Source organism: Pinus tabuliformis, chromosome J (genome assembly GCF_031772625.1).
Source record: "Pinus tabuliformis cultivar Carrire ecotype Pingquan chromosome J, CPIR1, whole genome shotgun sequence".
In the NCBI taxonomy this organism is placed as follows: Eukaryota; Viridiplantae; Streptophyta; class Pinopsida; order Pinales; family Pinaceae; genus Pinus; species Pinus tabuliformis.
Genome location: NC_142295.1, coordinates 658,981,459 through 659,053,547, shown reverse-complemented (window position 1 = coordinate 659,053,547; position 72,089 = coordinate 658,981,459). Strand labels below are relative to the sequence as shown.

General features: G+C 37.4%; 1 long non-coding RNA gene across 1 annotated transcript; it reads right to left on the bottom strand.

The window, feature by feature from the left end:
* Positions 1-26,923: 26,923 nt before the first annotated feature.
* Positions 26,924-52,036, bottom strand: LOC149228618 (uncharacterized). Its single transcript, XR_016247221.1, has 2 exons — positions 51,927-52,036; positions 26,924-27,179 (listed from the first exon to the last, which is right to left on the bottom strand). It is a non-coding gene; the product is annotated as an uncharacterized LOC149228618 (long non-coding RNA).
* Positions 52,037-72,089: the final 20,053 nt, after the last annotated feature.

Here is a 72,089-nt window from a genome sequence, read left to right as displayed (position 1 = left end):
GGAAGATAGATTGCTACGAAGATTTGATCTATCTAGTGTGGAAAATCATGTCGTGGAGTAGATGCACAATTCTGCAATTTCATGAAATTATATTTTTCTATAGCAATTAGATCGAGAAATCGTGGCAGCCGCAACAAATCCGACCACTTTGGAGACTGATATGCATTAATTGGAGGCCATTTGTTCCAGAATTTAAAAGATTAAGAAATAGCCGTGGATAAGCATTATTGTGATAGTTGTGGTCGTGATTATGAATTTATGGATTAAAACGTCCATATTTTGTGCAAATAAGAAGTGAATTGGAGCCACCATCCTTTGCAACAACGTGAGGAAGCTGCGAGGCAACTATTTCTTTTATTGGTGTGCTTGTGCTCCTGAAGAATGTGGCATATGCAAAATTTAAGGAGAAGGCAAGCTTTATGAAGGAAGGTTTTGCTGATGGTGCTAGACCCACCAACTTTCAGGGGATCTCCCTGGTATGAAGTCCCAACTAGACCTCACACCGTTCAGTCTAGGAGTCCCATCCAGTATGATGGTCTGGTTTCCATTTTCTTAAAGATATTCCTTAGCTCTTTCTTGTTAGCACATGAGAGTGGTTTTCTTTTTCTTCGAAAAATGAGGTTCGTGTGCCTGGTGAGTGCTTAGTACCACTTGTGTCAAAGTTCTTTCACTGCAGAGGGAGAGGGTGGAAGTGAGTCTTAGGTTGAAAGGGAATAGTCCCAAATATACTAGAGACACACAATACAACAGGACATGTGCAACTTCTAGCGGAGTAGTCCACACAAATGCAGTAGTCACAAACACAAAGTGAACAGATAGCACGCACAACACCCATCGAAATAGTCCACACGAGTGTGATGGGCATTATAACAAGTTTATGAGAATGAATAAGTCGAGTGTCCAGCGGGATAGCCCACACGGGCGAGACATCGTTAGCAACTGATACAAAATGTTTCCAACAACATATGTACTAAAACAACTGAAATAGTTCATCTGTCTTAATACAAGTTAAAGCAACTTGCATTACAAGCATTCAAAAAATAGTCTTACAAACAAATACAATACATGTGTGAAAAAGTGCCGACCTATTGCCCGGATTCTGAATTAAGTGAAAGTTCCAAGACACATATGTACACCATTACATCACTAACCCCTCATGACTGTTTGACTTACATGACTCTTCAAATTTACATGTGGGTCTCTTGGACTTCCACATTACATTACATTGATTACAACAATGTGGCCCACAGTAGTGATGTCATCCAGATGACTCATGACATGACTCGACAAGACAAAGCTGGTGTGTTCATGCTGCTACTGGTGTACATGGTGAGTTGTAGTGCCATTGAGTGATGGATTTACTCTTGGTGTATCATAGCTTCACCTTCGCATGGTAAGGTGTGCAAAGTCTTTGATGGTCTTGGTGTTTCCTTGATGTTACATGTGCATGTCACTCTTTCGCTTGTACTTTGGCATGCTTCATGTGTTTGTCCATTCACAAACAAGTCTCATTGCATGCGCTCCTTGTTCATCATGTTCGTCATCGCTCCATGTCTCATCCATGTACCTGTATCTGCAATCACTCATGATGAGATGGCATCAAATCCATAAATATCTTAGTCTACCATGATGCATTGTCTTTTACTTTTGGATACAGGTGATTGGGAGAGAGGACAAGGCTCTGCAACTTTGCAAGGCATATTTCAAGCCGAGATGCGGCCTTTAGGCACTGTCCATGAAAACTGCGTAGAGGTCACTGGGAGGCTGAGATGGGCAATCAGAATCAGCAGTGACTGTCTGCAAGATCTGAATCGGTTGAAGGGTAGATCTGCGCATTTTTTTTCAGGGAGATAGTGCAAGTAGCAGAGGGAGACTGGAAGTGAAAACTTCAAAATTTTTCTGGGGAGTTAGCAGCAGGCTACGAGAGGCTGCTGGAACAAATTGCGCAGTTTTTCTTAGGAGCTGGCTGTGGGTTGCGGGAGGCTGCTGGAAAAAATTACATAGAGATGGGAGGCTGGCTTGTTGGACATCCCTGCACAGTTTATAAGCTGAGCGGGATGCTGGGAAGCTGGGAGACTGCTCATGAAAACTGCGCAGTTTTCATGATGAGCAGTAAGCCGGCTGACTGGCTAGAAAAACTGCATAATTTTTTAGGGCAGTGTAGTGATAGGCAGCAGGTGTCTGACTGACATGTCTGTGTAGTTTCTTCAGTCAACAGAAGTGGACATGCTTGGCAGCTTCTAAGCAATTTTTTGGAGGAGTGAGGCCCAGGGTCACTGCTCGATCAAACTCTCTGGTTGACCAGCTAGAGGCTTTGTTGATTTTCTTCTGGGAAATGCAAACTGAGATGGCTTGCTAGGAAACTTCTAAATTATTTTAGGTGACATTCATTTGAGTTGATTCTCGGATTGCACCGCGCAAACTACCTGGGAGGTAACCTCAAGCACGCTACAATTCTAGGAAGAAGTGCATGTTCACTGAGGGCTGAAACTGCACAGTGTAGCTCAACGGAGGTCCAACTGTTGGGATTGGTCTAGTCGACATAGCTTCAACAAAATGAATAAGTGTGTGAATGAGTGACTTCATACATGCATGACCTTGCAAACACACACTCAACATGACTTGATGAAAAGATGCCTCGAACCATCAAGACAACATACACTCAGTGTGACTGACCAATGGGTGCAAGTGAAAAATTCGACATTTGAGATAGACATTCAGACGAACATGATGACACTTGCACGACAATGCTTACAACATCATGCGTGAGTGCAATAGATGTTTACATAGCGAGCAAAACTCAAACACAACCTTCAACATCACTAGAACGAGGTTGCAAGCATGACATAACAATCAACATGCCAAAGACAATAGTTGGTTGAACAAGTGAAAAGGAGGCAAGACATGTCGAAGAAACACATAAAATGACTTTTCATGTTTACAATGACAATGACAAGAAGTCCTGCAAAGTCAACTAAGAGGTGTACTTCGAAAGGTTTTCTTTACTTACCACACTTACCCTCAATATGATCATGCATCCGACGAAGTTTCCATGTGGTCCTGATATTTTACATTACTTGGTTCCTTGGTCCTTCTCCTCAACTCCTTGGAAGCGATTTCGACATGTTACCTTTTCCTGTAGTCACTGAAAGGTATATCTACGCAATTTCAGCGAATAGTGACTACTACCGAAATGGGGCCCTGGGAGGCCCGTCTACGAAGTTTTTGCATGCAAGACAAATAGGGCAACTTGGACAACATTGCACAGTTTTGACATATAGGACACTACTTCAAGATGGGGGTCCTGGGATGACACCTCTACGTAATTTCTAAGTGTAGTGCAACTAGACTGCTTGCACATTTCTGGAGAGCACTACTGGCTTCCTAACTGCTCAACGCATTCTAGAGAGCAGTGTTGGCTGGGGCCTCTGCGGGCTGCAGGGTTTTAGTAGGAAAGAGAGGAAGCTTGATGTTTGCATAAGCAAAGAGCACAGTTCCGGGAAGCTAGATGAGGCTAGGTTTCTTAGGAAAATGGCTAAGTGTGAGAGCAGTGAAACATATGTAAACAGTGATAGGACTTGACTGTGATCACACACGGACACTTAGTGACACAACGTAGACCATCCAAAATGCATAAGAAATACCTTTCGTGATGCAACATTCTTCGTGACAAGAGTGCATGAAGTGTGAGCAAAACATGTTTATCTAATGACAACCACTCATCTGCACATGCTTTCCCTTGGAGTAAAACAACATTCCCTTTGCATGACAAACAACAACCCCTATGCTCGATGATGGCAGATGCTACATACATATGAGAACGTGGAAAACTCTTAGGATCAAGGAAGGGAACTTGAAATCATCAGCTTACTAATAAGTGACCAAGGATTATCAATCGCAGGATCCAAGGTAAGCTTCGAAATTTTCATGCGAGCCAAAATTTTGGAGGGTGGTTGTAGCCGCTACAACAGGTTTCCTTTGTAATTACGTCCTTGTGAAGAAAGCATTCAAGACTATCTACTCCAAGAATTTTGTTTGTGTAATGTTCAAGATTCATTGAATGAGGTTGTAGATCAGAGTTGTGCTTGCGGTATAGCATGGGTAGAGAGCCTACTTATAATCTACTTATTGTTATTCATTATGTGATTAATGTACAAATCACGTATGGTCTACTGCATATTCCATTTGGATTGCTTCAACTGAGCTAGATATGATAACTGTGATATCAGAGGAGGAGAAGATAGGGAGCTCTGAGCAGAAATTCAATCCGGTGTCTTGGGGACGAGGAATCATTGCGTAACCATGAATTTCATGTGAAACAACTAGAAGTGAAGTTTAGCAGATCAATTAGACATACAACATGAATATACCACTTTTCTGTAGGAGAGTTGAAGCCAGAGAGCGTTTTTGCTAGAGTCGGAGTAATACCTTCAAGTTTAATGGCAAAAAGTGGTGATTAAAGATTTGATGGCGCTACAGATGATTTTGCAGTGTTGTGTGTTGAGAAGTCTACGTTAAGTCAACAAGGATATGATGTAACTGCAATGTCTAGATGAGTCGTGACAACGAATTTGCTAGCAGAAGATATTTGTTGATAGCTTCCATTTTCTTAGATGTCAAATTGTGACTGCATTTTTGTCCATTGCACAAACAAAAAAAATCCTTCACAACCACAAGATTTTTATTGCGCCCCAAATTTCTTAAAGATGTCTGGCCTCGAGAACGTTATTCGCAACCCAATCTACCAAATCTATGGTGGGTGCATTATATTACATGCATATGACTTTTAAAAACAAACCTCAATTCACTTTTATAATAGGATTTCATAAAATTCATAAAATTGGTTTTTAATGGAATTTTAAAAGGAATGATAAAGTGAAGTTTTTAATGGAGGGATACGAATTGTTATAAAAGTTTGTTTTTAAAATGGATTTTAATAATGGGGTAATAAGGGAATGTATAAGAATATATTTTGGAGAAAATTATTATAATTGTGTTTTTAGAGAATAAGTGGGATATGAAAGAGAATTAGTTTATAAGGTGAGAAATCTTACAGAAAGAAGCTTATGTAAGTTAGATGAGAGAGACTTAGTGGTGGCTAAAGGTATTTGTGGAAGAATGTAATGAAACTTTTTGTCTAAAGTCATGAGTTTTGAGGTCAGAGTCATAATTGTGAAATCCAAAGGAGGTTATGAATGCTCAAGTGAACAAAGGTCCTTGTATAAGTTGAGTTGAAGTGAGAGAGTCTCTCAATGTAAAAATCCAAGTCAAAGGTCCATTAATGAAGAATTGATGTCGAATTAAAAGTCTATGGTGAAAAATAAATTTAGAGTCATAAGTCAAGTGCATTGAAGTTTGAGTCTTTGAATGCAATGGGTACATGTTCAACAGAACCCGACACCCAAAACATCTAGTCATTGTGAAGACAAATTGAAAGAGATACTGCATTTGTTGAACAAAAGGGAGCAAAGTGAAAAGGAGTGCTCAAAAATAAGGTTCAAGTGAAGTGAACCATTGGCCAATTTCAAAGGAGATAAATTGGTAAAGTGATTCAATTGTAGGTTACAGTGAACAAGGTGAAGTTCACGAAAGGAGAAGAAAATGAATATGAAAATTCCAGAGAAAAGCCACCATAACAATTGGCATTGGTGATGATGAGAAAGATATTGTTGAATTAAAGGCACGACTTGACATGTTTCTAGAGCTATTACAAAGACAGAGACACAGATGGGTAATAAAAAGAACAATTAAATGGCCAAGTAAACAGTTGATGGAAAAAAGGCTGAAGCACAAAATGAAATTTTTTGAAGCAAAGAAACTCCAGAAAAATATATACATTTTTGAACCAGAGAAAGGATCATTTCTTGGTGAAAACGATGATGAAATGAACGTGGGTTCGATTCCCATAGATGACGCTACAAATTGTTCAAAAGACTGGCATGAAGACCTAAAGACAGATTCATCTGTTAAACCTCATGGTTTTAAATACAACCATTGGTGTGTGGATGAAAGATATGTTGTTGAACAACAAATTGATACAAAAATGAAGCAATTTGCTGATGAATTGGAAAATTGTGGTCCAAATGTCAACATGAGAAACATTGCAGTAGAACTAAAGTTCTTAGAATAATTGTTGGAAAATCCAAAGCCAGAGTGTGATGCAAAGGAAATTATGATGGAATACACCATGCCTTCAAATCGACAAATCTAGTGCAACAAAAGTGTGGAGATCGACATCAAAGTTCAACAAACAAACAATAATGTGCAGGCAAAAGACAAGTTAAATATCAAAATTGAAGAGATGAATAAGATGATGTTGAAATAATCTCAGAAGATGTCCATTGAACAAAGAAAAATCAAGGATAAGAACAAGATAAATCTAACTGCACAAGTATGCATCATCAAAAAGGGAGGAAAACTATAACATAAAGTTTGGAAGCTTGGAAGATGAAAGAAGACAACCACAGAACATCAACAATATTACAAAGTAATTAATCAGCAACAGACCAAAGTTTGGGATCTAGGCGAAGCTTTATCATCTATTGAAGATTAATGGCCGGGAGACCTAATTTTCTTCTACCTGGTGAATCTGATGAAGGTGCATCTAACCTAGGTCAATCCTTTACTAGAGTAGTTAGCTTGTAAAGTAGGATTTAATTAATTAATGTATTTTTTAATAGTTTTAAGAGAGAATGACAATTCTTGTAAATATGAGAAGATTTGAGAATATTGTGGAAGGTTTGAGAAGATTATGGATCAGTTAGCTCTTATCTAGGGATAAGGGATTAGATGAGATATTTTATGGATTATGAGAGATATTTTGGGAGTTTTTTGAGGCTCTAGAACCTGTTGTGGTTCAGATCCATTTGTATAAATTGAGGTGAGCCTGTGAGGCATGTAAGAGGTAGAAGTGTGTGAGGGAGTGTGAGGAATGAGAGGAAAATCATTGGGCCATGATTTCTCTTGTAAATATTTTATTTAATTAATTATTTTAAGACTTTATGTGTATTTTGTTATTGGGTGAATCTCAGTTCATTTTGGTATGATGGTGTGTGTTTATGATTAAGTTGCAGACCTATGGTTATTTGACCTGCGTCAAGCTTCCAAAAATCAAACAATAATGAAGTCAAATACTCTTCAAATGATGCAGATTAAGGGTTGCTTCAAAATGCCACAATTTAGGCTTGAAATTATATAGATCGCAGACTTTTTGGATGTGACTTCAAACTTCTGGATAGGATTAGTAAAGTTACTATCAAGGCCTTGAAACTAGGCCTAAAATTCTTTCAAACATTTTAGTCTAGGATTTTCTATAAGGGGGATTCTTAATTGCGTTTTAAGACTAGTTCAAGCCCATAGGAGATGATTCTATATACACTTCATATTTTGGACTTCTAAAGATTTCTCTGAAGGCTCAACCCTTTGGTTAGGAATTATTGTAACTTTAGAACAAACCTTATAAATAGGTCTACAGTGCCACTATAAACCATGATCTTGATACTTATATAAGGAAGTTACTACACTACCTATTAGGATTGCTTCTACAATAGTTATTTCAAATAAGTGACCTCAGAATTTGATTACTCTGGACTAGGGCTCTCATATCTTTGAGAAGACGATGATTTTCGTCTTCTTTAGACACTTCGGAAATTTCTGACCTTAATTTTCAACAATATGGACCCCTATAATGATAATATGTGTGCCTGGAAAGTGCTTCTCGTATTCTTTAAGTCTTCAACCTTATAGCATAGGACAACAACCTTTATTTCTATTTTTCTGAGCCTTCAAACAGATTTTAGACCCTCTAAGACTTTCAGTCCTGTTCATAAGGATATATTTCAAACTTATATGCCCAGACTAGCCTTATTCAATCTTGATGATAAACAATCCCTTATTTTGTACTTGTAACTCTTCTTTGACAAAAAAAAATGTGACCTTCTAGCTGCCTAAGTCAATGACCATAGCTCTAATACCATGTTAAGAAATTGTTAGGGAAGTAGTTAGTGTTTCTTATTAAATTGACTTCTCCTTTCTTGACGATTAATTGTGATTCTTTATTACTTCTTCTTTTGATTCTTATGTTTTTATCATCAAGATAATTTTCAAACAATGAAGATCAAAAACCAAAAAAAGAGAGACAAAAGAGATAAGCTCCAGCTAGGAAAAAACCCCTCCAAGGGGAAAACCCAAAAAAACTTATCTTTTTATAGAATCACTTTCAAAGGAGACTTCCAAAACCTGAGACCCAAAACAAGATTTCCACCAAGACCAAGCCAACCACCAAACAAAGCCTCTTTAATGTCAACAAGGAAATATCCTTCTAAGTAAGAATTATTTCTTCAAATAAAGTCTCCAACCATTCTTGCACTTTTTGAACCTATGAAAACCCTAAAGACAACATAGTATTCACATGTGTGGGATGAACAAGGAGTAATTTAGAGATCCGTTCCTTTAAGACATTCTTCCTTCCCTAGTTGGACTCTTCCTTATCTTCTAAGGCTCTTGCACTTATTTTTATATCGCATATCAGATTAAGAGGTGTGCGTTTGTCTACTCCCAAGAGGTCAAAGTCCTCTTATTTATATAGTCTTCTAAGGTGCTCGATTAGGCCTTTCTAGGCCGAGTTCATCAATAGTTGTATGACTTGGTCTTAGTGCTCTTGAGATCATTCTAGAGACGAAATAATATTCCTTTTTTCTTGTTACATGTGTCAAATTAGGCCTTTTATAATATGACAAGGATAATTACTAATAAAAGAACCTTAGGAGCACTCAATGGGTGCTTTGAACTAGTGACCAATGACCTTGAGCATCAAATCCTTTCTTAAAAATAATTTTTATTTTACATAAATATTTTTATTTTTCATCTTTTGACAAATACATAAAAATTACATCATGTCATGAGAAAAATAGTAATTATCAAGACCGATACTAGTTACACTTTTCAATAATGATGAAAAATTTTGGATGAGAAATTGTTATAGAAATGTCACTGGTTGATGGAAAAACTATGAGGATTTGTTGAATCACTTTTTGGATTGAGAAAATAAAGCACAAGTGTCCTAAATTCAAGTGGCAAAAAAGAGTTATGTTTTTGCATGTTTTCTAGGCAAATCACAAAAGTAGTGAGAGGGTAGTTTGTTGAGGAATTGTTGGCTTAGTGAAGGGGCTCCCTTGTGCTATGTAGGCTAGTTAAGAAACAACCCATAGCTTTGCGTAGGATCATTGCTCAAAGGTATTGAAGGGAAAAATTCATTGATTTTTTGGATATGAAGGAAAATGACTTCATTGATCCAGTTTCAGTTTACTAAGTAAAAGGTTTCCATGATAATGATCATTGTTTGGGTAGGAGGTGGTCAATGGAAAAGGAAAATTGAACAAACAACTAAGGTTAAGGTTGGGTGGAAAATGGCACACCCTTCATAAGTTGGAGGTAGTTATTCAATTTCACAAGCGCATCTGTGAATTGAAATCTACAATATGATTTTTTATCATATGAAATGGAAATTATGTTTATGGTTAGGTAAAAATTATATGGTTTCCTACTGAAATTTAAATGGGCTCATGTGATGCATAGGTGTGGATGTATAAATACAATTAATGGATTTAATGGGCATAATATTCATAATAAATTCCTAATCTTGAACTATCTTTGATGCCATGATTGTAATGGGCCTCTTCACAAGAGATTTATTCTTGGAAATGTGGAGGGAGACTTCCTATTATGTTCTTGAACATGCATGATGGTTGATTGGTAATGGTAGACTCCTAATGGGTATCAAGTATGAAGGTTTGGTTTGCATCAATGATGAAAAGGCATCCTTGATATGTTACTTAAGAACAAACGATCCAAATGAGTTTAATGAATTTGATTGCAAGAAGTAATGAAAACTAAGCCAATGAAGTCTACATAGAACATCTAAAATAAATTATTGAAATGTTCATTAATGAGCTCATGGATTTATAAAGTTTATTAAAGGAATTCTTTGGTATTTTTAGAGACTTCTAAATTAATGATTATACTTAGCATCCATAGTGGGACAAGTGTAACATTTAATTAACTTGAATCCATTAGGAAATAAGGATAAAATTACCTGAAGGTATTCCTTGTAATTATTCCCTTAAAATGGTTGTGGGATCATCCCTGTTTTCAAGATACTTTGAAGCATAACTCAAGATCATGGGGAACAATAATATTTTCCTTGAATGGTCCTAAATATTAGAAAATTCATGTGAAAAAATTAAATTCATCTTATAATTTTTTTTATATATATTATGTTCCTAAACAAATTAGGCCTTAATTTGAGAACCAGAATTCCTCCATGGAGGAATCGACGATTCTACAATTCCTTCAGCTAGTTCCTACTACCCTAATCTCATCACACCCTCTAAACACTCCTAATGTCACATTGCCAAACTTCTGGTCACCCTCTCCTCCTAGATTTGTAAATTTTAATTTCAACGTAGCATCAAAAGATAATTTGGGCTTGCTAGGTTTGGTGGAGCCTTTGGGAATGCTCAATGTTGCATTTTTATTATATACGTTAACACTTTGGGGTATATGATAAAGGTGGATATTGGTGGCCACCCTCTTATTCCACTTGGACCCCCAACATTGTCTCTTTAAATTTTTATGTTTCCTTAATTGTAGCACAATTTACTTTTTTTGGCAGTTTTTTGGGTCCTGAACTTCCAGAGCCGTTTTGAGGCCCTAAAGGATATTTCTAGGGAAAATGGAATGACAAAAATTGTCCCAAATGGACTTTCTCATTTTCGTTTTCGGCCTACTCTTTGTGATATTCAAAACAAGGTATTGTGATAGCCAAATGGAGATTGTATGCCAAAGTTACAACCCCAGGAAATTGATGTACTAATTTACCCAAACAGGGTCCACAGTTTTGGTGCTTCATTTCCTAGGGTTAGGTTTCTAGATGTTTAGGGTTTTTCATTGTTTCTGAATAATAAATAGGCATTGGAGCCTCATTGTAACATAGTTCAGAGGCATGTAGCCACCACATCTCTTCTCTAGTCTTATTTCCATTATGTTTGTAAGCATATTTCAGTATTTGATATTAATGAAATGAAGTGTTATTTTTGCTCCACCTTTGTATTTATGGTTATATATGTAATTTTTTGCATTCATGTTTAAATTCGGATCAGTATAACACCAAAAATGGGGTAGAGCTCCAGGTTCTAGAATGTAGTCTACTTCATCCAAAGCATGACAATTATTGCAAACTTTTCATAGAGTGGGGCTCTCAATTGGTGATTTCTTCTACAAGAAAAATTATTCACGGCACAAAACCTCGTAAACTATCTTGTAGTTATAAATTTTGGAAAACTACCTTTCGTAGATTGCTAATATCATCCCCAATATTTTAGTGGTAATACCTTCCCATGTTTAGTTGAAGGGTAATAAATTGGTAGAAATATTGTCTAACACATGTTTTTTCTCATCAATACCTAGGAAGATTTTCCAACCTCTTTATTAAAGGATGAATGTCGTTATTTGGTGACACATGATCTATCCTCCCTATATGTAGTGTTAAGGGATGTGTCCCATCAAGTAGGTGGTAAAGACATTGTCTCCTCATTCATTGAACCATGTCAACATGTCTTCCAACTTCACCATCATGTGGTGATGTGTAGTGGAATTATCCTATAATTTAATGCTTTCAGGGAGGTGGTTGTTAGTGTTTCAATTGGGTTGTGTCCTCACTCTAATCTCCACATGCCACAATTGGTATCTAGCCATGCGCTGGGTTATAATCATAATGTATTCGGGTTATGTTTTTTCAATGGCATTCATTGTAATTCTCCTCGATCACTCTCTATTAGTAAGTGGACCCTCCTAGAAAAATATTTTGTGGTCTTTCCTTTTCTGTTTCTATAGCATCACAATCCCTCCTTTAGTTTCTCTACTAAGCCCTGGTGTTGTGTTCTGATTGCATGCAATTATAGCTTTGTATTTTTTTCAGTGTGGTTTGGCTCTCTCCCTTGAGCCAATCCTATTGATATTCCCCTAGCTAAACATATGGTGAGACATTGATCTTACTTTAGGAGGGGAGAGAAGAGGTCAAGGTTTTCCAAGGGGCTATCGTGCACAAATGAGAGTGAATACTTCAACTAGACTATTCTAAGATCAACTCCCACAAAAAATCAAGGACAAACTAAAGGAATTAGAGGAAGACATGGTGAGGGAACTAGAATTTTTGTCAAACCCTGAGGTGGTGGCTACTGTGGAAGCATGGGTGTCAAATATGGTCCATGCCCATGGATGAAAAAATCGATACCTTCACACAATTTATCTCTATTAGTGCATGAAATTTCTTATAGGTTGAGTTATTCTATATAGGAATGTTTCCAAGGACGAGATACTCTTCTTCCTTGATGATATGGTGTTGTAAATTAAAGAAATGAATGGCAACTTTAAGAAGAATGAAGCCAAGATGGCTCCAAGTGTTGGTCTAAGTTTCCATAGTCTGGCAAATCCTATACCTAATGAGGTGGATTCTTCCACCTCTTCTTGGCTTATTTTATGTTGATCTACTATCAATTTATTTGGTTTTTAGTATCTACCTGGCTTGTTAAGGATGGGGTTTCATGTCTAGTTGTTTTTTATACAGTAGTTTGGCATATATAAAAATACACTATTTAATTTTGTCAATCTTTTAGAGACTATGTTTAATATTTTCTATCTTTTGGACACTATGTTCTTTTGGAATGATAGTCTTTTGTTTTGTTTGTAGCCTTGTTTCCTAAGTAGTAAACCACTAACTAGAAAATACCATGGACATATGTAACTTTGATGATAATCAAAATTTTAGCTTATAAAAAAAATAATTAGGTCTTAAATATATCCTCTATAACTAATTTTTGATGGGATTTTACAATCTTAAATTTACCTATATTAATCTGAGTAATAGGCCTCTATGAGCCAATGTTAGCCATAAGTGAATGGGACTTTATGGCCTCAATTGAATGTCTCTTAAATAAGTATGGTAAACTTTTGTGTTATCTAGACATATAATATGTAATGGTAATGCCTTTAAATAATTAACGAGTTCCATTTGATTAGCTCTTGTATACATAGGAGGTTTTATAAATATAAAATTTTATGTAATTTGAATCTCCAAAATGAAAGTGGAGGGAATTTTAAAAATTCCTCTATGAGACTATCCCTATGTAATCGGAAAATTCTTATAAAATTGTACGCTTGGGATTTGCCTATGGATAAACTAAGAATATTAAATTTTTATAGTATTCATGTGCCTTTAAAATTTAGGCTAGGTCATGACCTCTCAATGCCAGGTTGCAAGTTGTAAATATGTCATATCTATTGCATGGTGGTAGGGCTAGTATCACCATTCAGAAGCCTTAAGGGACCTACCTTAACTTGAAATGAATATGTATGAAGATCATTTTAATGACACTATAAATTTTATTCATATAATTGAATCATGGCAGATAGTACACACACACAAAAAATTATGTGTAACTACACCACCTGAATCGAGTGGATGTGAGGTGAGTTGCAGGATGCATACAACCATGGACTATTCCATGTCGTGTGTGACAAGTAGTATAAAAATAGAGACAAAAACATGATAGCAACAATATAAACCCTTGTGGGAAAACTGGGGCCTAATTACGCATATAGGCGTATCGATTTTGGAATACGACTTCTAGAATTTTAATTTAATTATCAATAATTATTAGATGGTTGGTATCGATTTAATCTCCGTGGAATATTTTAGAATATTCTTAGTAGTAGTCACATATAAAAGGTTAAAATTTATCTCAAAAGTAGTTATGTTTGTTCTACCCTTTTAATAAAATTTATTAATTAGAAAAATGTCACATGAACATGAGTTATGCTTTTTTGGGCATGTCGTATTAGTATACCATGGTATTGGCCCATGGTATTATAATGAAGCCTATTTATAGGCTAAGGATATCCATGGTAAAGTGCGATCATGGTTCATGATATTCTTACATGTTTGACTCATATTAATTATTTTTATAATTAATAATAATAATAATTTTAAAAAAATGTAATTTAGTTTATTATTTTTTGTTTTTTTAATCTTGGTAGTGTGAGATTTATCATGAGGTAAGTATTTTGATTCCTATCACTTTACCATCCATTTAATTTATATGGTTGCATTAGTAATAGATGTATGACTCTTTGGCCATAGACATCTTACGACGGAGTCATCATGCCTTTAAATAGGCTACATTGCATGAAAATACCATGGGAAAAACCATGGGTTACTAAAACCTCAATCCCATAAACTGCCAATGGTAGCCCGTTAATAACTATATCAAACTGGCTCTATGACCAAGTCAAGTTTACCCTAGCTACCCTAAATTATCCTCCCTTAAACTTGACTTGGGAAGATTAACTTGGTCCCAAAGTTATCATCCATCAGAAAACATGGGTACAAATCGCTATATCCACCAATTTTCTTGGAACTTTTTTCACGTACATGGTTCATCAACAATCTCACATCCTAAAATTTCACATTCCACTTTCAAGCTAGCATATGAGTACACCTACCACCCTTATACCTATTCAAGCAAACGATTCCAAAACTTGATCGTATATAACTCCATGCACCACCATACTAGAACATGTATTCTTGAATAGCAAGTCTTATAACAAATTAACCTCAAGCTAGCATATAAATATTCAAGTGGCTTATTCCACAAATTCATCCTCCATCTTCTCTATACATGAAAGGGATGGCATCATGTGCTACCATGCTACAACATGTATGCCTAAATAACAAGTCTTACAAAAATCTTAAGGAATAGATCGTATGTATGGCTAGATTTTACAAATCCAGCCAAACACTCTAGAATTTCCATGCACTATTATGGCTCTCCATAACATTTTGACTCCTTCATTAGGCCTCAACACCATAGAATCCATTTTCATTCTCTCGTCCATGAATCTACGTGACCTTTCTTGCTATATACCCATGTTTTTGAGTGTCTCCACTCGCCAATCATCCAATGCACTTGTCTCACCTTAACTAAACCTTCCAACCTCATTGCATCAACAATATCTCATCAGCCTAGCTTGCACCCATTCGACATGCATCATTCTTAGTTTTGCATCCATGCCTACTAACTTGAAACTGTTGGTCATTGCCTGGAAATCCTTCCACTATGTTAGTGTCGGTCATGATGCCCTCCATCAGTTATCAAAAATCTCTTTGCATATGCATAAGTAGGTGTCTCATCAATGTCAGTTTTGCATTCCATTAGGCATGCCATAAAACTGATGGAGGAGCTGGTCCTTGTTCCCTTCTTGGCTTTGCTAGATCAGGTCATATCCGTTAATGAACTTGTGTCACACTTGTTTTGTTTTGTCTTGAAGTCCAAAGCCTTAGGTCTAGGGTTTCAGTCAAATGTCATTGCAAGATCATGAGCCAGAGGTCCATGAGTCCCCAACAAGCCAGAAGGAGGTATGTAAATATGTTTCATTGATATTTTTCATCATGTATAGCTTTTTTATACCTTGGATTTAAAAACCTTGTTTTTAAAGCCAAGGTCATGTCAATTTTGTAAAGCAATAAGGAAATTTCAAAAATTCTTCAAAACGCTAGCAATAACCCTGGTCTCCTCCCTAGAGTCCATCAGATGGTCTACCTGCAAAAAGAACGGAGCTAAAACACCCAAAAGATCAAATTCAAAACAAAGGAAAACTCAAAACAGTGTTAAAAGAAAGTGTCAAGGAAAAACATTAGAAAGTGGGTTTGGTAAGTAAATTTTTTTAAATTGAGCTTATAAAGAGTCAAATTCCCTCTCAATACCCTCATTATGCATCCAAAGAGCTTGCAAGAAGAAGTGAGAGGGTGAAGAGGCGAAAGGAGGAAAAGTGCAGAGAAATTGCACCAATTTCAAGTGCGCTACCCGTCAGAGGTTGTGCACTACGTGTTGGGCTGTGCGCTACTCGTCAGGCGCCTCCCAGCAGTGGTAATTTATAACGGGTGCTACGTGTCAGGCTATTCACTACCCGTTGAGTGCCCTGCGCTACATGTCAAGCTGTTAACACCAAAACCGCCCCAAATTTTGTCCAATCGCCCTCTAAGTTGCAAAATCGACCGAGCATACAACTCAGCATTTTTGCAGGCAAGGGCAGCAGTTTACTTTGTCTATTTTCTCCACTTTGCTCAAAAGAACCATGTCAACCACCGAGACCTATGAGCAAGGTGATGACCAGTCTTCTTCTGCAGAGGTTGAGGTACAACGGAGGCCTCGTAGGGGGGGCAAAGGTGGTCGTCCTGAGAGAGAGGAACCCACCTCATTGGCAGAATTGCAGGCCTGTCCTTTGGCAGTGAGTTGCTTTCGATATATGTCATGTTTTCAGTTTTGCGAGAGGCTTACTCAGATCCAGCACCACAGGGATTTGGCCCGCTTATTTGTTTTGCACCTTCATGATGGGCAGGTCACTCTGGCAGGTGTGAACTTTGTGTTGTCTCCGGAATTGATTTCAGAGGCTACTGGGATACCAAATGTGGGTGAGGTGTGGCCCAAGCGCAAAGTGTTGGATTATGTTCATTTTGAGCCATATGTCATGCCAGCCTTCATGAGACACTTGTCGGGGGTTTTTCCTTTCAGATTTATCCGGAGGGAGTATGTTCCGATCTTGAGACTCATCATGCGTTACTTTACATGTGAGGGCAGGTTTTCACTGGTGTACTCTTATCACATCCGTCTGTTGATGCACTTCACTCGAGTGAGGATGATGAACATCCCAGTTGTCTTCTTCCAGGATATTCAGAAGATGGTGCCTATATTACAGAGGAAGACCCCAGCCCAGCAGTTTACGAGTTTATATCACTTTGGTCTCATCCAGCTCATTGTTTCCTATCAGCTGAGCCAGCAGGGCATTCCTTGGGAAGAGTTCATCTCTCATGAATTCTTCACAGTGCCACCACAGCCACAGCCTGAGCCAGAAGTCATTTATGAGGAGGGAGGTCCATCTCACCAGCCAGAGATCACTGTTCCGAGACATGTAGCTTCCTCACCTCGGGTCACCTATCAGAAAGGCCCAAGGACCTTGTTTGCAGCAGCTCGGCGAGTACTTTCTCCACAGCAAGTGGAAGGGGTCTCACCTTCATCTTCAGATCAGCGAGTGTTATCTCCACATCAGATGGAAGGGGCCTCGCTTTCTTCATCAGCACAGGAACTGCAGAGGGGAAAAGAGCCCATGATTCATGAGGATCCAGTGATTGATCTCGAGGCCAGTTCTCCTAGCCAAGAGGCGAAGGAGATCATTCAGCATCTTAGGGCTGAAAATGATGTTTTACAGAGGAGACTTGAGGGTGCCCAATGGACCATCACCTACCTGGAGCAGCGGAACAAACAGTTAGAGGAGGAGAAAGTACTTGATGAGTTATGGAGGATTCGTACTGACCGAGTCCTGAACCGAAGAAGACCCGGTGATCTATTGCCTGCTGAGAGAGAATCCATGCTCATCCGGGTCAATGCACACTTGGAGAGGCTGTTGGCTAAGGCCAACCAAGAAAAGAAGCTGCTGAGAAACATGAAAAATCATTATTGGGCAAGGATGCATGTTTGCAAGGCGAAGATGAAAATATTCCAAAGAAGGTTGACCGAAGCTCTTGGGAAGAAGAAGAAGGCCAACCCACTCCGTATCTTGGCTGAGGCCTCTCTCACTCACCATGATACTCATTAGCCTCTTCCTAGCAACTAGCACAAGAAATTTTGAAAGTTTTGAGGCATTTTTGGCATTTTTGGGAAATTGACAGGTTTTGGCCTTTTAACATGCAGCGCCCCGTGCGCTACGCTACATGGGGGCAACTCAGATCGGGAAAAACTCAGCATTTTTGGAATTTTCATGCAAAGTTACACCTACCGATGGATGGACTTCAGTTTTTATGGATATTTGGGCCTCCAAAAGGTCAAAACACATGCAAATTTTGACTTTCTTCCCTTATTTTGAGTTGCAGAAAGCTGTCTTGGGAGAATTGAGTTTTTAGGGGTCAAATGAACTCCAAATTCAAAATTTCCGGTGGGGTTGGAAAGCAGACTCGCATACCTTTCCAATGAGCTAGTTTTCACCTGATTTGGACACCGGAAAGGCCCTCAAATAGGCCTCTCAATGTGAACTATGTGTCAGGCACATGTGTGCTGCATGTCAGGGAATTTTGCCTATTTTGACCAGTTCGGCCAGAAAAACACTGTTTTCACTTGGTTTAATGTTTTGGGCATGTAAATCATGGATTTTTATGTAAATTTCATGGCTCTAAGATACTTTTACTCTCCTTGATCACTTCTAGAAGTTTCTTGAATGTAAATGGTAAATATTTAATGCATGGATAGGTTTCCTAAGTTTTAGAGGCAAGTTGTTTTGACTGCCTATTATCTAATGCTTAGTTTAGAATTAGTTGAAACAGCTCCTAGGAAGCTGAGCTCGACCCCTAGAGGTGGGGAAAGGAGTTATATCATCTATATTATTCCTTCTCTTGCTCATTTTCATGGTTGGACTCTTGAGGGAGAAGCTCCTATTGTATATTTTACTTGTTTCTCTGCAATTTAAGGAAAGGGAAGACCAGGGTTTTGCAGACATCATTGGGATTCTTGTGGACTCTTGTGTTGATGGTGTGTTCTCTTATTGTAATTGTAAGTGTGTTTATGTGTTCCATCTCTTTCTTTACTGCATCTTATTAAACAAATGAAGTGATAAAGTTTGAATTCATGCTTGCCATGCTCAGCTTTCAAATTTGTTTAATGTTTATGTTTTCCACTGTCTAGAGAGGATTCAAAGTCATTGTTTGCCCTCTTTAGCTTCTCTTTTTCTTCCTTGATCATTCATCTCAGCTAAAGGCATCAGCACAAACTCCTACCTTGCCCCAAAGACCCACCTGCAAAAGCTGATCTCAATCCCCGCACCCTGAATTGCACTCCCTCCAATTGCCACCAAAAACACCAAAAACTTTAAATCAACCCTCCTTATCAATTTACTAGCCTAATATCAGTGTTAGCTTTGATTGGTCATCTCACTTCATTGAAAATTTGCCGAGATAGACCAGAGAGAGCCTTCTCATACCCCGTAGGGCTAGCTACGAGGTGAAATGGTTTGATGTGGCCTTGAAGGTTTACCTTCCTCAGCCTAGGGTGAAATCTCAAGCGCTAACATAGTGGCGACCATACTGGGGAGAACAAATTGATTGTTTGCTTATTGGTGTGTTTAATTCATAAGCTTAGACGGAGTCTGAAGGTACGCCAGGTAGCCTTCGAAAACGCTCTTGTTTTACATCAGCGTAAGTAGATAAACGCTCCTTCGGTCGACCTCCGTGAGCTAGTGAATGTAACATGGAAATCTGCAATTTACCCCAGTACATGTATCAAGTTCAGATCTGATTGTTGATGGTGGACAACGATCAGACACTTGCAAGGCTGAAATCATTCACTTGGCGACTCTAAATCAGTTTTGAAGATCAGATCCAAAGACTCCACTGGAGGATGATCCCGACCAGCAAAAACATGAAAGGAGAATATGGCAAGATCAGGTACTCAAGTTGGAATTTCGTCCAAGACATTTTGTTCTTTGTCATAAATTATTTCTTCTCTTTTCCCAAGAATGTCAAAACTTCTTTGCAAAGTATATTGTTTTTGAGAAGAGATCCTCGGCCTGCAGTTGATTCTTTCCCTTTGAAGATTGTAAATACCCAAGATTTGCATGCCTTTGAGCTTGATCAAGATCCTTTTCCCAAATCTTGTGATGACCGTGTTCAAATTGATGAAACTCAAGAGACCAAGACTAATTCTATACCTGCTGTACATACCCCTACACCTTGTAAAATTCCAGATCGGTATAAACCGCTTGTTTTACCTTCTGTTCTCCATGCTTTCCCCAAAAATTATGATCTATACTTGCCGAGGTTTGATGGCGAAAGTAAGAATGTCAACGCTGAACAACATGTCCAGAATTTTGAGAATTTTCTAGATCTTTTTGAAGTTGATGATGAAGATGTTAGTATGAGGCTTTTTGCTCTTTCTTTGCAAGCCAAAGTGAAGAGTTGGTTCAAAGCCCTGCCTGATGCGAGCATTTCAGATTTCCAGCAGTTTGTCAAAGTTTTTCTCGACAGGTGGATGATCGGGCAGAACCTTCTCTTGATTGTAGAAGAGTATAATCAGCTGAAAAGATTGCCAGGGGAGACAGTACAACAGTTTTCAGCGAGATTTAACCATGTTTATTATTCGATCCCAATTGATATAAGGCCTACTCTTAGATCTGCTCTCTTGCACTATCCGGGTGCCTTTGATCCGGAGATGGAGTTTCAGCTGAGAGAAAAAGATATTGCAACACTTCACGAGATTCAAAACAGTGCAGTAAATGTAGAGGCGCATCTGCTGATCCGACAGGCAAGAATGAAGGAAGAAGAGATGAAAAACATAGATCCGGAAAAATCGACATCTTTAGAGGTAAAGGTTGACATTTTGGTAAGTGCAGTAGAAAAGATGATGAAGAAGATCACCACAAGAAATGCTTATGATGTTCATGCTCATGGCTCGCTGATTGAAGAAGAACAAGTTGCTGATCCAAAACATTTTGTTTCCCATCCTAGTTGTCATAGCACTGATAATGATTGTTTTGTAGATCATCTTGGAGAAGAAAGAACTGTTGATATGACGTGTATGTTTGATGATGATTTGCCTCAGTTTGATGAGTATGATGATGATTATGTTCTCCAAACAGTAGCTAATCTTGTAGATAAATCAGCAGCTAGTTTGTGCGAGGAAGAAGTTCATTTTCAGCAGCTTGAATATAATGTTCAGCCATCACATCTCAGCTATGACAGTGGCGAGGAAAGTGCAGCAAATTTCGAAGTAAGTGAAGGATCTTTGCCTTTTTGTTTTGATTCATGTCAGTTCATTAAAGACAACTTCCAGGCAATCAGAAATCAAATGTCAACAAGTCTTGATTTAGACCATCTTGAGAGCAATGAAAATTTTGTTCAAGACTTCTCATATTCAGATTTGCAACCCCCGAAAGCCATTGATTGTCAAGTTGCAGCTGAAGACTTGGAAGTGGACACACATGATTTAATGATTCAAGGTGACTCTGTACCATTTTGTTTTGAATCAATTTAGTTTTTGAAGGGTAGATTGCATAATAAATCATCTAATGTTGAGGATGAGACAGATAACCAAATTCTTGAGCAGCCTATAGCATCAGATTTGCAGTCACCAAATGAAATTGAAGGGCAGATTATAGATGAAGGTGTGGCATCCGAAATACATGATTTGATGATGCAGGAAGATTCTATACCTTTTTGTTTCGAAGCATTTCAGTTTATAAGGCAGAATTCTCAAGAACAAGATGAGCAGCATGTAGGCAATCATGTAATCACAATGGAACCAATAGAAATGGGATTGCAGCAGTCTTTTCAAGTTTTTCATGATCCAATAGCTGATGTTTTGGATGAGGTTTGCAGTGAAAGTCTTTCTCCATTGATCACATGTGAGCTTGAAACATGTGCTGATATGAATTTGATCCGGCAGCCGGTTTCTTTGTCATTTTCAGCAGAGGTCTCATCACAAGGTTCAAATCAAAGTTTTCATTCATGGTATGAGGAAAAGAGAAGTAATCCATTTGATGAGCTAAGTTCCAGTGTGCCTGAAATTCAAGATCCTTATGTAGTGTTTTTGGAGGTGGATAGAGAGTTCATATCATTCAATGGGTCTGTTTCTAAGTTGTCATGGGAGTTGCCTTTCAATAGTTCTCTTTTGTTGTTCATAAGCAAGCACTTGTGGAGAATTCGAACATCAGATGGGATGCTTACTTGGTTGCATTGGTTGTTTCATTTCACTTGATCAGGTGATGAATGAAACCGTTAGAGTAGGTTTTGATGAATAAGCTCCACTTTGAGCATCATTTTCAGTTTGTCAGTTGCGTTTAAGTATTGAGTCAGTTTTTAGTTGAGTCATGAGTCCTTTATGAGTCAATTTTTAGTCTTGTTGTTAAGTTAGTTTGTGTCAGTTTTCAGTCATGCATTTAAGCTTGAGTTTATGACTCCATTGCCCAATGATTGTAAGACACTGGTCTGCTCTCCCAGAGGTCTAAGGTTCTTCACACCTCCAAGGAGCCACCATCCCCATTGGAGCCAATGTTAGTGTCGGTCATGATGCCCTCCATCAGTGATCAAAAATCTCTTTGCATATGCATAAGTAGGTGTCTCATCAATGTCAGTTTTGCATTCCATTAGGCATGCCATAAAACTGATGGAGGAGCTGGTCCTTGTTCCCTTCTTGGCTTTGCTGGATCAGGTCATATCCGTTAATGAACTTGTGTCACACTTGTTTTGTTTTGTCTTGAAGTCCAAAGCCTTAGGTCTAGGGTTTTAGTCAAATGTCATTGCAAGCTCATGAGCCAGAGGTCCATGAGTCCCCAGCAAGCCAGAAGGAGGTATGTAAATATGTTTCATTGATATTTTTCATCATGTACAACTTTTTTATACCTTGGATTTAAAAACCCTGTTTTTAAAGCCAAGGTCATGTCAATTTTGTAAAGCAATAAGGAAATTTCAAAAATTCTTCAAAATGCCGGCAATAACCCTGGTCTCCTCCCTAGAGTCCATCAGATGGTCTACCTGCAAAAAGAACGGAGCTAAAACACCCAAAAGATCAAATTCAGAACAAAGGAAAACTCAAAACAGTGTTAAAAGAAAGTGTCAAGGCAAAACATTAGAAAGTGGGTTTGGTAAGTAAATTTTTTTAAATTGAGCTTATAAAGAGTCAAATTCCCTCTCAATACCCTCATTATGCATCCAAAGAGCTTGCAAGAAGAAGTGAGAGGGCGAAGAGGCGAAAGGAGGCAAAGTGCAGAGAAATTGCACCAATTTCAGGTGCGCTACCCGTCAGAGGTTGTGCGCTACGTGTTGGGCTGTGCGCTACTCGTCAGGCGCCTCCCAGCAGTGGTAATTTATAACGGGCGCTACGTGTCAGGCTGTGCGCTACCCGTTGAGTGCCCTGCGCTACATGTCAAGCTGTTAACACCAAAACCGCCCCAAATTTTGTCCAATCGCCCTCTAAGTTGCAAAATCGACCGAGCATACAACTCAGCATTTTTGCAGGCAAGGGCAGCAGTTTACTTTGTCTATTTTCTCCACTTTGCTCAAAAGCACCATGTCAACCTCCGAGACCTATGAGCAAGGTGATGACCAGTCTTCTTCTGCAGAGGTTGAGGTACAGCGGAGGCCTCGTAGGGGGGGCAAAGGTGGTTGTCCTAAGAGAGAGGAAGCCACCTCATTGGCAGAATTGCAGGCCTGTCCTTTGGCAGTGAGTTGCTTTCGGTATATGTCATGTTTTCAGTTTTGCGAGAGGCTTTCTCAGATCCAGCACCACAGGGATTTGGCCCGCTTATTTGTTTTGCACCTTCATGATGGGCAGGACACTTTGGCAGGTGTGAACTTTGTGTTCTCTCCGGAATTGATTTCAGAGGCTACTGGGATACCAAATGTGGGTGAGGTGTGGCCCAAGCGCAAAGTGTTGGATTATGTTCATTTTGAGCCATATGTCATGCTAGCCTTCATGAGACACTTGTCGGGGGTTTTTCCTTTCAGATTTATCCGGAGGGAGTATGTTCCGATCTTGAGACTCATCATGCGTTACTTTACATGTGAGGGCAGGTTTTCACTAGTGTACTCTTATCACATCCGTCTGTTGATGCACTTCACCCGAGTGAGGATGATGAACATCCTAGTTTTCTTCTTCCAGGATATTCAGAAGATGGTGCCTATATTACAGAGGAAGACCCCAGCCCAGCAGTTTACGAGTTTATATCACTTTGGTCTCATCCAGCTCATTGTTTCCTATCAGCTGAGCCAGCAGGGCATTCCTTGGGAAGAGTTCATCTCTCATGAATTCTTCACAGCGCCACCAGAGCCACAGCCTGAGCCAGAGGTCATTTATGAGGAGGGAGGTCCATCTCACCAGCCAGAGATCACTGTTCCGAGACATGTAGCTTCCTCACCTCGGGTCACCTATCAGAAAGGCCCAAGGGCCTTGTTTGCAGCAGCTCGGCGAGTAATTTCTCCACAGCAGGTGGAAGGGGTCTCGCCTTCATCTTCAGATCAGCGAGTGTTATCTCCACATCAGGTGGAAGGGGCCTCGCTTTCTTCATCAGCACAGGAACTGCAGAGGGGCAAAGAGCCCATGATTCATGAGGATCCAGTGATTGATCTCGAGGCCAGTTCTCCTAGCCAAGAGGCGAAGGAGATCATTCAACATCTTAGGGCTGAAAATGATGTTTTACAGAGGAGACTTGAGGGTGCCCAATTGACCATCACCTACCTGGAGCAGCGGAACAAATAGTTAGAGGAGGAGAAAGTACTTGATGAGTTATGGAGGATTCGTACTGACCGAGTCCTGAACCGAAGAAGACCCGGTGATCTATTGCCTGCTGAGAGAGAATCCATGCTCATTCGGGTCAATGCACACTTGGAGAGGTTGTTGGCTAAGGCCAACCAAGAAAAGAAGCTGCTGAGAAACATGAAAAATCATTATTGGGCAAGGATGCATGTTTGCAAGGCGAAGATGAAAATATTCCAAAGAAGGTTGACCGAAGCTCTTGGGAAGAAGAAGAAGGCCAACCCACTCCGTATCTTGGTTGAGGCCTCTCTCACTCACCATGATACTCATTAGCCTCTTCCTAGCAGCTAGCACAAGAAATTTTGAAAGTTTTGAGGCATTTTTGGCATTTTTGGGAAATTGACAGGTTTTGGCCTTTTAACATGCAGCGCCCCGTGCGCTACGCTACATGGGGGCAACTCAGATCAGGAAAAACTTAGCATTTTTGGAATTTGCATGCAAATTTACACCTACCTATGGATGGACTTCAGTTTTTATGGAGATTTGGGCCTCCAAAAGGTCAAAACACATGCAAATTTTGACTTTCCGCCCTTATTTTGAGTTGCAAAACGCTGTCGTGGGAGAATTGCGTTTTGAGGTGCCAAATGAACTCCAAATTCAAAATTTCCGGTTGATTTGGAAAGAAGACTCGTAGACCTTTCCAATGAGCTAGCTTGCACCTGATTTGGACACCGGGAAGGCCCTCAAACAGGCCTCTCAATGTGCGCTACGTGTCAGGCACATGTGCGCTGCATGTCAGGGAATTTTGCCTATTTTGACCAGTTCGGCCAGAAAAACACTGTTTTCACTTGTTTTAATGTTTTGGGCATGTAAATCATGGATTTTTATGTAAATTTCATGGCTCTAAGATACTTTTACTCTCCTTGATCACTTCTAGAAGTTTCTTGAATGTAAATGGTAAATATTTAATGCATGGATAGGTTTCCTAAGTTTTAGAGGCAAGTTGTTTTGACTGCCTATTATCTAGTGCTTAGTTTGGAATTAGTTGAAACAGCTCCTAGGAAGCTGAGCTCGACCCCTAGAGGTGGGTAAAGGAGTTAGATCATCTATATTATCCCTTCTCTCGCTCATTTTCATGGTTGGACTCTTGAGGGAGAAGCTCCTATTGTATATTTTACTTGTTTCTCTGCAATTTAAGGAAAGGGAAGACCAGGGTTTTGCAGACATCATTGGGATTCTTGTGGACTCTTGTGTTGATGGTGTGTTCTCTTATTGTAATTGTAAGTGTGTTTATGTGTTCCATGTCTTTCTTTACTGCATCTTATTAAACAAATGAAGTGATAAAGTTTGAATTCATGCTTGCCATGCTCAGCTTTCAAATTTGTTTAATGTTTATGTTTTCCACTGTCTAGAGAGGATTCAAAGTCATTGTTTTCCCTCTTTAGCTTCTCTTTTTCTTCCTTGATCATTCATCTCAGCTAAAGGCATCAACACAAACTCCTACCTTGCCCCAAATACCCACCTGCAAAAGTTGAGCTCAATCCCCGCACCCTGAATTGCACTCCCTCCAATTGCCACCAAAAACACCAAAAACTTTAAATCAACCCTCCTTATCAGTTTACTAGCCTAATATCAGTGTTAACTTTGATTGTTCATCTCACTTCATTGAAAATTTGCCGAGATAGACCGGAGAGAGCCTTCTCATACCCCATAGGGCTAGCTACGAGGTGAAATGGTTTGATGTGGCCTTGAAGGTTTACCTTCCTCAGCCTAAGGTGAAATCTCAAGCGCTAACACACTATTCCTGTCATCTTTGGTGATTCACACCTGCACATCTTCCTACCTAACTTGTATCACCTTGAATCCACATTCGAAGTGCCCATTAGAGCTCTCACCACATCCCCCACTCTGTTTGAAGCTCCTAATCAACCTTGTTGATGTCTTCTATGCCAATGGATGCAGGTTGTTATTAATTTTATCAAATAAACTCAACACATATTCAATGGCTACCTTGGGAATCTTTTCCCATGCAACTATGTGAATTCCTTACTAAAACTTCACTATCCTCAATGCAGCCAAGATTTGTGACATCTATCTCTCCTCAAGCCATGTAGAACCACACAATATTTGTTGCATATTGTGCTCTTCCTCAACTCCAATACTATTGTTATAAAAGAGAGAAATAAAAGAATAATAAAAAGACATACAGGAAACAACATATAGGCACCATCAATTATGCTAAAAAGTTTTGCAAGAAAACCAACTCCTAGCAATAAATCTATAATTTTTTTGTAAAAGATATTTAAAAAAAAATCCATTATACTTTTCAATAAGCTACATTACTCAAAAGAACCATATCCCTCGAGCCTAGGTAAACCTAGTAACGATGATATGAAATTAACCATTACAACCCATGATCACACATATCTGTTAAATCTAAGTGCCGGTGATGGTGCAGCGAAGTGTCTTAACACTTCACTAGGGGAGAGATGTCTTATGTTGTGCAAGGACCAGTAATTGATATAATACTAGTTCGACAAAACCACCAAATATTGAGAGATGTACAACCAATATTTAAACAAAAATAAATAACATTAAGTGCAAATACATTTTATTTTATGTCCAAAATTTCCCAAAACATTGACTGGCCCACAACTGTCCATAAATAGTATCTTAATACTTAACAGTACAAATCCTATTGACCCAACTATAAAACATATAAAACCATAAATCCTTCCAAAATGGTCTATTCCAGAAGTACAAAGTAGCAGTCACTTCAACCCCAACTCATTAGAATTGAAGCTGCGTATCCCAAATAAATATCCATACCTGCACATAATAAAAGTGAATGTATGTTAGCCATAACTGTTGTGTTTTTCAAAATTTAAACCTGTTGTGTTCAATAAATGACACCAACCCAATAACTTCAATAAAGGACACCCAACCCTTTCTATTTCCCATTAAAACTGATCAAAGCACATGGATCAACAAAAAACACATTCCTAACCATTGGATCACATCCTAATCAATCCAGATCACACATTTAAAATTAAGCCATTGCAATCCATGTCCATCCTTGACACCAATTAAATTCAAGAGAAAAAAACTATAAAAGAAGTTCAACCACTACTGAATTTGCATGTTTAACACTTAAACTATTCACCAACCATGGAGACAAACCATCACAAAACATTTGATAGAGTATTTAGGTTAGTTATTTTAATTACAACACATTTTTCTTATAGTTTTATTTTTGTTTCTCACAGTTTGTATTTCAGTTCTTACATTTTTATTTTCATGAAAATATATATTTTTCTATTTTTATATATTCTGAATCATTTTGGGCAAATTCAATACTAAAAGCATGCAAATATGTGAGTAGAGGCAGACATGATAATGATATCAAACGGAATGAAAATGGCTCAAATGACAAGAATGTAGAAATCCAAATGATCTTTTGGGAAAATTCAATACTAAAAGCATGCAAATATGTGAAACATTGATTCATATGTCATGCAACCTAACAATAAACTAAATTGTCTCAAAGAAAAAATATAAATATTGTTCAAATCTTGATACTTAGAGACCTAATGAAACTAAACAATATTGACAAACATGAGGCTAAACAATTTAATTCAAACAAGTTGGAGAGCACCATTCCTCTGTCTCTAGGGAACTGCTCTTATCTTGAAATTTTATTTTTGGGAGATAATCGGGCATTATCACGTAATATCCCACCTCAATTTGGTCATTTTAAAAGCTTGCTCAACTATCAATTTATGGCCCATGCAATATTACAGGTTCTATCCCTTTTTAAATAGGAAAATGTAGCAATCTTGTATGGTTGGATTTAGGGGAAAACAGAATTCAAGGCTCCATGTTTACGAGTTTATTTGGGCTTCCCCTATCTACCCTAAATTTTCTTGAAAATAGCATGATGGGTAGCATACCTGAAGCTATTGGAAAATTTACTGGGCTCATCTACCTAAATCTTGCTCAAAATAACTTTACTGATAGCATACTTGAAGCCATAACAAAATTGAGACAATTGACCACCTTAAATTTAGGGGCAAACAGTATAACTAGAAAAATACCAGAGGGAATTGCCACTTTGAACCATCTTCAACAAATTTTTCTCAATGACAATCATTTTACATCTACAATTTTGAAAGGCATAGGAAAACTTCATTCTCTTACAAAATTATTTTTTAATTCAAACAATATTTATGGTATCATTCTTGAAAGTATTGGCGATTTGGTTTCACTTCAACAATTAGATATATCTAAAAACAATCTAGAGGGACTAATCCCAGACCATATTGGCCAATGTGTGGGATTAGAAATGTTAGATTTGTCCAAAAACAAGTTGAATGGAAATATTCCTTCGTCTTTAGGCAATTGTAAATCTATGAGGAATTTATTATTGCACCAAAACAACTTGTCTGGGATATTATCACCAACTTTAAGTAAATGTACTATTTTACAAAGGTTAAAGGTGTTCGAAAACAAACTGAGTAGAAATATAGAAATAAGGTTTCCAAGTTATATGGAAGTTCTCTCTGCTTATTCTAATAACTTCTTTGGAACTCTGCCTATTTCAATGGCCCAATGTACCCAACTTCAACTACTAGATTTAAGAAAAAATAGATTAATGGGTCAGCTACCTAGATACCTTGTAACTTTGTATGAATTAAGAGTTTTAAGTGTTGGTTATAATAAGTTTCATGGCAGTATTCCTTCCAACATCACAAATCTTGTCAAATTACAAGTGTTGGATTTGTCCAACAATAAAATTAGTGGAAGCATCCCATCCAATCTAGAGAGACTCCAGGGATTCAAAACCCCTGGGTCTTCCGAACTTAGTAGTAATACATTGTATGAGGATCTTGAAATTGTCATCAAGGGATTTGAGTATACCATAACATATGTGTTGGCTACAAACACAATATTGGATTTGTCTAGCAATAATATTATGGGAGAAATACCTCTAGGCATAGGAAATTTGAGTAGCTTGAGGTTGTTGAATTTATCAAAAAATCATTTAGAAGGGAAAATACCTGCATCTCTTGGTGAGATATCTACATTGGAACAACTGGACTTGGGAAAAAATAATTTGAGTGGAGAGATTCCTCAAGAGCTCTCTCTTCTAGCCATGCTAGCATATTTGGATGTTTCATCTAATGAACTCTGTGGAAGAATCCCACTAGGAACATAGTTTGACACTTTCAATGCTACTTCATTTCAAAGAAACAAATTTTTATGTGGTTTACCTTTACAAATATGTAAGGAAAAAGAAAAATAGTTTATAAAAAATAATTAAACCAGATGAACATCTTAATCAGAAATATGACTTTGTTTAATTGAAATTCCTAGGATGTCTATGAGTGTCTCCAAAAGTGTCAAACTTTACAGTTTTCAACATTTAAGGATTAAATTTAATTGAAACAATAGTAAGCCGATGAACTTTATAACTAGGTCCAAGAACACAGCTAAGGGTACCCTCAGTAGCCAAAAAACTTGAAAAATACCATGTCTTCCCAATCCAAACCTAGGATGTCTATGGACACTATGAATAACAATAATTACAAACATGAGTCTAAACAAATTAATTCAAACAATGATAACTACCAAATCAACCTCTTAACTAGGAAAGGAACCAGGTGACAATTTTTATAGTTGAAATTCCTCCTAGAGCTTCCTTCATGTCAGAAGAGTGTTAGCTATAGGAATAATAACAGTATTCGCATTAGGTCTTTAATTTTCCAAAGAACACAAATGAGAATTCAAGGATAGCCCCAAAGAAACCAAGCAATGCAGAAGTTTATGAAGCATTATAGTAAAAAATAAGTAGAGAGGTCTTCTCATAGTATCCGAAGAAGGTGGAAACCTAGGGAAAACAAACAGTGCAAAAGTTTATGAAGAATTACAATCAACAATAAATAGATGGGTATGCTCAAATTACAAGAATGAAGAAACCACCTATAATCTTTTGGGAAAATTAAATACTAAAAGCATGCAAATATGGGAGTAGTGGCAGACATGATAATGATACCAAAATGAATGAAAATGTCTCATATGACAAGAATGTAGAAGCCCAAATGGTCTTTTGGGAAAATTCAGCACTAAAAGTATGCAAATATGTGAGTAGAGGCAGACATGATAATGATATCAAAAGGAATGAAAATAGTGCAACATTGAATTGTCTGTTATGCAACCTAAAAATAAACTAACAACAAGAAGAAGTTAATGGAGGAGAAAATTAAGTTATAAATAGGACCCCATTTGAATCAAAGTGTCAAAAAGGATGTTGTATATATCTTATGATGTAATTCATATTTATGTAGGTTGGAATTTGTGTGGATGCTCTTGCATTGTCGGATCTAGAGTTCTTGTCGCAAAGAAAAAATATAAATATTGTTTAGATCTTGGTACTTAGAGACCTAATGAAACTAAGCAATATTGACAAACATGAGGCTAAACAATTTAATTTAAATAATAGTTTATAAAAAAGAACTAAACCAGATCAACATCTTAACCAGAAAGATCACTTTGTTTAGTTGAAATTCCTAGGATGTTTGTGAGTGTCTCCAAAAGTGTCAAACTTTACAGTTTTCAACATTTAAGGGTTAAATTTAATTGAAAAAATAGTAAGCCAATGCATTTTATAACTAGGTCCAAGAACACAAGTAAGGCTACCCTCAACAACCAAACAACTTGTAAAATTACCATGTGTTCCCAATCCAAACCTCAAATGTCTATGGTCACTATGAATAACAATAATGATGAACATGGGGCTAAACAAATTAATTCAAACAAAAGTAACTACCATGTCAACATATTAACCAGAAAAGGAACCAGGATAGCACCAAAGAAAACAAGCAATGCAGAAGTTTATGAAGCATTACACTCAACAATAAGTAGAGGGATCTTCTCATAGTACCAGAAGAAGGTGGAAACCGATAGTAGTTTTCCAAGTACAAATATATTCATGGTATTTTAAGTCTTAAAACAAGTTATCAAAACAATAATCACTGATAATTTTGAAGACATACAACAAATTCATTCAATAGATTTGATTTTTCAAGTACTAACATACATGTTGATAATTTCTTGTAATAAAGTAGAAGCATTTTTGGCTTGTATGAAAGCATAATTTTCAAATATTCTTAACTAAATGCATGCAATAATTTTGCAGGTTGTTTCATCTATGGAAAGAGTTAGATATGTTGCTCATACAAAGAGAAGTGGCAGGAAAGTGCCAAGGGGTGCCCAGCTGCGATACCCTTCGTTAGATGAGGACAGGACAAGTGATGTGAATGTCAACAATGTCCCAAGCAACGTTATTCAAGATGACCATGTGACTGAAGTTGATGTTGTCACACCATCACCCATAGAACCACCGTCAACAACAGTCCAAGGGGCAAGTTCAAATAAAAATATTAGCACTATAAGAGGTTGGAAAAAAGAAGAAATGTTAGTTGCAATTGACGACATAGAGTTTAATGGATATTCAGTTCTGGCATATGCAAAAAACATGGTATTCCTCCCTCATCAATACATTATTGGATAAATGGACTGACTCATACAAAACATAGAGGACCTCTTATAGTTATGACTGAAGAGGAGGAGGCCGAGGTGGTTGAGTGGTGTAAAGAGATGGCCCAATTGGGACATGGGCTAGAGTTGGTACAACTCAAATCCACAATTGCTCAAATTTGTCAAGGGAGGCAAAAGCCATTCAAAGAAGGGTTTGTTGGTAAATCATGGTGGTTTGGGTTTCAAAAAAGGCATCTAGACCTTGTATTGTGTACAACTGAGGCTCTTGATAGAGACAAAGCATTAAATTTTCAACTTGAAGTTGTATGTAAGTTCTATGACACTCTTTATAATTCTTATGATAAACATTCTTATGGTGCATACCATATATGGAACTGTGATGAAACAATTTTGTAGGCAGGTAGGAATTGTGGCAAGTAGGTAATTGCCAAGAGAGGGAGACAAAATGTGCCAAAGTTTTTTCCTAAGAGAAGAGAGTGGATAACTATTTTATGTTGTGTCAATGCAATTGGTACTTCAATCCTAGAATTTTATCTATTCAAAGGTAAAAATCAACTAAAAAACTATATACAAAATTGTGAACTAGGTGCATGCATGGTTGCACATCCCCATGCATAGATGACAAAAGAAATTTTTAAAATTGGCTTTGTCACTTTGTTGTATCTGTACTGGGTGGCGTCTCACCTAATAAAAAACACCTTTTGATATTAGATGACCATGAAAGCCACATGGACGTACAAACAATTGAGGAAGCAAATGATTTTGGCATCAACCTGTTGACATTGCCTGCTCATACCACACATATTTCAACCCCTTGTTGTCAGTGTGTTTGGTCCTTTCAATAACTATTTTAGGTTAGAGTGTGCTACATGGATGGCAAAGAATCTAGGGGTTGAGGTGAAAAGGATCGAGCTAGCAGAGCTTGCAAGTAAAGCATTTAAAAGGGATATGACACCCTCAAATATCAAGGTTGGCTTTAGGAGGATAGGAATATGGCAACTGAATTATGGTGCTCTTATACATTATACTGGTTGTACCCATGTGCTTCATGTGGATGGTCAGGAAGAATGGCATGTCCAAACAGGTGTTGAAGTGCAAGAAGTAGATGAACAGGATTATGTGGTTGCAGTTGGTAATATGATTTCCCTCTCTCAAGGACACTTATATGCTGAAGATGATGAAAATGTATGTGAAACACAGTATAATCATGAACAAATTCACAATAACGTGGAGGTCATTCTACCAAATCAAGAACATGAAACTTACGTTGTTGATATTGTTAATAACATTGTTGAACATGTAGTTGACAATGATCAATTGAAATTGCCAAGCCAAGTAACCCCATTGTCATGGCTAGCAGAAGCCATGATTAATTTGAATGAACATAGTGTCTCAACAACCAATGAACAAAGCATGAACATGCCTTCACAACCAATAGAATTGAACAATGAAATTGTTCATTCTTTTATGGAAAATAGATCAATGGAAGAATATGAAGCACATAATGAGGCCTCAAATGAAAATAACAATATAGTTCAATCAGCTGTCTCGGGTATTGAAAGGGAAGTACCAAGAAATGACATGCAGGTGGGAGGGGTGGAAAAGATACTTGGTCAGTTCCTAAAGCTACCAGTAGAGAGAGTATCAATGAAAAAAGGTCAATTTACAATGGGTAGTATTCGTTTGGGCCAAACTTCACAGTTACTCGCCTCATAAGTCTATATAAACATTTTAGTTGAGTTTGAAAAAAAAAATTGAAATGCAGGAACCAAAACAGAAAAAGAAGGATCTAGCCAAGGAGAAGAAGGCAACAAGGATTGTTGCAGCACAATGTCAAGGAGATGAAAGGCTTGAAAGAGATAAAGCAAGGCAATAGAGGCAACAACAAAAAAAATGGCAAGACATGAAAAGGAATCAAGAAAGGCACAACAAATGCTTGAAAAGGAACTAGGGATGATTAATATGGTTGACAATGATGCAAGAACAACTAATGAAACCAGGATTATGTCAAACACATTGGACAATATTGCAAATAATACACCATCATTCCAAGACCTCATAAACATTCAAGTGCCTCACTATCAAAATGAGGGTTTACCCACTTGCTTTATTCCTACTAGAGGAGGTGTCAATTATATATATGCTCATCACACACCTCCACTTAATGCAGGGGTTAGTAGTGCAAATATGAGGTATGGGTACTCAATTCCTCCATGGTTGGAAGGTGAAAATTGGACTCAATCATATGGAAAAAATCAACCATTTCCTAATCAACCCTTTTTAGGTAGGCCAACTTACTTGGCTCAAGCAGGTAACTAAGGGAGTTTTGGCATTGAAGATTCTCAAGGCCATAAAGAATAAGGGTGTCATATGGTTTTGGTTGTAACCACATTATGATGTGGATTTTGTATTGATTGTCTCTTTTTCTTGTCACAAAAATATTTTGGCTTATAACCTAGGTTGTTTTATTTCATATTTTTTGCGGCATTGTAACCAAAATCCATTTTAGAAGGAACATCAATAGTATATTATAATGTAGCAATATTATCTGAGAATGAAAGTGGGATTTTCTGTTATGCCTCTACACACCAAATGATTTACAACACATTTATAACTGAGTTGTAAATATGATGACAAGCATGTGAATAATGAAATATTGAACAAGTCACTTATTTTAATATGAAAACTCCATAAAACAGTGAAATGTAAAAGTAACTAACCTCACACCACATATGAAATCTCATCCAATATAAGTTAACTTAGAAGACAAACAGACTTCTCCAAGCATGAGTAAAATACAAACCATGGAAAATAAAATTGAAAAATAGCTAAAGCTAAAAAAATTAGCCATTAGAACAAAATAAATAAGAATTGATGAGTTGAAATAGTGGATAATTAATCTGGGTCCTAACCATAAATACGTGAAGTCACTACAAGATTTGATCAAAACCAAAGACATTTAAATTCTAATATAAGTGAAAATATAAAAATATCAAATATTGGCCATGGTCAAGCTCCTAAATTGAAAGAAATATAACAACAAAATGTTCAACTCCTACAGTAGATTCTTGAAATAGTTACTCATACTGAATTATATGAGCAATAGATTGAGGTTCTAAGGAAGGAGAAATTTAAACATATATGAAAAATATCTTCATCTTCTCAACCTTCAATACTAATAGACCCATCTGTAGAGTTAGATAAGATATTATTAGATTTGAGCCTCAAGAGATTGAGGTTGAGAATTTGGAGAGAATAATCACTATTAAAAATGATAAGTTAGATATTTTTAAAGAGAAAACAATGGAAAAATATGGAATTATAATTGCATATTAGAAGACTAAAATTAAATTGGAAGGAAAAACCAAATGTCACAAAGGAATGAAACAACAATACACAAGTACATTCGTTCCAACCCAAACAATAAGGGCAATTAGATCTTTTAACTATAAGTGTTATAGAATAAGGAATCAGACAATGAATTTCACATATTAATGCAGGTCACTGCATTTAAAGTATCTATCTAAGAAGTTTGAATGTGAAATCTCTGCATATTATCATAGACTCTATTCCAAACAATACATAAATTGCATTCCTTCATCTGGCCACTGCATATGTTACCAAATTTTGGGACAAATTAAAATCCATTAGATCTAAGGACTAAAATGATCATGGAGAAAAACAAAAAATATCCTAAAATTAAATGAAAATCTAAAAATACCAAATGTTGGCCATTTTCAAGCTCCTAAATTACAAGAAAAAAAAAATAAAAAAATTCTACTCCTATAGTAGATTGTTGAAATGATTAATCATATAGAATTATATAAGCAATAGATTGAGGTTATAAGGAAGGAGAAAGTTGAACATATATGAAAAATATCTTCATCTTCTCAACCTTCAATACTAATAGACCCATATGAAGGGTTACCTAAGATATTGTTAGATTTGAGCCTCAAGAGATTGAGGTTGAGAATTTGAAGAGAATAATCACTATTAAAAATGATAAGTTAGATATTTTAAAAGAGAAAATAATGGAAAAATATGGAATTATAATTAGATATCAGAAGACTAAAATTAATTTGCAAGGACAAACCATATGCCACAAAGGAATGAAACAAAAATACACAAGTACATTCATTCCAACCCAAACATCTTTTAATTGTACATTCGTTCCAACCCAAACATTAAGTGCAATTACATCTTTTAACTGTAATTGTTATAGAAGAAGGAATCAGAAAATGAGTTTCACATATTAATGCAATCATTGCATTTAAAGTATCTGTCTAAGAAGTTGGAATGTGCAATCTCTGCATATTATTGCAGACTCTATTCCAAACAATACATAAATTGTAGTCCTTCATCTAGCCAATGCATATGTTACCAAATTTTGGGACAAATTAAAATCCCTTAGAGTTAACGACTACAATGATCATGGAGAAACAAAATATATCCTAAAGTTAAATAAAAAAATAAAAAAATACCTAATATTTTCCATGTTCAAGCTCCTAAATTGCAATCCATATAAAAACAAAATGTTCAACTCCTACAGTAGGTTCTTGAAATGATTAATAATATTGAATTTTATGAGTAGATATTAAGGTTCTAAGGAAAGAGAAAGTTGAACATATATGCAAAAGATGTTCATCTTCTCAACCTTCAATACTAATAGACCCATATGAAATGATAGACCCACTGCATTCACAAACACTACATAACTCAGCTAACACACATAAATGACAGTCAAAATTTTTAAAGCAACGTCAAGACCAATTACAAACTTGAAAGAAAAATAGTTTTCACATTAATATTTAAAAAGGTGTTACAGAGATATTAGCAACAATTAGAAATAACTCATTGTGAGGAAAAAAAATACATGTCAATCTATACCATCACATCTAAGATTTGTACTTTCAAAAAATGAGCATAAAAAATCCAGGAGAAGCGTTTAGCAGGAAAACCCGAAAGGAAATATTGCATGTCTCTTCTTGAAGACAAGAATAAATTGTTTAAACCAATAATGATCAAATTGTACCAATCTACTAGGAGTGTAGGCACTTGCATCACTTAAATTTTAGCCACCAATGTAACACAGTGAATAGAAAAAAAATATATTAATTACCACTAAATGTGGTTTTCATTCAGAGCGGTGGGAGTATTAAACTCACCATCAGTTCCTTTACTAGAACATAGAAATTTATAAATGAATTGGCACGGTAAACACTATGAATGAAATTAGGGACTGAGGATTGGTGTTCCATTAAACATTTCCAGGTTCCATTAAACATTTTCATATTAGCAATAAGTCATATCGCGTATACACCGAGAGAATTACAAAACTGGAAAGCAAATTGAAGATTATGTGGTAGTCATATATGAACATATCTATAGAACAACAGTAGAATCATTTTGACATGTATTACAAATCTCAGTAAGACAGTAAAGATGTGCGTAGCTCTACAACACAATTACATAATCAATAAACTTTGTGCCATGACATAGCATAACTTGAGCGATCGTTAAACATCACAATTGTTAACTGATGTATGTTCACCATTAAAATGAACAACGAAAGGAGAAAATCAAATTCAAACTCTGAGTAGTTATTTACATCAAATAGAGAATCAAGAACAAGTACATAATTCTTCCATATAAATATTAAATCAGTTTCCATTGATAACACTGGTGCGCAAAGCTAACAGGGGACATAAGAACAGTAATAAATCTAACTTAAGCTATGAGAAATTATTCACCTCGGACAGAGAATTAAAAACAAGTACAATCCTTCAAATGTGAAGGCTAAATCAGAGTCTCAAGAAACTACAATAACCCTTAAATCCCAAAGCCCCAATTTCGATTCAACGACAATAGAGGGCACAACAAGACCCAAACCCAATAACCCTGCAAACAAACTGCAATAACCCCTTAAATTCCAGCCCTAATTTTGATTCAGCGATAGTAGAGTGCATAGCAAGACCTAAACCCAATAACCTTGCAAACAAACTGAAATAACCCCTTAAATCCCAAATCCCCAATTTCAATTCAGCGATATAGAGGGCATAATAAGACCCAAACCCAACAACCTTGCAAACAAACTGCATTAACCCCTTAAATCCCAAAGCCCCAATTTCTATTTAGCGATAGTAAAGGGTGCAACAAGACCCAAACCCAATAACCCTAAAAATAAAGCTAACAAAGCTATGAAAACGGAGCTAATAGAGCTAATAGAGCTATGCAAACAGAACTAACAGAGTTACACCAAATAGAGCTAACAAAGCTATGACAAACAACAAAATCAAGTGTTGATAAACACAAAACTGCAAACAGAGCTAAATTAAATTCCCAACAACGAATTGAAGTGTTAAAAAACACAGAGTGGCTGGCTAGTAGGATTTAGAATCCTATCGGAGAACCACAGAAGCCACCACCACGTCCAAATGTCGCCCCAAACGTCGCCAGACTTCTTCAACGTTAGCGATACACATTACCTACAACAAAAACAAAGAAAAGTTAGCAATAAACATAAAAATTGCAACAATTTTTTCCAAAAACGCTTAGAAATTCACCAATCAACCACCAACTTGCATGTTGACCACCGAACTTGCTCGAATCTCCCACTGCCTCCTTCGCAAACAAGGACAAGCATCGAACAAATCTCCCACTGGCTCCTTCGCAAACAAGGGCAAGCACCGAACAAAAAACCACAAAACCCCCAAGGACCAAGTGAACAGACAAGGGCGAAACCCTAAACGCAAAACCAACCTCTACAAGAAACAGTGTTGGTTGAGCATCTCTACAATGGCGGACCGGCTGAACAGACAAAGGCAAAATGATAAACCCAACATCAACCTCTATAAACAACAATGTTGGCTGAGAAGCGCTACAATAGCGGACTAGCTACATAAACAAACGCGAAACCACAAACCCAAAACCCAACTCTGAAAACAACATTGTCGGAACCTCATCTCAGCAATGGTGGACCAGGCAAAGAGGAATTGGAGCCGAAACAGGCCATCGCCGATGGAGTGAAATGCCCACACATCGGGCTTGGACAACATAACACAGGACTTGAAACACAACTCACAAAAACGCTTACAATAAACCCTAAACCCCTCAAAAGTGTGAAATTTAATGGCTCCCACCAACCACGACGCGTGGCTCTGTACGATTGACACTTGTCATATGATGGATTTAGTGGGGTCCACGTCGATTGCCAATGTGGACGGGAGGGCACATAGGTAATGGTGTCCCTCCCCTAGTGCACCTTCAGGTTGTTGTATTAGGACCTAGTTTTACGTATTATCATTTGAGTGTTTACATGGATATACAATGCGGTAGTTAGTTTGTGACTGTTTCCATGTGCTCTGAGGGTGGATATTGTGGGAGCTTGGTGGTAAGGATTTGATCATCACAACAAGCGATATGATTGTAAAATGACTTGTGGTTTTTACTTGGCGATTTGTTTACAGTGAGATCTCTCTGAAGGCTCGCTTCGATGTTTGATAGTTTAGCTTTTCTCCTTGATTTCTCCATAGGGCGGATGACACTTTCGTTTTTTGTCTTCAGAACATAGATGTCTAGTGGTCAATATTTTAAGAGGTCGACTATGGTGGGGATGTTCTATATTTGACGTCTCCGAGGCTTATTGGTCTGTGGGGCGGTATTGTTAGTTACATGAGTCATGATGAATTTTTTACTCTGATACTATTACCTAGAAGGTGCTTCTGGGGTTTTGGTAGAATCTACTTCATACAAGTGACGGTTTTTTTTTAACCCGGTAGCTCACAGGTCTAGGATGGAAAAATTTATTGGGAGATGATACAATTTAAAGTTGCAATGATGTGGTAGATCGAGGATGGTATTGGTGTGTACATGGGTTGATCTGCATTCAAGACACGATCTTATGAGAGTGTTTGAATTCGTTCTCACTTCATCCGCTACTTATTTTAATTTCTGGAGTCATTATTTTATGATCTTTCAAGAATATTTGGCTATTTATTTCAAATCGACCATTACTCTTCATATCTACTTTACCTGCATTTGAGTAGACCCATATGGCATTGGTACATATGGAATTTCACTAGGATTTCTCTCTAACCCATGTGTAGTTGTTGGTAGTGGTGGTTTGACAATGTGGAGTGGGTGTTTTGTACTTTTTGGTCGCCCGAACACATTTGCTCATTCACCTCTTGGGACATTTTTTCCTTCATGGATGACACACAAATAATGACATATGTTGAATGTTTCAAGAGTGGTACTTGAGGGCTTCCCTTTACCTTATGTGTGTTGGGTTTCTTGACACTCTGGAGGTTGGTGGAATTCTAGAAATGTTTTTCTGGTGATTGAAACTTTAACAACATGCATTTTCCCTCCTCTCTGGATCATGAGACGCTCATCGAAATCATTATGGAAGACAACAATTGGGCTAGAGCTTCCTTGCACGGAGCTCAACCTTTTGAGGTTGGGGATGTGGCGAACTCTGTGGATACTCTTATTTTTCCCTTGGTCGGTCTGTCCTTGGATTTATCACACAAGAGAGCTGGCAGAAAACAATCAAAACCTCAGAAGTCGATTGACATCCCCAAACCCTTGTCGCTTGGGACAAAGTCTTTATGGGATAGTATTGAGAGGTTGAAGTTGAATGTGTTTTTAGGTCACTGGAAGTTCACATCCATGATAGGGGATCATATTAAGTAGTGGATTGTGAAGTATTGAACTACCATTCTAAAATATCACCCAAGAATAAGCCTGATGCACAACGAATGGATATGTTTTCATTTCCTTAGTCAAGAGTATGCAAAGATGATATTTGTGTCACCCTGGGTGAAAGGAAGGGGGTTTTTAATCCTTCAGAAATGGCAGGATGGCTTTAACCCTTTCAAGGAATCCCCTCGCCATAATATCATAATTTGTGCTAAATTGTTGAGTCTTCCACTTGAATTATGGAACCGCTCGATGGTTATGGAAATTACTAATGCCATCAGTAAATTCTACTATTGGGATGAAGGAAGCTTTGGATTGATTGATAAAAAGATAACATGGGTTCTTGTGGAAGTAGACCTCAGTGGTGGACTATTGGAAATGATGGACCTATCTTGGGACATTTTCACTCATAGGCTAAACATTGATTATTGGGGGATCCCATATAGGTGTGTGGTTTGTCACTTAATGAGACACCTACAAGTGGTTTGTCCACCTAAGATTCAAGGTTGACATTGGCATGGCCCTTAGGGACATGAACACGCTTCTCAGTGGAGGCGCATGACATATCAGCATCAGAACATCAGTCGAACTGTCATCATAAGGATACAGGTAATTTTGGCTCCCCCTTTGTAAACAATTCAGTTGCTGGTGTGGAATATTTACAAGTTTTGGATTCTGGTGTTGTGCAAATATTTTTGTATTTGGGTACAGATCCCTTGGGATGGGACAACCACTCATATTCCATTGGACTTGTTGGACCACTCATTCCTCCCTCCCCTGTTGATGATGGTAAAGAGGGCTTCATTAATCCTCACATTTCCCTGCAGTCCCATTTGGGTCCTACAACTACTATGCCCTTCGATGTCCCTTCTTCCTTGACTCTTAAGTTTGTGTCCGCTATGGGATACTATCCCATTTCTCTTGATTGAGAGTTGGATTCTCTTTCACATTTTGATTTTCTTGTTCTAGAACCCTTGACAATTAAAAATAACATTTTTCCATAGGTGGGAGGAAAAAGAGAAGTGTTAATTCCCTTTGTCCCTATTTCTAAGAAGCCATTGGTCACCCAGAAAAAGAAAAGTATTAATTATAAGGATATTTCTACTTGTATGATATTTGAATGTACTGGTATTTTCTCCTCCAGGGATGTGGGTGATGTAGTGGCCGACTCGATTGACGTTCTATTTTTCTTTGGAGACATGTTGATTATGTATTTACATGGAACTCAAGTCCTTAGAGTAGATAAGCCTGATGCTTATGTTTCCCCATGATTTTATTGTCCCTTAATGTAAGGGGGTTGGGAGAGGAACTCAAATCATTCCACTTCAGAGGTCTCATCCTCAGATATAAGCCCGACGTGATAATTCTGCAAGAAACCATGATTTCTCAGGAAACTTCTGTTGAATTTCCATGACCGTGGGTCTAGGTTAGAGTCTTAAAATCATTAACACTATTAAACCAATAATATCAACCATAAACTACTTTTCATAGCGGAAATGTAAAGCAGTAAATCACACATGCACAAATATAGACAATTTTTAACAGATTGTACAATATTTACAACCCAATCTTCGTTATATTAAACCAAATCTAAGTAATACAACATTCTATGGTATACAAGATATAATGAAAAACATGTTGTGTAGAATTGATGTCGTATCTTGTCCTGCCGGTCCTTCACACCCGTACTTCCCACTATTTGTGCCTTAGTCCATCAAGGCCACAACACATCGAGATGTCAGGAGGGTTGCCACCTAACTGCTACAAGTCGCTTATGTAGCATGTAGATGGGCTCATCCAATCTGCTCTCTGGGTAGGCCTAATTCCAAAGCTCCTAAATATCAGGCTAGTAGTCACCTTTGTCCATCAAGGTACTGCACTTCGACACTAATCTTCACCCAACCTTCAACTCCTCTTCATCACTTCAAGATAGCTCATCTAGTGCTACTTTGGGCTATCAACACACTTCCCTCAACCAAACCAATGATGTCCAATCCTTCACTATAATTTATGCTCCTAATTAAGGTCTCCAACTGCCCAAGTTGACCTCAATACATGGCACTTATAGGCTACAATAATTTTGATCCAAATCTGGTCAAGACAATGACCCAACACACTACACAATCGATGTTTCAATATTGTTGTACTCTTGTTCTTGGTTAGGGCATGTGCTTGCTGCAAAAACTCTTATAAACACATACAAATAGTCTCCAAATAACTGCGGCTTAGTCAAGGTAATGTGTTGCCTCCATATGTTGTTGTTCTAGGCATATGGCACCCCTTAGGCCTCCACGCAACCCTGTTTTGGAGTGGCTAGGCATGTGGCCTACCATAGGTCTCTGTGGAACCCTAACAACCCTCCAAAACAGTAATACATTACCTCTTTCTTCCCTTAAACAATTTACAAATGGCCCCTTGACGCTTCGACGCTCCAGTAAGGGTAGATTTTCCCTCCTTCAAGGTATTGCACTTCGGCACCAATCTTCACCCAACCCTTAGCTCCTCTTCATCACTTCAAGATAGCTTGTCTAGTGCTAATTTGGGATATCAACACACTGCCCTCCACCAAACCAATGATGCCCAATCCTTCACTATAATTTCTGATCCTAATTGAGGTCTCCAACTGCCCAAGTTGACGTCAATACATGGCACTTATAGGCTGCAATAATTCTTATCCAAATCCGGGCAAGACAATGGCCCAACACACTACACAATCAATGCTACAATACTTTTGTATTGTTGTTATTAGTTAGGGCATGTGCTTGCTGCAGCAACCCTTATAAACCATACAAATAGCCTCCAAATAACTGCGGCCTAGCCAAGGTAAATTTTTGCTTCCATATGTTGTTGTTTTGGGCATATGGCAGCCCCTCAAGCCTCCACGCACCTCTATTTTGGAGTGGTTAGGACTACAGCCTACCATAGGTCTTTGCGGCACCCTAACAACCATCCAAAACAGTCATACCTTACCTCTTTTTTCCCTCAAATAGTCCACAAATAGCCCCTTGAAGCTTCGGCTCTCCAGCAAGGGTACTCGGCCCCCCTTCCAACTCTTGTATCCTTGAACTAGGCCTAAATTGGCCCTCTCTTCCTTCATTGTCCTGCCTCTCCTAACTATAGCCCAAAATAGAGATATTCCCCTATTCTATGAGATTCTCTCTTGTCTGTGTTGCAAAAAAAGGATAACTAAATGAATTCTCTCCTCCTTCTATTTATACACTAAATGAAGGGCTCCATGAATTTAAGAAGAGACATGTATTTTAGACAAATTCACTTCAAGCCTACATGACTTGATTGTCCATTAGTTAATTATCAACTTCAAAAATTCATTTCTTCATTTCTAGAGCTCTGATTTGAGTGATCTTTGGAGTGTTGGAATCTGCACACTAAGCTCTATCACCTCAAATTTTTTGATGCTCAAAATCATCATGGTTTTGACCCAAATCCCGATGGGTGAAAAACCCCACTCTTGTGTTTCAACCCCACAAGTGATCCTTGTGTTGCTTTTCCCTCCAAACCCTAAAACCTAGGGCTTGGAGTAGCTCCTAAGCTACAAAAATCAACACTCCCTCTTAGCGAGGGAGGTTATTCTAAGAATAGGAAGAAACTCATCATCATCTTCACTGCTCGCAACATTTTCGAAACTCCTGGTGCTCACAATCACAACAATCCTTATACAGTGAACTACGTCCTTCTCGGAAGTGTCATTGTCACTGGAAGCATCCTGCTTCTTCTTCTTCTCTTGTATCACTTTCCAATCTCTACATGATTCCTTCTTGGAATTTGTATGAACATCCTTTCTCCCCACTGACCATGTGCACTTCTGGGGCTGCAAAGTCTCCCTCTGAGCCTACAAGTCATAGCAAAGTCCTCCTCTTCCAATCTCTTAGTGAGATAATATATCTTAGCAAAAGTGGCAATACTGAAAACCTGCTTTCCTTTCCTCTTCTCATCATCTCCCTTCTTCTTCATCAAACATCTCGACAAATAAATCCAATCTAGCCACAATTTAAACACTTGACTTTACTCAAGTCCTTCTTCTGCTTACCCTTCATTTGCACTGCAAGTGCTATGTCATCATCAAAACACTTTTTCTTTGGATGAAGATCCTCATCTCGCAACTCTTCCTGGATGAAGTCATCCCACAACCTATCCCAGTATGGAAACTTCTCCGTGGAAACGATCCCTTTGATGAAGGTCTTCCATTCCTCGGTGAACCCTTTCAAGGCAATCCTTACCATATCTCCATATGAGATAGTCACATTGATGGCAGCAAACTCATCTCTAACTTGAGACAATCTCATCTGATATGAGGTCACACTTTCACCCTTTATCATATTGGTGGACTTCAGCTTATCCTCTAATACCATTACTCGGTTCTTGTTCTTATTCTAGAAAAAATTCTAAACAGCCATCCACATCTCATGTGAATTGTTCTTCCTGTACAAATGAGGTATTAGGGCATACTTCACACCATCTAGGATGATCATTCTCACCCTTGCATCCAAATATACATATATTTCTAGCTCCTTAAGGTCAGTTGGCTTCTTGATCTCTTTCTCGGTGAACTCCCAGATCTTGTTGACTTGCAAGACCAACTTGATCCTTTCCTTCCAATGAGTATAGTTGGACAATCCCTCCAACCTGTCCTCATACTGGAGACCTGCCTGTAACTTCAAATTTATAGTGAGCCCTTCACATACAATGTGAAAAAATCCTTCTCACAGTGTACTTCATTGCACACAACTTTGATTTACTTACTTCCAAAGTAGCTCAGACACGCTCTGATACCATGTTTAATTTCCATGACCTTGGGTCTAGGTTAGATTGTTAAAATCACTAACGCTACCAAACCAAGAATCTCAACTATAAACTACTTTGGACAGTGGAAATATAAAGAAGTAAATCACACATGCACAAATATAGACAATTTTTAAAAAATTGTACAATATGTACAACACAATCTTCGTTATATTAAACCAAATATGAATAATACAATAGCCTATGGTATACAAGATACAATTATAAACATGCTGCACAAAGTCAATGTCATATCTTGTCCTTCTGGTCCTTCGCACCCTTACTACTCACTAGTTGTGCTTTAGTCCATCAAGGCCACAACACATCGTGACTCCAGGAGGGCTGCCACCTAACACTACTGCAAGTCACTTCTATAGCATGTACATGGGCTCATCCAATCTTGTTTTTCGGTAGGCCTAATTCCTGAGCTCCTAAATGTCAGGCTAGCAGTCACCTTTGTCCATCATGGTACTGCACTTCGCCACCAATATTCACCCAACCTTCATCTCCTCTTCGTCACTTCAAGATAACTCATCTAGGGATACTTTGGGCTATCAACATGCTACCCTCCACAAAACCAACAATGCCCAATCATTCACTATAAGTTCTTCTCCTAATTGAGGTCTCCAACTACCCAAGTTGACCTCAATACATGGCACTTATAGGCTGCAATAATTCTGATCCAAATCTGGTCAAGATAATGACCCAACACACTACACAATAGTTGCTGCAATACTGTAGTACTCTTGTTCCTGGTTATGGCATGTGCTTTCTGCAACAACCCTTATAAACCCATACAAACAACCTCAAAATAATTGTTACCTAGTCAAGGTAAAGTGTTGCCTCCATATGTTGTTGTTCTGGGAATGTGGAAGCCCCTCAAGCCTCCACACAACCCTATTTTAGAGTGGCTAAGCGTGCGGCCTACCACAGGTCTTTACAGCACCCTAAAATCCCTCCAAAACTGTCATCCCTTACCTCTTTCTACCCTCAAATAGTCCACAAACAACCCCTTGAAGCTTCGTCCCTCTAGCAAGGGTAATCAGCGCTCCTTCCATCTGTCGGATCCCTGAACTAGGCCTAAATTGGCCCTCTCCTCCTTCGTTATCCCACTGCTCCTAATGGTAGCCCAAAACAAAGATATTCCCCTCTCTTTTATGAGCTTCTCTCTTGTGTGTGTTGCAAAAAAAGGATGACTAAATGAATTCTCTCCACCCTCTATTTATACACTAAATGAAGGGTTGAGTCCATAAATTTAAGAAGAGACATGTCTTTTGGACAAATTCACTTCAAGCCTGCATGACTTGGTTATCCATTAATTAATTGTCAACCTAAAAAAATCATATCTTTGTTTCTAGAGCTCCGATTTGAGTGATTTTTGGAGCATTGGAATCAACATGCTAAGATTTATCACCTCAACTTTTCTCATGCTCAAAGGCATCATGGTTTTGACACAAATACCAATGGGTACAAAATTCCACCCTTGGGTTCCAAGACCACAAGTGACCCTTGTTGTGATTTTCCCTTCAAACCCTGAACCCTAGGGCTTGGAGTACCTCTCAAACTACAAAAATCAACAAAGTCATGGGAAATTCTTCTTAGAATTTTCCTTAGATGGCTCATATGTGCTTCTATTTCATGTGGTCTCTCTGACATATCGGTAGCGGCTTGGAACCTTTTATGTCTCAATTTAATGGCATATTTGACTCTTGTGGGGTATTCTTTTATCCTGATACAAGAGGGGTTTGAACAATTGCTTTCATATTATCAATATGTATGCTCCATACTCTGGTAGGAAGGAATTTGGGATTGGGTCAACGATGTTCGGATTCTGGACCTGAACTCTCTCATTGTGGCGTGGAATCTTAATTTGATGTTGGGTAAAGATGTGCTCTAGGGTGCTAGGGCTAAGATTGACTCCCTGGAATCATATTTCATTTCCATTTTCAACACATTATCACTACGGGACATTGTTCCACAGAAGATTGTTCCCACCTGGAACAATGGACAGACTGGGATGGATGGCATCTCTAAAAGTTTGGACAAGTTTTTAGTCAAGGAGGCATATGCTGCATGTTTGGTGGATCTTAAATCCTTGATCATTCCTTCTTTTTCTTTGAATCACTTTTCGATCCTTGTATCTTGGGTGGGTGAGACAATTCGCAAGGCATACCCTTTCAAATTCAATCATACTTGGCTAGACCACAAAGAATTTGTAGCCATTGTTAATGAAGTTTGGAATCGTCCCAGCATTCCACAAAGATGAATTGTATGGATAATATTTGATACCAATTAAAATTTTTGAAGTTGGAGGTTCATAAGTGGGTATTGGCATAGAAGGCTATAGATTTATAGCCATTGGATGAAATTGAAGTTGCTTTGAGTGCCCTTAATGATCTGAATGATCCATCTTCTTCTTGGAGCAACACAAATCTAGTATTTTGGAACTCGAAGCCACAAAGAGAATGATATTTAGAACTCTAAAAGATGTTTGGCAGTGCATAAGTAGGGCTACCTGGGTTGCAGCAGGGGACAAGAACACTAGATTATTTCATAAACATGCCACAATGAGGAGAAATGAGAATTTTATATGAGGTATACATGACGAGGAGGGAAAAACATTGTTCTACTCAGATGGTCATTGAACAAGCTGCTTTATGTTTCTTTAGGGACCTTTTTACAGCCAAAGAGCACTCTTTCGAGGCACAAATGGATTTCATAAGACACATTCGACGAATGTTACAAACCACATAGAATGATATGTTTGGTAAATCAGTCACAAATGATGAGATCCACAAGGTTCTTTTAACTTGTGTCAAAGACAAAAGCCCAGGCCCAAATAGGTGGGGGGTGGATCTATTTATTCAGTTTTTAGAGCTTATGTCATTGCATCTTCTGGTAGTGGCTGAAGAATCTAGGTCCAAAGGCTATATTTATGGAGCTATTAATGCTACTTTCATAACATTAATTCATAAAAAGAAGCAATTGTATTCCTTTTTGGATTACCGTCCCATCTCCCTTTGCAAATTTTTTTACAAAATTATTTCAAAACTTATCGCAAATAGGCTAAAAATATTCCTGATAGAGCACATTTCGATGGAACATTTTGGCCTTTTGGAGGGGAGGAAAATACAATACGCAGTGGCCATTGCTCAGGAATTCCTCCATTCCATTAAGGTGAGAAATATTAAGGCATGCATGATGAAGATATATATGAACATAGCTTTTGACAATGTGGATAGGTAGTTCCTAAGGCTGATCCTACACAAGATTGGTCTTTCCTGACATAATATCGACTGGATAATGGCTTGTGTCATATCTGCTAATTTTGCAATGATTGTCAATGGGTTTCCGGATTGTTTTTTAAGGCATATAGGGGGTTGCAACAAGGTTGTGCATTGTCACCCCTACTCTTCATGGTGGTCATAGATGGACTAAGCAAGAAGTTGACTGATTCTAGAGAACGTGGTTTGATTAAGGGCATCAAGTTGACTCGCCACATCAACATTTCCCATTTGATGTTTGTTGATGACCTCCTATTTGGAGGTGAGTTATGCATATATGAGTGGATTCTTTTGCATTCAGTTCTCATGTCTTTTGGATCTTCTTTAGGCCTTTATATGAATAAGAAGAAATCGGAATTGATCACTGCACACCAAGAGGATCGAGCGATTGTTGGGTGTGTGTTATATTCTTTCCATGACTAACGTTGCACAATGGGGGGGTCACAAGGGGGGTGTCTATCCCCCCTGTCGGGGGGTAAGCAGGGGGGTAGCAACCCCCTTGCACGGGGTCTAGGGTAGTGCCCAGGGAAAAAAAAATTGGACCCTATATTAGGTGGGCAGACCTACCTATGGTTTTGTGTATGGATTCCACACATGGTTTTGGGCGTGATGGTTTTCTGTCCAATGTATTTTCTAGAACTGGTCAAGTGAAATACAATTATGTTCTAATCTAGGGTTAATGGATTGGGGTTTATGGATGCTTCAACATGTATATGTATGTATTGTAACATTGAAAGGAATATAATGAAAAATCAATCTGGTAGTCTCGATTTTGGGATCTAAGGAAAAATCTCTGTGTATATCTATTTTATGTTTTATGCTCTCGCCATTGTTTACTTTCTATCTTTTTAGAATTTGTATGCAGGTAATGTCTGTACAAGGTTAAAACCTACAGTGATCTTGCAGATTTGTGATATATTTGGTTTTTGCTCTATGCCATTATATTTCAACTTTGTCCACTAGGTTTTAAATTAAAGCGTAACAACAACATGAATTCAGATTGGGGATGGTTATTGCGGAAGTTTGAAAATAAGCTAATGCAATGGTCATTCAGGTGGATTTCCATTGGTGGGAGGCATATTCTAATAAGGTTTGTTCTTCAATCAATTTTGATTTATTGGATGCATGTTTACATGATCCTGATCATAAGTGATACATAAAATCGACACTATCATGGTAATATTTATGTGGACCGGTTGCAATCAATTAGGGAAAATGCATCTCATGTGATTGTCTAATATTTCCAAATTCGTGGATGTGGGGGGCTTGGGGTATACTATATGCACTCTCTTTCAATGGGGTGTTGATACGTAAGTGTCTTTGGAGAGGGACGACTTGTAGGGGAATCTAGTCATAAATCATTAGAGGCAAATACTTGGATTATAAATACTTTGATGTGTGGATCAAAGATGGAGCCAAACATAAAACGGTTTCTTCCTACATTTGGTGTAGCATGATGAGAAACAAACATTGGTTGTTTGGGGGTCTCTGTTGGGAGATTGGGGATGGTACACAAGTTGAATTTGGCTTGGATGCCATCAAAGGTATGCACTGAAATCATACATTATCCATTCCTCTCCTTCACAATCTCCATGGTAGAGGTATATCCTCCATCTCACATATAACTACTTTTTTAGATTTTCCTAACATTTTTTAGTTCTAGCTCAGGGTATAAGAAATTGGACTATCTGGTGTTCTTGCAGCAGAATGGGAACAATACATTATGCAAATTAGTGCAGCGGGGATCACAATTTCTAATTAGTTGGATAAGATGAATTGGACTGGCTAGACATACAAGGGACATATTGCTGTCAAGGAGATATACAAATCTATTTCTAAGCCTCTGACTACACCTGAAGACAAAATTTGGTTTCAAAAGTCTTGGTCATGGGAGTTTCCACAAAAACTCAAGTGTTTCGGATCATTGTCCTTACATAACAAAATTCTTTCCTAGGAGAATATTGTTCGTAGGGTATTTATTGGTCCTTGAATCTGCCCTTTTTGTATGCAAAATTCAGAGGACGTTCAACACGTGTTTTTGATCTGTCCATTTTCCACTAAGGTATGGACCAAAGTCTTGCATACTTTACACATTGTTGCTACTTGGGTCACCAGCGCTTTGGAGGATTGTCTAAAACACTGGTTTAGGACACATAAGGAATATTGCACTTTTCCTTTCTACATCGTATGGGGTATATAGCAATGTACAAATAGAAGAATTTTTTAACACACAATGATTGATGTGAGGAACAATGTTGAGGATAGTGGCTTATTTCTCAAAAATCGGGCCCAGGAAAAAAACACAAAAAATGAGAAGGGTTAAAAAAATGGATATATGGAACCCACTTGGCTTCTTTGATGGTGCTAGGTCAAATAGACAATGTAGATGTGGAGCATTCATTGTCATTGAGCTCGAATGCTATTATCATTTTTGGTGGGAGGGTGGAAGGGGCACCAATAGCGGGGTTGAAATCATCGCCCTTTGGGGCATCCTCATATGTGCAAAATGGCTTGGTATCAATGATTTACAAGTTTTTGGGGATTCCAAGGGTATCCTTGACTAGGTTAAAGGACACTCAAATTTTCACCCACCTTTTTTATCAAATTGGATGAATCACATTCGTACTCTGGAGAGATTCTTTCAACATATCTCTTTCAGGCACATTTATAGGGAAAATAACCATATTGTGGACTTGTTATTTAGAAGAGGTTCTGCCAAAGATCAAGGTGTCATTTATTTTGTTTCTTTTAATCAGGATTTCATGAAAAATGTAGGTAGTATTAAATTTTTGCAAGAACTTTTACATAAACAATTTATCTAAGTGGTTTCAATTTACAACTAGTTTTATTTTTGTGATGATGTAGACAAGGAAATATGGTTGTAAGATTACTTGTATCATTGATTGATATCTTAGAAAAGAAAATTTTGAATCTAGTCTATCTACATGTACTTTAATATGTGGAAATAGGGGCCATTGTATTCAGATGAAAAATCTGTAAAACATAGTTCCAATAGAAAAATACCTGTAATTTGTACTCTTTTATGATATAAAAGTTAAAGTTTTTTTAAAGGGACGAATACATCAATGAGATGAAGAAGCAATATGTCCCATAAGCTATCTTTGACCTCGTGGACGTTAAAATAATTTTCGTTGTATGTGCTAAATCCCATAACCACAGACTGTGCATATCGGGCAGCAAGCCAGAACATCGATTTGTCGAATGAGGCACTCACCTGGGTCTATATACGATGAGGAAGAGACTTCTAGCTTTTAAACGTGAGGACTTCTCATATGCATTTTGGTATTGAGAGCCAAGAGCGCCCATAGGTGCGCCTAATCACTACCCAAAGCATACCTTTGAAAACAATTATTGTTAAAGTCGCGATTTTGCTTGGAAATTGTGGAAACACGGTATTGGTTGGACTAGACCACGTGGGTGTTGCGTAGGTGCCGCGTAGACTTACTAGCCAGCGTGTAGAGAGAGACGTGACTGAGACACACGGAAACTAGGTTGTGACAGAGTCGATGGTATCAGAACAATGATTTATGGCCGACTTTTAAAAAACCCCATATCAACGAGAAAATGACAAATAACCCCAAATTAGTTGGGGTTAAAACCTTACAATAAAAACAATTTGCAAGATATCAGATAAAATTGGAACGAGATAGAAAAGATTAGCATAACCATACACATAAATCAAGAATCGTTCAAATTTTTTCATTTCATTCATTCATATATGATATTTTTAGACATTAAAATAATTTCTACTCTCCCTATTACAAACTTCCGACATGCACTTCTCACCGTCGATTTCTCACGCTTGTATCAAAACGTGTCATGTGCCAGATTGGTTTGTTGTTGCGTCGGCGATATGAGTCTTCAATGGTCAAAGGTATTGAATATGGGCTTATTCAGGGTGGTTATGTATACAACATAATAATAAAAACATATTATATATGTATATGTTAGTTAAATAACTTTATATATTATATATCTATCGTAGATAAAGCTTTTTTAATAAACATAAAAAATAATTTAATTTGAGCAAGGGAATGATGTCGTAGGAAAGGTGGCCCCATGGTTGGCTAGATAATATCATGATATATGGATTTGGATTGTCACATTACTTGTCATGTATCAAATGTACAAACATGGTAAGAGTACAAAATATTACGAGGCTTGTAATTTTGTATCTCAAGTTTAAATTAAGATGAAAGTTATATTGTTGAAAAAGTGTTGATAAACCAAAAAAATGAGGACAATCTAAAAAAATGGGATTTGAATTAAATAAATGAAGCCAAATTTTATAGCTTTTCATTCTTAAGGTGAACTTAGGGGGTTGGGTTTGTTAAAGAGGTCTAGTAAACCCTAAAGTGTTTTCCAGCTCATGAAAAATATTTACGCATTTTCCTTTTACATGATATTATGAAAAGGGATTATCAAAATAAGAATCGTAAGTGTTGATTTCACGTAGTTAACTTTGCCAATGGAAGAGGATCACTAGCTTATTTAAAGAACCAATGCATCAAAATTTGACTCGCACTTACTAAGTTGCAATGAAGATCTCATATGCAAAAGTTATGTACATTGATAGTAGTGTGTGTCAACATAGAGATATTGATGAAAATGCAATTTAATGACTGAACTTTGAACTCTTTATCATGAATATAATTTCTCTACATCCCTGACAAAACTTTTTAGAGGAATAATAGTTCCCAAAATGTATTCCATTGTTGGGATCTCCATTTGAAAAAAATTATTAATTCCACTCAAGTGCGTCCATTAGCATAAAAGAAAGTGTAGTTGCTCACAAGGATTGGCCATTTCATATTATAGTGTGTATATCCTTTAAAAACTTATCTATCTAAGATTGTGATGCATTGCACTGTTTACAATGACAAATGAAATGATACTTTAGCCAAAATTATCTAGGTATATTTGATTCTAGCGCTACATCCTTGGTTCAAGATTTGGACCATATAATAAGCTATGCATAATTTCTATTATCAAAGAGGTAGGTAGTAATAGAGTCCCAATCTCCTCTTTAACACATATTTCCTTAGCAAATTTTTTTGGTCAATATATATTGTCATTGGGTATCCAAAACCAAAGCATTAAAAACATGTAATTTGATAAGTAAGGATTCAAGACATATTGCAACATTGTTCAAAACAATACTACTTACATGGGCATGAAGTTACGGTCTAACCACAAAGTAGTCAAATTCTCAATTACGACTAGTTAGCTCTCTAAGGTCTTTCCTAACCAATTATACATTTGTCACATGGTTGATAATCATTGAGAGTATCATTGGAATTAGATCTAATGCATAAGAACATCAGTGAAATTAAATGTTGGACGTATCTTTTGGATTCCATATCTAAAATTTATAATTTACTCACACTATTTAAAGAATTTTTTGTCACACTAGTAAAATTCAAACAATAATTATATTTTTCAAGTATTGATATGTCTCTTATTCATTGAATATGTTCAAATTTTGGGCAAAAGTGTTAATGTGAGCATGATTTCTCAAGGCTATTTAATAAGGTTGTTATCTCAAATATCCATAACACTGATTATATCCATGCTATCGATTATTGTGCTTTCCTTTTGCTTCTTGACTCTAGAATGATAACATTTGTATTCCTTTCTTTGGCATGTATTTATAAAACTTTTTATAGTTTTTATGTGATTAGATATTTAGTGTTTTTACCATAATTTGTGACCATTAATAAGATAAAAAAATTGTAATTATTAGCAAGGATCTTGAGGAAAAAGAAGGTTAAAGTCACTTTCTCCCCGCATGACACCATTAAGAAAATGCTAGACCAAGCAAAAAACCAAGTGAATTGAAATAAAATGATATGAGTCTATATCATTCTCTTCTCTATGGTAAAATTTATATTGGTGAGACGCGAAGGGAAATTGGAGTTAGAATTAAAGAACATTGTGTAGACCTTAAACATAGTTGCATAAAGAAATTTGCTCTGGTAAAACACTCTTTTGAAATTGGTCACCAAATTTGCATCGAAAACACTAAAATTATTACACACAAGGAACATCATACAAGAAGGAAGATTAAGGAAGAATAAGAAATTAGAAAACTTGAAGATTCTTTAAACCAAGATGAAGGAGTTGAACTAAGTGATTGTTACCCACCAAAAGTGGGTAACCTCATGAGGGACCTCAATATTACAACAAGAATGTTGCAACTCCCAAGGGGTCTTGACTTTAATTATCAACCCATGGTTTATACAAACTTAAGAGGGGCCGACACTATGTGTGCAAAATGCAATGTGTTCTTCTTTTTTTGATTTGATGTAACTGAAAGAAACTAAAGGAAACTAGGTTTCACAAAGACTGTTCTGCTATCTATGTTATAGGAAATACTCACAAATTGCAGGAAGGAAATAAACAAGTAAATATATTATATTGTAGGAAAAGAAGGAAAACCAATTCAAGCAAGTTGGAACAAAATTAAATCTACTCTACTATGCATTAGAAACAAACTTGCAACGGAAAGAAAGTTTTGAAACATTAAACCCTAATTTGCATAAAACAAAGTAGTTTTACTACAACATCTAGGTCAAAGATTCTAGGGAATATTTGAGCTTCCAAATTCCATCCTCAAGGTATGGTGTATGTGTAACATGTTAAGGAAGATAATCATGCTTTGGATGCAAATCTTGCAGAGTTTTTGATGCAAATTGTAGGCTGTTATAGGAGTCCCTGTTTTGATACAAGAAATAGTCTAGTAAGCAGAAAAATGTTGGGTATATGTTATATTCTTTCCATGAATTAGGGTAGGTGTTGTTATGTTGCCTCGAGCGTAGCAGGGGGGTGGTAGCCCCCTACACGAGGTCTAGGGCAGCACCTCGGGATTTTTTTTATACGAACCCAAGGATGGTGGGCGAACCTACCCATGCTTTTGCACATGGTTTTTGAGCATGGTTTTGGGCATGATGATTTTTTGCCCATGGCATTTTGTAGATCCAGTCAAGGGAACTATAATTATTTTCCAATACAGGGTTAATAGATTAGGGTTTATGAATGCTTCAACATGTATATAATGTACTGTAACATTGAAAGGAATATAATGAAAAAAAAATCAATCTGGTTTTCACGGTTTAGGTTCTAGGAGAAAATAATTGTGTATATTTTATGTTCTCTCCATTGTATAATTTTATGTTTTAAGAATATGTTTGCTGGTAATTTATATACAAGGTTAAAAACTACATCTAGTATCAGAGTTATTTTAGCTTCAAGGGGATGCCTTTGTAGTTGAGGGATTTTGGTTGGGCCTATGGTAGACCCAATTACAGTGGTAAATATGCAGGATCAATTCTTGTGGTGAAAGTAGATGGTGAATAGTGGAAAGATAGAGATTAATAAATTCAATGGACAAATTTTTGAGTTGTGGAAGCTCAATATGGAGGATATGTTGGTGGACAAAAATCAGTGGATCATTGTAGATCTAGGTATGACACCAATAGGAATGTCGACAAAATACTAGGAGAATTTAGATCAGAAGGCAAAGAGAAGCTACAACAAAGGCTTTGTGGGACAAGTTAGGGACTTTGTATCAATCTAAGTCTTTGGTGAACAAACTGATCCATACTTATGCAAGAACACAACAAATATTGATATACACATAAACACGAAGATGCAACAAAAATAAAATAAAATTTCGTTAATATCAAAGAACTGAAATATGCTTACATACAAAAATGGAAATAAACTAGCTCAGGCAATGGTAGCTTATCTCTAAGAAGAGTTGTGGTAACTACATGCCTCTAAATTGTGTTACAATGAGGCTTAAAGGCATAGAAAATTTTAGGGGCGAATGTTCGCCCTTTGGCGAAATTAAGGGGTTTTAAATTTTTAGTGGGCGAATATTTTGTATCATATTACACTTTTACAAATCACCTCAAATATCCCACCTTATTTTAAGGTAGAGGGTAAAAAAGGTAAATTTATCCCTTGAAATTAGGAGTTACAACCTTCCATTCCCCATTTTCAAGAATAGGTTTTATTTAAGTGAATTCATTCGCCCATTTTCAAGAATAGGTTTTATTTAAGTGAATCCTATGGGCCAAAGGCCCAAATACCATATTTATAAAATAGGTATGGTAAATTAATAAAAATATAAATAAATGAGAGGTATGGTAAATAAATAAAACATTTTTTATATTTACTCCATAAGTAACCTTATATACATGCCAGGGTGTAAACAAATAAAAATATAAGTAAAGTGGAGGTATGGTAAATAAATAAAACGTCTTTTTATACTTACTCAAAAGCTATGGTAAATAAATAAAAATATAAATAAACTAGACGCATGGTAAATAAATAAAACCTCTTTTTATATTTAGTCCATAACCCTAAGGCTCGAGAAAGAGACTTTATTTAAGTGAATCCTATGGGCTAAATACCATATTTGTAAAAGAGGTATGGTAAATTAATAAAAATATAAATAAACCAGAGGTATGGTAAACAAATAAAACATTTTTTTTATATTTACTCCATAAGTCACTTTATATTTACGAAACACTCAACAAATGTGTTATATTTAGGTGAAACCTATGGGAAAAATACTATGGGACAAGATTGTTATTAATACCATGCAAAAAAACATTATTAACCCTAATATTAGTATGCACATGGTATTGACCCATGGTATTCACCAAAATGGCACATGGTATTGACCCATGGTATTCACCAAAATGGCACATGGTATTGACCCATGGTATTCACCTGGAATGTAGCCTATTTAAATGGAGGAATTAAACCAGAATAGATCTACTCTAGATCTACTAACCCCTGAGAGGTATCAAATATCGTGATATGAAAACTAGCATAGAGTGAAAAATATTTGATCCATCTTTACTCTAGATCTACTAACCCCCGAGAGGTAGTTAAAATAAAAAATAAAATAAAAATCGACTATTAATTTTATTAATTTTTATAAATTACTAATATTAATTTTTAAGCTCCAGGTTTATGATAACCCACCCATGGTAATACCATGTTATTCATGTGAGCATAGACTATTTAAAGGGGAAATTCTATCATCTTAGATCCATCTTAATTCTGGGTCTACCAAGTGCTCAAAGGGATAAATAGATTTCATCCCCCTAAGAGTGGTAGATGTGGAGTTAAGATGGATATAAGTTGGTTTTTATGATAATGAAGATATTAAATAGACTTAGGAAATTATATTGTAAAAACATCTTAAGGTGAATGGTTAAAGCATAGAAATTGGACAAGTATATTTGTATACTTCTGTTTTAAACTGAAACAAATCCAGGGCTAAAAGGAATGGATTGATTGCGCTAGTCATCCTTCTATAACTTTCCAACATATGCTAGAGTAAATAGATTGTAATTTGGGTAATTTTTCTAATTGCAAACAAGAACATACTTGTGTATTGGCAGGGTGGTTACGAGGTCCCTAGAAGTGATGAATTTGAATTTTTCTTGGTTTTATATATAGTATTAGGTTTTTTCTCATGCTTTTTGTGAATGGCACGAGTGAATTTTATCCTACACCCACTAGGTTATCGATATGTAATTTCGGTAATTTTGATTTCAAAATATATTTTAAAGAAATGCAATGATTTCATTTGTGTATTCAATAAACACAAGATTTTATAATTGAGTAAAATATTCGCCATGCCTGGTGAGAGATTCGCCAAAAAATTATATATACATATCATATTATTGATAAAATCGCCTTCCATTTTTCCTATATACCATGGAGATTCGCCCATTTATTATACATGTAAATTTAGGGGGGGTTCTTAAAATTTTCCCTACTCAAAGGCATATTTATTAATGAGAAACAATGGAAAACCCTAAACTTCCAAAAGCCTAACGCTAGGAGATGAAGTGCCAAAATTGTGGGCCTCGTTTGGGTAAATTGGTACATCAACTTCCCGGGGTTGTATATTTGGCATACGATCTCTGTTTTGCTATCGTAATACCTCGTTTCTAATATCTCGAAGAGGAGGCTGAAAAAAACTAATAAATTGGTTTGGAACTTTTTCGGTCTCTCTATTTTCCCTAAAAACATCTTTTAGTCTCTCCAAACAACTTTGGATGTTTAGGACCCGAAAAACTACCAAAAATAGTATGTTGTGATACAATTAAGGAAATTGAAAAGAAACAATTGTGGGGTGTCCAAGTGGAATAGGCGTGTGGCCACCAATATCCACCTAGATCACAAACTGTTCCTATGGAAGAAACTATAAAACCCAAGGATAAAGGATGGAGACTTAGTGATAGAGCATATGAACGACTTTAATATTGTGGCAAGTAAGTTTTCATCTATTGATATTAAAATCTTAAATGAATGTAAGTGCATCAATCTATTTTTTCTCTACCAGACTCGTGGGATGGTCTAATTGTTGCTATAGGTAGCAATAATTACCTTGAACTTTGATGAAATAGTCTCATCCTTGTTGTTAGAGGAGATGAGAAGGAAAAATATGGAGAGACAAATGGAGATGCTTTATTTATAAGAGGATGGTCCCAGAACAGAAACAAAAATAAGTCCTCAATTGGGATATCTAAATCTCTAGGAAAAGTTGTAAGGCTATGCTGGAAATGCGGAAAACAAGGGCACTACAAAAAGGACTGTAGATCTAAAACTCCTAATAAAGGAAATGGATTTGATGATTCTCCTTTTGCAAAGATGAAAAACCACCTCAGGTGAATTTGGGGATGTGTATTTGGATTCTTTTTCAAGTACACATGTAGATCATGAGGTATGGTTGATTGACTTAGGTGCATCCTTTCACTTTGTGAGTATGAGAAATACGATGGTGGTGATGTCTTCCTATGGGATGACAAGAAGGCTAGAATCATAGGACGCAGAAAATTCAAGTTGAAGTTTCATGGTGGAAGGATTAGAATACTTCCTAGTGCTCTGCACATTCCTCCATTGGTCAAAAATCTAGTTTTTGTAAGCAATATGGATGATGCATGTGTAAAAACAATGTTTGAGAAAGTTACCTGTAAGATGGTTCGGGGAGCACTAGTATTGATGCGGGGAGTTCAGATTGGAACTCTGTACAAGCTTCTGGGTAGCATTTTTATTGTTGGGTGCAAAAGTTTTGTGGTTTCTTAAAGTGGAGAAGAAAATCTAACAGTCTTTGGAGAAAAGATTATGTTGTGGCATCAAACACTTGGACATATTGGAGAAAAGGGCCTTCAAATACTCCATGGTAATGGTATGATAGAAGGTATGTCTAAATTTCTATGTGGATTTTGATTTCTGTGAACATTGTGTATATGCGAAGCAGAATCAAGTGAGTTTTCCCTCTAGTGCTAAGAGGGCGAAAGGGATATTGGAGTTAGTGAACAATGATGAATTTAGACCTGTGTCAGTTCCATCATTGTGTAAATCTATGTACTATATCTCATTTATAGATGACTTCTCAAGGAATACATGTATATATTTCCTCAAGAGGAAACATGAAGTCTTTGATAGGTTTAAATAATTTAAGGCTCTAGTGGAAAATCAGACAGAGAAGAAGATCAAGGTGTTGAGGAAAGATAATGGTGGAGAGTTTGTAGAAATTTAATGTGTAGATATGGAATTGCTCATGTAATTTACTAAAATAGAAGACTCAAATCTACTCTACTCATCTACATAATTAAATTCACGAGCGTGAGCACAAATCATAAGAATGCATCAAGACTAAACACACATACACAAAGATTTATGTAGGGGAAAGGAACTCTCAAAACCCCTTCCTATCTGTGTATTGCATCAATCAAAGAATATGTATAAATACATATGCTTTCTCAAACATGGGCACAACCTGCAAGTGTATTGTCTATCCCTCTTCTTGAGGGACTGAATCTAGATAATACTTATCCAGTTTTCTTGCCCTCCAAGATCCTATTTCCTTACGTTGTTCCTTGAGGAATAAGGCCTTTATTAAATTGGAATTTCCTCAATTGGAATTACACAATCCTTCTAGGTTTATCCTTTGACTGCATGCACCACCTGTACACTTCAGAATAGTATACAACTAATAGTGCACTGCCTTGGAACCTACACCTTAACTGAGTAACTTGTATTCTCTACATGCAACATTTTGGGTTGATTGGTCACTAAGTGTGACTAAAGTCACGTTGCACAACTTGACATGCCACTAGTTCCTCTAATAGTTAGAATTAGTTTAAATTAAAATAACTCAATTAAACTAAACTAGATTTCTAGAAATCATCAATCACTCATGCTCAACTAAAATCAAGTCTTCCAACTCGAATTATCTAAGCTAGCTTGGTGACAGAAGCCATGTCACTCAAGCTAACTCATCCAAGTTGTCTGCTGAAATGGAAATCTGAATTTTCTCAAGTTTGACCAAGGAAAATGAAATTAAGATTTTCTTGTTGCATTTTCAACACCCCCTCTCAGCAATAAAGGTATTATCTACCACCCCTGTCATGCATCTATGGAATTTACTACATGCAAAACCTCTCACTATTGTTTCTGCTACTGCAACATTTGTAGTTGAGAAGCATAAAAAAACATTTAATCAATCTGCAACTCTCTACTGGGAAAATTGTGTTGTTGCTGACTCTACTACTGAGCCTATTGCTTTGCTGTAAAAAATCCTCCACACTCCTCAATATCTAACTAAAATTGATCTCGTCGCTGCTGAATATTATGGGCCCCTGTAGCAAGGGTAATGATCCATGAGGAGAACACCTCAATGGACCGTGCCCAAATTTTTTCACTCCTAGGGCTAGGGCTTCACATCGCTCCACCTTACACCTGGAGGTATGGCTACATATGCTCCCTCTTCCAACTTAGCTTGAACTATGCCCCTACTGGAGGTATGCTACTTGAGTGGATTTCTCTACTCTACCTCCTTTCTACTTCTCCATTTGTGGATGCTCTAAAACTTCTTGAGGCTGCTTCTGAGACTCCATTTTGAGAGGTAAATCATGCCCCCTCTCAACCACCATGTCCCTATCCCTTGCCTTGCTCCTCAAGGATTTTCATGCATCTTCTACCTCAAGTGAAAACATGTTCTTGACTCGAGCACCGATCTGCTTCACTTATCCCATGCTATGTGTCTTAGGAATACTTTCCCTTTGTTGAAGATCAGATAGTAACCAAGGTCTTCCAACACTATAACTGAAATGAGATTTTTCTTTAGGCCCGAAACAAACATGACATCCTTGAGTTTGAGAGGGGATCCTAAATCCATCTAAAAGGTGATTTTACCAATCCCAGTCATGTTGTGCCTTCCGTAATCTCGAAACTCAATGTTCATCTGGATATATTTCTCCTCTAAGTCATTGAAAAACTCTCTATTCCCTATCATGTTGAACGAGGCACCAATGTCCAAGTACTCCACACTCCCCATCATTGTTCTCACCACACATATGATAAGGGTGAAGTCAAGCTCAAACTATGAAGCCAAAGGTTCACCTGCTACTGCTACTGCAGGATCTTTATTGCTAGCATTTTTATGTGGACATTTAGTAGCATAATGCCCAAATTCATGAGAATTGAAGCATTTAATTTTGGACAAATCTTTCTTCTTTCCCTCTTGGATGGAATCAACCTCACATTGGGACTTATTTCCCTTGGCCTTAATTCCTTTTCCCACTAGAGAAAATTCATCTTCATCTGCTCCTTGGATGAAATACCATCTCTGGTATTCCGCCTTATTTCCTCCTATACCAAATTAGACCATATGCGTTCCCAGTTTGGTATTTCCTTCCTCCCGTTCACCAAAACTTGGTAACTATTCTAGCTCTTGGGAAGGCCTAGAAGGGATAGGCTTACCAAATCATCTTCTATAATAGTAACACCAACTCTGCCAAGGTCATCATGACATTATGTGAACCTACTCAGATACTGCTGAATAGAGTCATTCTTTTGCATCTTGATATTTCAATTTTTATCCTTGTGTGCCAGCTTCTCGTGGTCACTACTATTCTGGAACAAATATGTCAGTTCTTTCCACATTTCAAATAGGGTTTATTTCTTGTGGATGGAGACAATTTGGTCCTTTACTCTCTCTAATATGATTCTCCTCACCTTGGTTACACACTTCCTCCATTATGCTATATCCTTAACATCAAATGATCCTAGTTTTGGAATTTCCATCTTGACAAATTCATTCAACCCATTGTCCTCCAGTACTGCATCCATGTGGTCCTTCCAAGAATCAAATTTTGAGCTACCCTAAAGGGAATACTCAAGTCTTATACCATAAAAATCCATCATTCTATCTTTGAAGATTGATCCTGTAAATTTGATCCTCCTGCAATAACAACTTCGAATTTTCTGTGTATCATCACCTACTCTCATATCTACCCATTTAACTGGATTTCCCAAGGTAAACATGAGATGATGAATTAATTTTCTAAAACTCAACCTCCTATATGAAATTAAGGAAATGGAGTCAACAACTTAAGACCTTACTAACTTCCATCAAGTGCTACAAGCCCTCCAGGAGAAACCCAAACCCTCAAGGTGTCCAACCCCTGAGTCACCTTTCTTTTCACTGACCTAAAGCCTCAATCGCTCCCTTACCAAGGCATCCAAGTGTTTGAACTCCTCCAATTTCTCAGACGGACCTGCTTCGTAGTGACTAGGGACTTTTCCAATCATATCTATGCCAACAACCATGAATTTGAGCCACTTTTTCAGGGCTAGGACTCAGGCCTCTCCCTAGAAATTAGTGAAACTTCTGTTATTGTCAGTGTTTCACACTACCATTAGTGATCAAAATTTTCTCTTTTGCATCTCATGGTAGGAGTCCCATACTGTTGAGTCATTCCATTAGGTCATGGATTCACTGATGGTAGATTTTACATCCATTTTTTCTCCCCATACTTTGTACTTGCTGATCCTCTTTCATATTTTAGTCCTGGTTCATGATTTACTCTGCAGTTTATCTTATTAGGTCTTAGGGTTTGGTGTCTTTAGGTTTTATGGATTTATCATGGTCAAAGTCAGTTATTTCATGCCAATAATGATCAGCAAGGATATGAGGAGACTAATAATCATTGTTAAAATCATAATTTATCAGTTGAGAAGTTGAATGTAGTACTCACCTCAAAACTTGTTTTAAGGTGAAAACAGAGTATTATTTTTTTATTATCTATCTTCATGATGTAATTTTATTGTTTCTATATGTAATATTTGTTCCCAAGCTCCTCCTAAGCTTGTGATGTTGCCAAGCATCCGCCACTGCAAAAATCAAGTGACTTTGAGCATCAGTCCACTTGCCAAGCAAAAGAAAACAAGAAAACAAGAATAAAAAAAAACAGAGCATTTTAAAAGACAAATAGACATTACAAAAGTGGGTTTCACAAGCAAAAAATCAAAAGGTGAAACTATATAAACTCATCCTCCTATTTTTCATTCCATTGTGTCATTATTGAAGATTAAAGAATCAAGAAGAGAGCAAAGGTCGATTTTCAAGTGTTCTTGAGCAAACATAGCAAAGTGCTGTGCTTCTGGAGAATTTGGAGTGGTGATGCACTTATGAGTGGTGGCGCTGTGCTTCTGGAGAATTTTTGCAGTGTAAAAATACACAAGCATTGCGCTTTGAGACAGTCATTGCGCTCCTGTAGGAGGCACTGCGCTTTGCCCAGCAGAGCCCCAAATCACCTCAAATCGCCAGATTCCACCACATTTCATCAAGTTTCCCTCTTTTGCAAGTAAGTACACTAATATCTCTTGTGGTTTAGGGTTTTAACATCAAGTTTTTGTGGTTTTTCATCTCCAAGATCAAAACCCTAGTTTCTAGGGCAAACCCTAGTTTTTCTACAATTTACCTCATGAACTAAAACCCTCATTTCTACTATTTTTTTCCTACCCTATCCACTTCTTATTTCTCCCCAAATCCCCCTCACACATACATTTTGCGAAAATCCCTCATCCATACATTCTTCCCACTACATTCCTCCACACCATTATCCATAACACTATCCATATATAACCATATTGTTCAAGCCAAAGGAAAACATGGACATAGACAATGATTATGAGTATGAAGAAGAGACACTTAGTGATAACTCCATGGATAGACATAAATAACAAAGGAAACCTCATAAATGAGGAAGAATCACTAGAGAGGAGCCCACTAGTTTGAGGGAATTACAGGCTTGCCCACTTGCAGTTTCTTGTTTCAGACATCAAGCATGTTTTGAATTTTGTGAAATGGTGGAAAGAGTTCAGTTTCACCATGAGTTGGCCAGAGTTTTTGTGACTCATCTACATAACAACGAGGTGACAGTTTCCAGAGTATCCTTTACAATATCACCAGCTGTCATTTCAGAGGCCTCTCGAATTCCTAATGTGGGTGAAAAATGGTACAAGGGTCATGATCTTGATGAGGATTACTATGAGCCCTATATCAAGGCTAAATATAGAAATCAAGTGATGAGGTTATTCCCCTTTAAGTTTTTGGAAAACAAGTATGTTCCTTTGATGAGGATTATTATCAAGTACTTCACTTGTGAAGATAGGTTCTCCCAGTTGTATGCCTATCATATTAGACTCCTCATGCATTTCACTAGAGTAAAGATGCTGAATCTCCCTTACTTCAAGTTCAGAAACATTGAGAAAATGGCACACATTGTACAGAGGAAACCATACCCTCAGCAGTTGAATAGTATCTATCATTACTCTTTAATCAAAATCATTTTTCTTCAACAACTCAGTCTTCTTAACATTCCTTGCGAGACTTTTATTGCTCATGATATTTTCAAATGTCCATAGATCCCTTCACCAGTGCATCAAGAAGAAGGTGGGCCTTCTAGCCATGAAGAACCAAGGGAAGAGGTCAAGAAAACCAAAACTATTGAGGTGCCAGTGTATTTAACATATCAGAGAGGCACAAGGAGACTTTTTGCAGCTGCTAGGCAAGTGTTTGCTCCACATGGTGAGGAAGGGGCCTTGCCTTCATCATCAGTCCACAGGAAAATGTTTGCTTCACAAGGTGTGGAAGGGGCTTTGCCTTCTACATCAAAAAAACATGTACAGGTTGAGCGGTTGATTAAAGGCAAGGAAAAAGTTCAAAAGGAATATCTTGGTGATGAGGAGGAAAGAGATTTTGACCTTATTGAGCATGAGGAGCCATAACAACACTTCACTCATCATGTAAGTGGCATTATTGACTTGGAGGCTCAGGATGAAAACACCATCAAAGACCTCATCATTGAAGAAAGAGAAGCTGAAATACAATCCTTGGTGGACAACTTAGAGAGAGCCAAGTTCATCGTCAAATATTTAGAGCAGGAAGACAAACAATTGAGTGACAAGAAAGTCCTCATGGAGCTGAAAATGATCAAAGCAAACAGGCAAATGGCTAAAGAGGCTCATGTAAAGTTTACTCCTATTGAGAAAGAGACTGAAAGTGATAGGGAAACATGGCTTGAGAGGGTCAAAATACATCTTGAAAGACTAATTGAAAAGGCAAACCGAGATAAGAAAATTCTCGGACACATGGCCTACCATTACATGACCCGCAACAAAATCTGTAATATGAGGATTAGGAAGCTAAAAGCTAGGTTGAGGAGAGCCTTAGAGGGTAAGAAAGAGAAAGATAGGTTGGAAATGTTGGCTGAAGCCTCCCTTTCCCATCAAAGTAGTTGATGGTGGTGTCCCATGCCAAATTTGCGCAAATTTTGGAAAGTTTTTTCATTTTTGCAATTTTGTAATTTTAAACACAAGAAATTTTTCCCAGAAACACAGTGCCACTGGCACTGCGCTTTTCCCTGGAGCATGATATGGAGGAAAGTTTTGCATATTTGGATTCAGGAGGATGAAGACATTCATCCTAGAAATTTTTAGCAATTTTGGAGAAAATCTGGGTCACCAAAATGTCCAAAAACTACCAAACAATGACCTCTTTACCTCTTTTTGGACACAAAAAAACAATCTTGGGAGATTTAAGTTTTGAGGGGGCAAATGACCTCCAAATTAACAAATTCTAGGTGTAACAAAACCTATACTTGAAGATCTTTCCAATGAGCTATCATGGGCTCAATTTGGCTAAGGGGAAGGCCTCCAAAAGTGAGCTAAAAGTGGCGCTGCTCTTTTGGCCAGTGGCACTGCGCTTTTGACCATTTTGCCCAGAAAATCAAAATTGTGCCTATTTTGACTGGAATTTGATTCCTCTCTCCTCATGGTTGTTTTTACTGATGTAATTGATGACATGGTATGTAATTGTGATGGTAAAATAGTGTTAGAGGGTAGATTCATTAGTTAGAGGTGGTTTTGGAGCAAATGAATCAGTTTCCCTAATTATAGAGGCAAATTGTTTGACTGCCTATATTCCTGGTTCTTGTTTTGAAATGGTTGAAAACACCCCTCTTCTCATGGATTCGACCCCTGATGGTTAGGATGAGTGGTTTTTTTGTCTATATTATGTATTTTCTTTCTCATTTTCAAGGGTTGGATTCACTTGGATGCTCTGAACAATATTGTACATCATTGTAAGCAATTTGGCAAGGAAATTAAAAGGAGTTGCAGTTATTTTTATGGGATACTTGTGGTATGGTGATTTTTCATAGTTTTTTCTATTTTTATCAATTTTTAACATGTTTTATGTATGCCACAATCTATTTCACTGCTTCTAATTGAATGTTATCAAGATAGATAGGTAGAATTCATTGTTTACAGTGCCCTACCTTGGGAAACCATTCAATATTCTATGTTTGTTGCTGTTTGAAAAGGATACATGATATTTACATGCCCTCCTCAACTCCTCACTAGTCTTAGACATCCAACCTCACTAGATTTCAAGTGCCAAAGCCTATACCTACCTTTCCCCATAGAACACCCCGCATCCCGTCCTAATTTCCTAGACCCAAATTGCCTAGCTCCATCTGATCCAGCACAAAACCAATAAAATCAATCAAAACCCTATAGCTACTATACCTAGCATAAAATCTTTGTTCATGATCCAGTCATTTTGACCGAGATTAATAAGGAGAGAGCCCTCTCCCGACCTGGTAGGGCTAGTTACCAGGTTAAGATTGGTTTGTGGTTATCCTAGGATTGCCTTCCTTCAACCTGAGGTCAATCTAGCCTCTAACATAGTGGCGATCATATTGGGGAAGAAAATCTCATTACACCCCAGTACTACTAAGAAGTTTTGAACTTTTGGATGATAAGTTTAGAATTCATTAGGCTAAAAATTGGAAAGTTGTAAAGCAATAGGAAAATCTTGAGAACTTTGAACACATTGGCTTCAAGAAGATACACGAGGTCCAATCCCGATCTGGATCCTCCTTCTGTATTTGAAAATCCTATTCTCATTTCACGAATACTTAGACAAGAAATTTCACCAAGTCCTAGATCTACTTTTAGATCTCATTCATGCCTTGTTGATTGGTTGTTCCTTAAAGACATCCCTTTTGACGAGTATTTTTGTCTCTCTCTGTTTAGAACCACATCTGATAGTGAACTACTGGACATAGTCCCAGATCCAGAATTCACCAGAAAACTTGAAATCCAATGGGCCAACTTGTCAAGTAACTGAGACCTTCTGAACTCCTCTCAGTCATCCCTTACCACTAATGGACTCCCTAAACTTTCTGAAACAACCTCAACATATTTTACCTCACCATCATTTCCCCACACTTCTGAAAATCATCCCTCATCTCCATTCATACCTTCACTCCCTCATCAGCCTATCACTACCCATCAAACACCCATCATCTTTGTTACATCAACTCCCCTTGTTGTCTCAAATCCCCCAGTTACCCCAACACTAGTTTCAAATCCACCTCAAATCATGGCTACCTAATATGCACCCCTCATTTTGCCTCAAAATCTGGATGATATGCCCACTGATTACCAAAGTAAGATACCTCTTTTCAATGCCACTCAAAGTATTACAGCATAGCAACATGTTGATAGGTTGAATAACTTCTTTGACCTTCATGAGGTAGAGGCAGAAAATGTGTCCATGAGATTATTTATACAGAGTTTTGGAGGCGAGGTTCGGAAATGGTTCCGAGCCTTACCAGTGACCTCTAACAATACTTTACCGGTTCTGCATAGACAATTCCTAGACTGGTGGGAGGTAAAGAAGAACCCACTCCAAGTTTTATCTGAGTATGGAAATTTCAAAAGGAATGCGGGTGAAAGTGTGCAAGATTACTATGTAAGGTTCAATGCAGTTTATAATGCTATTTTGGCTGACATTAAACCACTGATGGGGTTAGCATTGATCAAATTTCCAGACGGTTTCGATGCCGATATGGCATATCAGTTACGAGAAAGAGATCCTACCACACTTGAAGATATGCAGTAGAACGTTGTGAGTGTAAAAGCCAATCTACTAGCCAAAAGAGCAAGGATGAAATCTGAAAAGAAGGTGACTATAAAAGAAGAAGCATCTTCCTCAGATGTTAAGGTAGATAATTTACTCCAGAAAATTGAGAAGATGTTTGACCGGTTGACAGTTGCAGATAAACCTGAAACACCAATAATAAATCCAAACTTCAGAGGGTAGTGACAACCTCAATTCAGGATTAAACAAAGGGAGCAAAAGGCAAAAGATCAGTCATCACAACAACAACAAGTCAGAACTCCTTTGTAGCAAAACTATGTGCATGGAATAGAGGATGAAGATGATGATGATCCGGTGGTTGAGGCAAATCATTTCTTTACTACTGATGTTTTGCCCATATTTTTGACAGAAGATGAAGAATATTCAGAGGTTCCAGATACCCAAAGGGATGAAGATTACATACTAGCAAATGAGGCAGTTTTGGAGGATGAGTCGGATGATTATTAGAGAGGATATATGAATGCATTGACAGCACAGTAGAAGAAATATTCATTGAGAAGCAGGGATGTACCAGTCAGTCCAATTCAAAAGAGAAAGGAAGCGCAACCCAAAAATGACTCCTCAAACATTCAGAAGAAAGGGAAAGAGCCTGTTGATTCGACTTCTAGCAAAGGACCATTAGCGAATAGAATTGCAAACGAGAAGAACAATCAGTAAGGTGCAACAAAAGAAAGATTTGAAAAGAAGGACCTTCCAGTCAAAGAGGTAGATAAAGTTTCAGCTTTTAGTTTAGAAAATGAAATTTCTAAATTAAAAGTTTCAATTCCTTTGATTGAGTTGATTAAGAACAGCAACTATAAGGACCAGGTGTCCAAAATTTTGCATATAGATCCTTTATTTGATATGGTCAATGTAGAATATGATGACCCTGAGCTCATTTTTGGCCCTGCCTTAGAAGGTCAGTTTGAGGATAATGAAGTTCCTCCATTTTATATAAGCCTCAGACTACACGAGTATGTCTTCCACAATGCCATGTTAACTCTAGAGCTTCCCATAATCTGATGCCAAAAGCCATTATGGAGAAACTGGGCCTTGAAATTACTCGAAAATATCATGACCTGTACTCTTTTGACTCTTGTAGGGTCCGTTGTATTGGCCTTATCAAAGACTTAGTGGTATCTTTAGACCAAATCTCGGCCAAGAATGTTTTGATGGATGTGGTTGTTGTGGACATTCCACCACGGTTTGGTATGCTTTTGTCCAGGTTGTGGGGTGCAAAGCTAAAAGGAACTTTACAACTTGATTTCTCTTATGCTACCATTCCCATGTTTGGCCAATTGAGAAAACTATACGGGGAGAAGAAAATGAAATACATGATTACTAGCAAAGAGAAACCACTTAATCATCCAATTAATGTTGTACATACAGATTTAGAGTCATTTGTACTATATTCAGATAGTGGTTTGAATGATGTTGATAGTCAGTTAGTTGAAGTAGAAGATATTCCAGATATTTCATAAAATTTTAGAGCAGCCCTTGATCAAGAAAGACATAAAATCGCAAGTACTTCTGAGTAGTCTACATACCAGCAGCAGCAAAAAGATAGTGAACAACAGAAAAATGAAGAAATCAGTCAAGGTAAGAAAGAGAAGGAAACAAAATTTCAGCATCTAGAAGAAGAGGCACGTCTTTGGAGCATGGATTTTGATGGAGCCGTGGGTAAGGATGGTGCTGGTATAGGGATTTGGATTCACAGCCCTGTTTTCCAGCCTGACAAAGTCCCTAGTAATGTTAGAGTGTGTTCTTACAAATTGGCTTTTGACTGCTCTAACAATGAAGCTGAGTATGAAGCCTTGATTGCAGGTCTGAAAATTTTGAAGAAGCTTAATGCTAAAAGGATTTCAGTTTATGGAGATTCAGAGCTGGTAATCAAACAGGTAAAGGGAGAGTACCAAGCAAAGCGCCCATGGATGAGAGCTTACAGAAATGCAGTTTTGGACATTTTGCGAATGTTTCCCGATTATACTTTGATAGTTGTCCCCTCGAATCAGAATATTATTGCAGATTCACTCGCCACTGCTGCTAGCAATATAAAGATCCCAATGAACTCCAGTAACAAGTTTGAAATTCATGTCAAATGCCGACCTGTTTTTCCAGACAATTTAAGGTATTGGTAGGTGTTTTGGGATGATAAGGAGATCAACACCTTTTTGCAGAATGAGGGAAACTACAAGGATGCTTCCATAAATGTTGACTATGATACTGATGAACTAGAAATTGAGGTGAATCACATGGAAATATTGCAGCTGAAAGACCACATTATTCCTAAAGGTCTCACACATTTAGAAGAAATTTTCGGTCAAGATGATGCAGCTAGAAAGTCGAGCTTGGTGCCTACAGACAAAGGTGTTGAGGATGTTAATATTGGAACAACAGATAAGCCCAAGTTTGTGAAATTGTCCAAAACATTAACTCCTGAGGTAAAGTCTAAATATGTTAGATTGTTATCTGAATTTTCTGATGTGTTTGCTTGGGATTATTCAGATCTGAAGGTGTATGACAAAGATATAATTCAACACACTATTCCAATCAAGCCAAATAAGAAGCCGTTCAGATAGAAGATGAGAAGAATCAATCCCAAGTTGTTGCCTTCCATTGAAAAAGAGGTAAACAAGCTATTCAAATCTGGTATCATTTTCCCAATCCGATTTTCTGATTGGATTTCGAACCTGGTTCTGTACGAAAGAAGACCAGAGAAATTAGATCGTGTATCAATTTCTAGAACCTTAATAAGGTGTCTTTGAAGGAAAATTACCCACTTCCGAAGATGGATCATATCCTACAGAGAGTGGTTGGAGCATCTCGTATGTCACTACTCAATAGGCATTCAAGTTATAATCAAATTCTAGTGCATGAAGATGATCGAGACAAAACTGCATTTACCACACCTTGGGGAACTTTTCATTATGCTAAAATGCCCTTCGATTTGAAGAATGTTGGAGCCACATTTTAGCGTGCAATGGAGATCACTTTTTCCAATGGAAAGGATGTATTTCTGGTTGTATATTTAGATGATTTGACAGTGTTTTCAGGTTCTGATGATGAGCATCT